This window comes from Juglans regia, chromosome 14, assembly GCF_001411555.2.
Source record: "Juglans regia cultivar Chandler chromosome 14, Walnut 2.0, whole genome shotgun sequence".
Lineage (NCBI taxonomy): Eukaryota > Viridiplantae > Streptophyta > Magnoliopsida > Fagales > Juglandaceae > Juglans > Juglans regia.
The window spans coordinates 19,765,561-19,837,649 of record NC_049914.1 but is presented as its reverse complement, the minus strand read 5'-3'; the positions used below and the strand labels follow the sequence as shown (position 1 = coordinate 19,837,649).

At 36.7% G+C, this 72,089-nt stretch overlaps 3 protein-coding genes across 3 annotated transcripts; all 3 read right to left on the bottom strand.

Annotated features, from left to right (window-relative positions):
• Positions 1-32,346: 32,346 nt before the first annotated feature.
• Positions 32,347-33,765, bottom strand: LOC108995603. Its single transcript, XM_018971191.1, has 2 exons — positions 32,493-33,765; positions 32,347-32,414 (listed from the first exon to the last, which is right to left on the bottom strand). Exons 1-2 carry the CDS (start codon positions 33,763-33,765, stop codon positions 32,347-32,349), a joined length of 1,341 nt encoding a protein of 446 aa, XP_018826736.1.
• A 98-nt stretch (positions 33,766-33,863) lies between these two features.
• On the bottom strand, positions 33,864-34,841 carry LOC108995602. Its single transcript, XM_018971190.1, has one exon. The coding sequence runs from the start codon at positions 34,839-34,841 to the stop codon at positions 33,864-33,866; it is 978 nt and encodes a 325-aa protein (XP_018826735.1).
• A 12,717-nt stretch (positions 34,842-47,558) lies between these two features.
• On the bottom strand, positions 47,559-69,527 carry LOC108995601 (aluminum-activated malate transporter 2-like). Its single transcript, XM_035685595.1, has 7 exons — positions 69,242-69,527; positions 68,965-69,105; positions 68,578-68,850; positions 68,324-68,439; positions 68,036-68,166; positions 67,682-67,694; positions 47,559-48,008 (listed from the first exon to the last, which is right to left on the bottom strand). The coding sequence occupies exons 1-7, from the start codon at positions 69,525-69,527 to the stop codon at positions 47,559-47,561; spliced, it is 1,410 nt and encodes a 469-aa protein (XP_035541488.1).
• Positions 69,528-72,089: the final 2,562 nt, after the last annotated feature.

The following is a 72,089-nucleotide window of genomic DNA, read 5'->3' as shown; positions in this document are numbered from 1 at the left end:
CCCGGACAGAAAATTCTTCCGTGGGTATTACTGGTAATTTGAGCATGTTCGCCAAACGCTCACTGATGAAGTTGTGCGTCGAGCCACTGTCCACCAGAACCACCACTTCGTGAGGACCCATCCTCGCTGTTATGCGCATGGTTTTGGGACCCGACCAACCTGTTAAAGCATGCAACGTGATCTCGGGTTCTTGTTCAGGTTCTTGTACTTCCCCTGTTTCTCCACCTTGGTCTTCCTCCAATGTTTGATGATCGGTAATATCTTCGCATATGACATTATCCGTATGCCCCTCCAAGAGCAGTAACTGTGGTTTTTGACATTTATGCCCAGCGGTGAAGCGTTGATTGCAATTGAAACAGAGACCTTGAGTTCTTCTCTTTTGCATTTCTTCCCATGTTAAACGTCGGATTGGAGTTGCAGGATTAGCAGGGGCTATACGCATGGTTGGTGGAAAGACTGGCGGAGCTCTTGTGAGTGGTGATCGCACAAACCGTTGCTGGCGTGCAAGCTGTTCGTCCCGCATTCGTGCTAAATTAATGGCCTCCTTGAGGGATTGCGGCTTAAACATCCTTATCCCATCAGAAATCTCCGCCTTCAAGCCCCCCATGAATGTCCCTATTAAAGCTTTTTGCGTCCATCCACGTACCTTATTGCCTAGCTTCTCAAACTCCCGTTGATAGTCTCGCAATGTTCCCGTTTGCCTGATCCGTGAGAGAGCTTCATCAAAGTCTTCGCATCCCGACGGCCCGAAGCGAGCCCATAATTCCTCTTCGAATTTTTCCCAAGATATCACATTTCCTTCTTCACGTAACGTCCTACGAAGCCACTGCCACCATTGGTTGGCTTCCCCTTCAAGGTGGTACGCAGCCATGGGAACTTTTTGGTTCTCAGCCGTATTCTGATATTCAAAAAATTGTTCCACCCGATTGAACCACTCCGTTGGATCGTCTCCAGAGAAGCGTGGAAATTCTAACTTGGCAGATTTGGACGAGACGATCATCCGTCCGCCATCTGGGTTTTCGTGGTGGTGATTGCCCGGGTTAGTGAGCAATACATTGGAAAGTCGATTGAGGGTTTCCTCCATTCTCTGTAAACCCTCTTGCACAGCGCCCAATCCATACTCCAAGTGCTCAATACGCTCCTTGTTGGTTCCCATGCTTAACCTGGCTCTGAGGCCAATGATAGGTCCCTTGATAATGCCAAATATGATACTCAAGAATTGTCCTCTTCGGGTGAGGATGAACCACCTTTACTGGAATAATTTTTCTGCCCCTTCATTGATAACTTTTGGCTGCTTAAATAGCAGACCAAGCTTACACACTGAAACAGAACACTAAAACAGATCTTGCGGAAACAGAGGAACAACCTAAGCCACTACCAGTAGCCGACGCCTAATAAAAGGGAAATGACTCACGTATTTAATTGAATAAAATGCAGCAGCAATTAATCATAAAACAGAAGATAACATAGAGCCGAAATATCTCTAACGGCTATGACCCAGTCCATGCATGTATGCACGTCGTTTCTGCGCATTACGTCCCGCGTCGAACGCTACGTCTCGCGCATTAAAGTCCTGCACACTTCGTCCCGCTACGTCCAGCGCATTACGTCCTGCGCTACGCGCACTACTTCCGCTTGCGTCGATTTTGTTCGTCTAACCTCCTCCCAAATATTTGGGATTTGGTTTGAGTCCTCTAGCTGAACGCCGTGGTGTATCAATCTGATATACAAAAAAGTTCTCTCTTGATAAAATATTTAGGCTGTAGATTTGTTAAGTATTACTCTAATTTCATACTACATAGTACACTTCGCCACTAAGAGGAAACGCTTGAGATTTATCAATCTGGAAAAACTTAAAGAGCAATTTTATAAACTGAGCTTGAGGTACTTTTCCGCTGTGCTTTCTAACAATTCCTTTCAAACCAAAACACATGGTCTAAAAAATGGCGTTGTCATTATGATATAGACAAAATAATTTGTACAATTAATTTCAAAGTATTGCATCTGGGATCTACATGCAAAATCGATTTTTTAATATTGGCCGGGTCCACTATTTTCAATTGAGAGTGCACAAAATTTACACACCCTAAGACTGTATCTAATATTACATATATATGCAGCGCACATAGAATATTTGAACAATCCAATGTATTCTTATTTCAATCCTTTTGATGAACTTCGTAAAAATATTCTCTATTTGTCTAAATTCCTAAGTTACCATATCACGTGTTAGGCATATAATTCCATATTGAAAAAGACAAGTAAATGTCAAGTCCAACATGTAATGCTGCATGTGAAGATTCCACTACTTGAGGGCCGTAAGAAATTATTAAAGGTCATGACCACTCGGCGATCAATTAATGAATATGAAAGCTACTTTCAAATTTCAAACTCAAGATTTTGAAGTTCTTCACCTTGAGTTTGAAGGGGATGATATTAATTTGATTTGATATTATCTTGATTTGTTTTTGATAATGTTTAAGATATTTATCTTATATTTTCTTAATGTAATTTTCCTATAAATAAGGATGTATGTCTTATATTCAGTAATAATTAAGAAAGTAAAGATTTAACCCTCAAAGTCTCTTTCCCTCTTTCTCCATTTTCTCTTATATTATATTTTATTTTCTATCAATTGACAAACGAAAGATCAAAATTAACCTTCTTGTATGAGAAATATATAGACTGGATGCAAATATTGCTGCTCACATTTTAGCAAAGAATTCTTTAGACTTTTCGGAGGATACAGTTGATATGGAGGACTATCATCCTTGTATTCATTCCTTCGTTCGATGAAGCCTATCAATAAGATTTTGATTTTTTACTTAAAAAAAATACATAGATGGCTTAATCCAATTTGAAGGAACACTGCAAGCCAAAACCTGAAGGGGCGACTAATTTTTGGACGTAACAGATCATAACTTACTGTAGCCACCTTTTTTTAGTGGCGGCTGAGAAATTCATCATCAAACATATATTTTGCGGCGACAATAAATGTTCAAACGTTTACCACATCATTGAAAAAGAAAGAAAAATGCTTTAGTTTAGAATAAATAAATAACAATATAGAGAAATGATATATTGTCTAATTTTATAATTTTAATTTTTGAAAAAATTTCGATTAATATGGGAAGACGTACAATAATGCCTCAACGATAAATTCTTAATTAATGTGTCAAAAAAACTCTTAATTAAGAACATACAAATAAATTCGTGAAGACACACAAAAATTAAGATTATTCTAATAGCTAGTTAATCAATAAAACTTAAAAGATTGAGATTGAAAAATTAAAAAAATTGTAATGATTAATTTAAAAAAATTATAATGATTAGTTTGAAATGTTTTTTTATTTTAATAATATTTAAAAATAAAATGAGATAGAATAATATAAAATAATATGTGATAGGAGGAGATGATAAGGACCTCCAATTGTTGATTTGAAGGAGAAAACAGCTATTTCGGGATAACAAAATATAGCGCAGCAAGAAAAGTAGGTGAATACAACGTTCACATAAAAAACAACTTTTAAATAGGGTCTTAATCATATGCGAATCCGATATCCATAGTTAAAGTAACTGTCAAAATATCTAGCATATGCACAATATTGCATCAATAGGTTCATAAAACATTTTTTTTAAGATTTGAAAAGGCAAAACTACTAAGGTAGGGAACAAAAAAACTAAGGGCTGGTTTCGTTACCTAAAATTAAATTATCTTATTTCATCTCATTTTATATAATCATTATAATTTTTTTAAACTCTCAAATAAAATATAATAAATAATTTAATTTTTTTAAATTTTAAAATAAAAATAATATTAAAATATTATTATATTAATATCTTATTCGACTTTCAACAAAATATCTTATTTAAACTCCATAATCAAAGAAGTTGGATAAGAAATACCCAAACACACAATGAATTTATCTCATAATCGGACTAAATGCCTATGGTCAGCTCCATCCAGGCGGTGTCAAATCACACTAACCTTTGGATTCGAAGATGACTTAAGATGATTTGAGATGAGCTGAGATGGATTGTGAATAGTAATGAGATGAGTTGTGAATAGTAGTGAGATTTATGAGTTAAAGTTGTTGAATAGTAGTGAGATGAGTTGAGATGAGCTGAGATGAGTTGAGATGAGCTGAAATCACTTACGAATCCAAACGAGTTATCAAACTCACCTCAACTCATCTCAACTCATTATTACAATGTTTTCAAATTTCAACACAAAATATAATAAATAATTCAATTTTTTCAAATCTCAAAATAATAATAATATTAAAAAATAATATTTTAACAATATTTTATCATCTCAACTCAACTCAACTCAACTCAACTCAATTTAACATCCAAACGTAACTAACTAGAAGATTGCGGGTTGTGCGCAACACCAGGGTAGGGTAACATGTCATCCGCAAGCATCCAAACGTCTATGTTTTATGTCCAGAGATCCAGGTAAATTTATACCTATAAATAGAGAGCTTGAGTCTAGTTCATTTTAAGCTGGTACTTCTCTCTCTCTCTCTCCCCTCACAGAATTTTACCCAAGTGGTCTTGAAGTGGACATCCAAACCTTAGAAATGGACCAGCATTTTGTTTTGGGCCATGACCATAATTTACACAAGAGAAATGATAGTTACAATCGTGAGTGCACAAACGTCATGCGATCACTTTGAAAAATATGAATAAATACGGAACTCACATGAAAAAAAATAATTTTTTAATAGTGGACTTCACTCTTTTTCAAAGTGACTGCGCAGTGCTTATGCACTCTACGACTACATATAGCATTAGTTTTTACACAAACCCTCATTCAAATTAATTGGACAGTATTATATTAACCTTTTAAGTCCATTTTTTAGGAAGCCCATTCATTCTATAGGTCCAGTTTTTATGATGTTATCCTTATTTTTTTTATATATAAACGATTTATTAGCGGCATTCTGAATGATTGATCGACCAGGTTAATTTACACCAAAAATGCCAGTCATCTCCATTTTGGGTAAGCACAATATCCTCCTTTTCAAAATAGTAAGAGCCTTCTGATGGTACACCTTGTCTCATCCCTCTCTCTCTCTCTTTTCGTCCTCTTCTATTTAAGTTAAGCTCCAATACCGTGCAAAACTCACTATCTTTTGTAACTAATGTTAATTATGTAAGCATGTTGTTTAATTATATAGGACACTCTAATTAATTATGCAACATTGTTATGACATGCTATGTTATTATGCCCATTATTTTTTATTTATTTTAGTCATGTCATTAACATGTATTATTTGATCTATGAATTTCATATTCCACATAACACGCCACAAAATCATGAATTAAAAAATGTGGTCTACCTAGTATGATATGATACATGTTAGTGGTTGCCCTTGTGGCCATAGGTTGTGGGATTAACCTTGCACTCAAGGGTCAATGTGTGTTGGCCATAAACAATGTGGAAGACTAGTGGCTACGATATGCATGAATATGTTAATAGTTATCATATTGAATGTGTTAGTTGTAAGTTCTCTTGCATATGCTACATGTTAGTTGATTTTATCACATGTTTCTTCGCGCATTTATTTCTAAAAAAACCAAGTTAAACTAAAGCTTATTGTATGATGTATTGCTTATAAAGTATTCAATTCATTGTTTTATATGTTTTTATGTTTTAACATGTAGGTGAGAAGAATCATCAAGATGGGGTAGCAATAGACTTAGGGAAGGTCTGGATAGTGAGTTGAAATGAGATGAAAATTGAAAGTTGAATAAAATATTATTAAAATATTAATTTTATTTTAAGATTTGAAAAAGTTGAATTGTTTATTATATTTTGTGTGTGAATTTAGAAAAGTTATAATGATTAGATGAGATGAGTTGAGAGGCTTCTTGTATCTAAACAAGATGGAAGAACCTAGCATTAATGAAATATGCATCACCGAGATTCGTTATATCGGATTTTATGTTAGCATATTTATCTAATTTATTCATTCCCCTTTCAAGAACACTAATTATGTTTGTAAATTGAATGACTTTACATTAGGTCTCTTTCTTGGTGTGAGTTACATATGTATGTAACAATCCTAACCTATTGGAATAGTTACAATTTGGTATCATAACCCAATTTGAGAGTTTTGATAGACTTCTAGGCAAAAACAAATGAAAAGACCTTAGATAAGATTACTTAGGAAGGTCCTAACCCCCTCAAAAGTCTATGCTAATAAATGAGTTCTTTTTGTTTGTTAGTCATTTGTTAATTAGTATTGCTATTATTATTAGTTATTTATAATGGTTGTCAATCTTAATTATAAAATCCACTTTAGAGTTGTAACACCCGAGCCAACCAAGCCCACTTTACAAAATTCTTGGGTTTATAATTATGAAAATCTCATTTGAGATTGAGAGTAAAATTTTGTGGAAGAGAGTTCGGACCTAAAATATTTTTTGGTGGAATATAAATTTTTTCAATAGGTTTGATAATTAGGTTTAAAATCTGTTAATGGAACAAGTGGATCTCCACTTGTAAAATTTATAGGACAAGTACTTTTTCTTTAAAGATGAGTCGAGGTCCAAAATCCATTTCTTTTATGATTTTCTTATTATCCAAAATGTGGACCCAAATATTTAAAATGGGCTCTACCCGATCACCCCAGGGCCCACACTCGTCTGCTGTAAACGGAGAGACACAGCGTGTAGTTGTTTAAAAAAAAAAAAAAGTGAAAATGGCGTTTAGTTCTTTCCGCTAGTCACATGCACGTCTTTCCTCCCTACGGTTTTTTTTTCCTTCACCTTATATACATAGGTAAACTTTATCAACCAAGCGATATTGTTGCCGCAAACCTCCATTCAAGCCTCCTTTTCCACGCCGCTACTCCGTGGACAGCCAAAACCAGCACTGCTTCACGGACATTGACCACCATCTCTCAAGCATCGCGTGCTTTGTTCCCCTCATCCTAGTGTCAGCCACGGGACCACAGTGGAAAAGCCATCAGGCCCCAGCCATAGCCTGAAACAGAGCCTGAATCAGACCTTCAATGAAGCCCAAACGAAAGCGTCCCAAGCTCCTCTCAGGTTTTCCTTGTTGCCGTAAGCAATCGTAGTTCCTCCGCAAGCTACCAGCTTTCATCGTAGCCATCCACCACCGAGAACCAACACCTCGCAGTCGCAGCAGCAAACGGTTGTGTTGGGAATGTTCATCATTCGGGCAACCTCAGCAACCTCGAGCAGCACACGTGCACGGTCAACAGCGAATCAACACCTCCACATAGTTGCCGCCGGTTCATCCACCCCCAAAAACCTCTGCCCAGATCCCACCACCATACCCAGCCACACAAAGCCGCCGCCCAACGCCTCCCGTAGCCTCCGTTGCAAGCCACGAAACTCCCTTGTTTTAGACAACCGAAACAGAGCAGTCATGGCTCAACCAACTCACTGCTCGTAAGCCACCACCCCACCTGTTGCCGCAGCTACAAGCGACGCCAACGCCCCAGCCACCCATGATTGGATGCTGCCCTGGTCGATGCCCTACCCCAGACCGTCGCACACCTCGCTGCATCATGGTGAGCCTTCGTTCTCTCTTTCTCCTTTCCTCCCTCACTCTTCGTCTCCCTCACCTTGTTACTCTCTCTCTCAAACTCAGTGTTGTGCCTCCGCCCAGCACTGCCGTTGCGTCTCTCGTTCTCTTCTCGATGAGTATCTCACGCCCCGCCTCGCCGACTGTTGCACTGTAAACTTATTCAATGTTTTATCAAGAATTTACGTAAAGTTAGTTTTCATATTTTTGGATATGAAATCACAATATTACCCTTATTATTTGGTGGTTTCAATTTGGTATTATGTTTGTATTAAATCTGCTTTTTTTTTTACATGGCCTTTGTGGGAAGTATAAGAAATTTACAGAAAATATATCACTACAACAAAATGTGTCTTTTGTGATAGAGAAAACTTTGACAAAAAAATGGCAAACCGTCACTAAAGATATTTGGTGATGAAACCGTCACCATGACCGTCACCTAAAGTGCGTCACAGAAAACATTTGGTGACGGTTTACTATTCAACCGTCACAAAAAATATTTTTAGTGACGATTGGAAGTGTCCCGTTCGGTACAATGTTTGAATGTTCCTTTTTTTGTAACGGTTGGAAACTATCACAAAAAGTCACGTTTGGACGTAAAGTTAAACGTTCGGACGTTAACCCGACCGATTGGCGTTTGAATGAGAGAATTTGACGTTTGTTGATTATCGTTCAAACGTATCATATTTACGTTCAAATGTTAATGCGTCTGAACGTTAATTACAATAAACATTCGACTTTTCATTCGAACGTAAACGTAAATGTTCAAACGTAATGCGTTTAAAGTTTGAATGTTATTTCGAATGTAAATGAAGGAGCGTTCGAATGCAAGTGCTTTGTTCAAACGTTAATCGCTTTATCGTTTGAACGGTTTGTTTGTTTTAGTGTGAGGACGTTCGAACGTAGAGTTTTACGTTCGAACGTTACTATCAAATTTATGTATTTACGTTCAAACGTTGGTTCGAATATGAACCAACGTTCGAACGATTTTAATTTCAATTCGAACGTACAGATCAGAAATATTAATTTCATAAAATTTAAAAACATAATATCAATTGTATCATATTACATATCATCAATTAACAAGTAACAATGTCTTATAAAAACACAAAATTAGATATTAAAACTAGCCACAAATACTGATAAAATTTATTTCTTCTTTTTCCCTCGCCCACCGCGATTCTGTTGCAATGACATAACACGCTTCATTTGTACCATCATCTCCCATTGCACTTGCTCTTGCACTTCACTGCGTATTCTTTCCTCCTAATCTCTCTATTGGTCCTGCAAACGCATTTCTAAATAAGACTATCATTCTTAGAGAGACTCTAACTCTTGCTGTTTCGACCTCATATACTCATTCTCACGCCGTACAGCTTCTAAATCTGCCGTAAGATTATTAATTTGTGAAGCCGATGAGGTTGAGGAGGATGAACATCTATGCTTAATAGATCGTCCCAAACCTCTTGCCATACTAGACTGCGGCCCGAGCACTTGCGTGAATATGTCTATATCACTAGGAGAGGATTCCTCAGAAGCCGACTGCATCTCTATCATTTATCCCTGCAATTTAAAAGGTAATGATCGTAAATAATTAGTAACGTATTAAAAAAAATAGAAATAAAAAATAAATTATTCAAATGTTATATAAATAATTTATTTAACAAAATTAACACTGCTTACATAATTATCTGCAGCGACATGATCCATCCACTCACTATGCTCATTAGTGTGAGCAGCAGCATAGACATGAATGAGGGAAAAGTTTTCAGGATCATCACGTTTCTAACAAAGCGATATTAGCAATTTTAAAAAGATAATGTTAGTACTTAAATAAAAGAATATCAGGAAAATAAATGAATTCTCTAATTTTTTAATTACCATTTCTTCAGCAAGACGGTGGAATGACCTTTAACCAACACGATGGTGGACAGTCAGAATGGATCTATTTTGTGAATTTGTAGAACTCAAGTGCTACAAAATATGTTAAGAATGTTAATTGTAATATGTATACATATAATATATAGAACGAATATGAATGTAAATAATTAAAAGATATAAATGTAAAATACCTGATAATCTGGAGATGTGAAAAGATCACAATACTTTCTTCAATCATCTAACTTCATCTGCTGAAAAGGAGACTGTGCAGCCTCTTCCAACGTCTCAAACTTCTTGAAGTGGTCATGACATTGTCCTTTGTGACGTCAGAATAGTGTAGCCATCAACTCATTCACGGTTCTCAAATCCTCGCTACGGCCAAAGTCGAGGTCGAATTCATCCTAACTAGGGAATCAGGTAAAAAATATAATATACTAATCTAGGTGAAAAAAATGTACTGAAAAGTAAACTCACCAGCACACGACTTTGAATGTGCTAATCTCATTCGGAACATCTCGCCATAAGCGCACATAAAATGGAGCATAAGCTCGAACTATTGTGCCAATATAGGAGGAAAGCGCTGCTGCACTATCATCCACTCCTCCAGTGGAATTATCAGGAATTGTAATCTTTAGTTTTCTGTGCTTTCTATTTTTTTCAAGAGAGATTCGATGTGTATAGCCACGACTGCGACGTGCAGATGCATCAACTACATGATAATAGATAGTATAATTATAATTATATAATTATTGAGACAAAAGTATTAACTATATGATTAACTATCAACGACAATATTTCTTTATTGGTAGCTGTCGACTGGCTATTGATCTCTTCTGTGTTAGCTTGATCTTCAGGAACGGATTCCTCGAGTGGGGAGTCCTCAATGGATTCAGGACTTGGACTTGGCGGAGGCACATTTCTTCTTTGTCGTTTTGGCAGCATTCTTGAAAATAATTAATTATATCAAAGAAAATTAATTAGAATAAATTATGAAAATTCAAGATATTTTATAGTCATCTATATGAATAAAATATTTAGTACTTTTATTCTTCATCTTCAGATGAATTTCCCATGCTTGTTTCAAAATCTTCATCAATAACATCTTCATCATCATCATGCACCTCTTCGTCATTGCCCTTATCCACCTCCTGCCCGGATTCTGATTCGTCTTCATCTTCTGACTCTTCTTTATCTTCTTCTTCCTCACTTACTTGAATTGAATGATCATTTAATACAGACGGGTCGAGATGGATGGGTGGGACATCATCTCAACACAAGGGGAGCAACTCGAGTACACCGAGGTCAACAAACAAGTTAATACCCTTTCCATCTTCTTGGTATGCCTCAACAATCGAAGTGTCATCTTCATCTCCACTATTCTCGTAATCTGCACTCGTTCCTGCTTCATATATATTTCGAGGGAAAACTTTTTGTACGACTCGCCAAGTTATCTCTCCACTATCTTCATCAGCACTTTTCATTGGATTAATCAAGTAATAGACTTGGGTAGCTTGACAAGCCAATATGAATGGATCATCTTCGTACCATTTAGATGCAGTATAGACACTCGTAAAGTGGTTATCCCTATGTATCGAAACCCGACCACTGCCTAGATCCCACCAATCACATTTAAAGACATATGTTACAAAACCACCCAGATATTTCAATCCGATAATATCACATATGACACCATAATAGTCAATATCATCTGCTCCATGACTCCTCTCGACCAACACACCACAGTTTTGAGTCTTTCTATTACGTTCACAATCCAAAATATGGAATCTATAACCTCGAACCGTGCATGCAGTGTATCGAAGTGCTCTATTTGAGGGACAACGGGCCAATGCATACAATTCAGAAGAAATTGATCCGGGATCACGAGCACGTTGTTCCAAAATATAACAATTGAAATAGTATATATTTATTATTTCATTATCTAGAGTTAAAAATTTCAAAATATAACATATATATAATTTTAGTTCATACACGTTCTTCAAACCATCCGAGAAATTCTTCCTCATGTCTTGCCTATATATTTTCTATGCCTTCCGTCCTAAGTTTATCTATGTGCTCACTGTTATAACATGTTGCAAAAGAAGTATATTTTGAGCACAACAATTATAGTTAATTTTAAGAAAACTATAATTATTCAAAGCATAGAATGACATACCTGAGATAATCATCAATCTCCAGGCAATTATTTAGCACATACCACCGAACTTTACCCAACTCTCCATCAATTAAATCGTAATCTGTTTGTGTACCCAAGGGTCATACATTCTGGAAAAACACTGATAGCTCACGAGGAGGAGGAGCAGCATGATCAGCATTTCGCTCTTGACGATTAAATTGTGTCTCAACACCACGAAGATATAGAGAGCAAAATGTTAACCATTCATCGTGTATGTAGGCCTCTACGATTGAACCCTCAGCTTTGGCTTTATTCTCAACAGTGGACTTCAGTCGACCCAAATATCTTTCAACTGGATACATCCAATGGAATTGCACCGGTCCACCCAAAAGTACCTCTCGCGGTAAATGTATTGCTAAATGGACCATGACATCAAAAAAGGATGGTGGAAAGATCTGCTCAAATTTACATAGTATAGTAGCAATGTCTTCTTCCAATTTCAACAATATATCTCGATTTACTACCCGAGCGTAAAAATCCTTGAAAAACATACAGAGTTTAGATATGGCAACATGTACATTAGATGTCAGCTTCCCACGAATTTCCATAGGTAATAACTTCTGCAAAAATACGTACAGTCATGACTTTTCAATCCATTGATTTTCTAGTCATCAGAACTCACGCATCTATCAATATTTGAAGGATAACCATCTGGCAACTTTACACCTTGCAACCATTTGCACTCTCCTCCCTCGTCATCGTAAAACATGCATGCGGCATGACCACCCTATTGCCTTCTACCCACAAATGCAGATTATCTTTAATTCTCATTCTCTCAAGATCTTTCCTCGTCTTGATCGTGTCTTTCGTCTTTTTGTTAATACTCATCAATGTACCCAGTATATTATCACAAATATTCTTCTCTATGTGCAATACATCCAAACTATGTCGCAACATGCATGACGACCAATACGGCAAGTCAAAAAAAATACTACGCTTTGTCTAATTCAATTCTGTTGCGCCTTATTTTCTCTTGTTCTTTTCCCCGACCTTTGCCAAAATTGTTCACTCTAACATGTTGCAGTTGTTCCACTATCTCTTCTCCAGACAACTCTTTTGGTGCAATTCTATCCCCTACTCTCCCATCAAACTTGACACATTCTCTTGTCCATGCATGATTTCTTGGTAAATAACGTCGATGACCCATGAAACACAACTTATGAGAATATTTTAGCCACTCACTAGCAGTTTCTTTATTACACGTCGGACACGCTAACTTCAATTTCGTACTCCAGTCGGAAAGATTCTCATATGCCGAGAAATTATTTTTGGTCCACATTACCGCAGAATGCATCTGAAAAGATGTTGACGTAGATGCATCATAAGTTCTAACGCCTGTTTCCCATAACTCTTTCAGCTCTTCCATCAACGGCTGCATGAATACGTCAATATCATTCCTAGGTGATCTGGGGCCAGGGATGAGTAAAGTTAACAAAAAGTTTGGCGCCTTTACGCACCTCCGTGGTGGAAGATTGTACGGAATCAATACTACGGGCCAAGTGCTATAACTTGTACTTTGTGACGCCCCCAGATTCCGTTTGCGATCAGATGGACATCTGAAGTCTCGGGACATGCAACACAAGGTTACTTGCCCCCGTTCATGACATATAAGATGCAATGTTCCTAACATGCCTCTAGCATTATGCAATATTCGCAGCGGATAATTTTTTTTCTTTAGCAATACTTAAAACATACTCCATACTAAACAACTAAGATCACAATAATAGTCCATAAGATTGTGATCAAAAGAGTGCTGGACATTGAACTCCACAAATATAAGTAGTAATCTGAGGTAACTATTGTAATACCATCTACGTTGCACCGTCACTTAGTCGACCGTTTCCAGTTGGTCGATTCCCGGTTCTCCTTCAGATCCTATAACAAAATCTACCATTTGGGGGGAATGGTAGTTGAGACTACCACAGTGAGATTTGATTACAAATCTCAGCAAGTTAACAGAAAACTTCCACACAGGTTAATGATGCATGCATGGCAGTAAAAGCATGAATGCATAATCAAATTATAAGAATCATAGCATAACTTGACATACAACATAACATAACTGGCATAACTTAAACTGAAACTGAAGCTTAGCATGAACGTGACTTGAAACATAACATGGACTTGAAACATAGCATGAACGTGAACTTGAAATATAACATGGACTTGAAACATAACATGAACGTGAACATGCATAATTTGAACATGAACTTAAGCATGACATAACATAAATGTGAACTTGGAAGATAACGTAAACGTGAACATAATATAACATGAACTTAAAACATATTATTGTCTCATGTGATTACCATAATTGCGTGAACGTAAACTTGAACATAATATAACGTGAACTTGAAACATGACTTAAACGTGAAATACATGAATTTAAAATCTTATTGAATAGACTTAATCATTAAACTGACCATATGGGTGCTACACAGGTCCCCTTGAGCCATGTGTCCTTGCCGATTACCGCATCACATCACAGGTTTCTATACCAGCTGTGAGTGCTTTAATACGTACTCCACAGTTGTTGTAGCCCCACGTATTCTACGTGTCACAATTGCTGTGTTTCACGTAATGTATGCTCCACAGTTGTTGTGACCCCATACTTCATGCTCCACAGTTGTTGTGGTCCAATGACTTATTTGTTTGTGCCACACTTGCTGTGGACACACGTAACATAATGTGTGGCACCATCGGCGTTAGTGTCTGGCGCGCTCCGGTGACCAACTAATTAGGCCCCATTCGCAACCTGTTGACTGTACTTTGTCAACCTAGGGAATTTCACACCTATTTAGACAGTCCAGCATGAACAAAGGAGTTCCATTAGGATATTACCCCATCCTAGTGCTTAGGGTCGTGATTGACACGAATAACTTAACTGGCATACATGACATTTCGTAATGTGACGTAACATGAACGTGACATAAAAGACAAAAGTTCTGACGTCGCATAACATGACATGAACGTAAGATGACAGACATGACATACTTCAAGACATAAATGTAACAGAGTATATTTCATAACATGGCATACATGTAACATGCAACATTTCGTAACATGTCATACCATATAACAGACAACATTTCTTAACATGGTGTAACATGTGACAGTGAATATTACGTGACATGAAATACATGTAACAGATGGCATACTTAACTTAACATGACATACTTGCAATGTATAGTAATACGTGAGAATATTTTGTGTAACAGATGAATAATTCATGACAGAATAAATTCTGTGTAACAGATAAATATGTAATGACTTGGCATGGGACATATGATAACATACATACATACACTTTAGTTCCCTTACTTATTACTCATACACATTAAACTGATAGAAAGTTAAAAGCTAACTTACCTCGATCGTCGCGTTCTACTAGAATAAAGCGCAAAACACGAGGAACTGTAAGAGGGTATTCTAAAAGTTAGAAATTAATTACTAATAATTAGAAATGTGAAAAGAGACAACTTAGAGTAAAATGACCATTTTACCCTCTACTTGTGGGCAAATGACCATTTTACCCCTAACTTAAGGATTTGACATCCTAATTCCCAAAAATTACCAAAATTTACATTCCTCATGTAAATTTTGTCTCAAACTCAAATATCAATTCAGAAAAATTTAAAACCAATCACAACTATAAAAAACTCACTATGGCCGAAATCTACATAGGCCATTTGTCTTGATTTTGGTTGCAATTCTTTCAAGTTTCAAAACTCACGAATAAACCAAAATCTTGTAACAAAGATCTTCCTATCCTAAGTTTAAAAACACACTTAAAAAATATCTATTAAGAAAAAGCTAATTATCAACACCAAACTTTTTGTAAAACGACCCAAACTTTTTAACAGAAAGTAAACCTTAAATCACAAGTTTTGACCTTAATAAAAACATCAAGGCATTATTGGTTGCAGCCAATGGCAGTGGATGGTCTGCCATGTGGGGGAGCAAACTTCTCCAAGAAGCTTTGCGAAGGTGGCCAATTTCGTGGGCCTTGGTGGGCCCCACCAAGTGGGCTTCAATTTGGGGTTTAAAGGGAGTTTGGTTAGGGTTTGAGATGCTATTAAGCCCAAAACTAATTTTTCTTGGCCCAATCAAATTTCCAAGGTTTAAAAGGTTGGATAATGATGTCATAACAAGGATTTGATTAATTAATAGCATATGGAAGTGATTTAATCAAGTGATTAAACACAATGCAAGAAATCAGGTTAAAAAGGGTTTGGAGACCAACTTTAGGGTTTGGGGAAACCGTTTAGGATTTCGGTTTCAACCAAGCTTTTGGGGTTTCAATTGGATTCCAACCATTTAGGGTTTTGCTAGGGTTGAAACCCTCTTTGGTTTGGCACAATCTGGTTGATCAAATGAAACAAAGTTTTACTTAGGTGACATGATGTCACACCTTGACTTCCTTCACAAATCCATCTAACGGTTCCTCTTTGTACCAAGTCTCTAATATTATTCACTATGTGTGGCTAAAATCTTGCCAAGTGTCCAAATAAAACTCCTCCAACCTAATTTGGACATTTCACACTGTAATTTTGAAAACACTACACTAGGTGCGCTTATCGAGGTTACTATTCACTCAAAACAATTCATAATAAACTTAGTACTGAAAAATTATAAATATTCATATTAACCTATAGTAAAAATCGTTTAACGAAATTCAACCCTGAAGTACCCCTAAAAATAATTTCACAATTTTCAACAGACGTTTCGTCCAGAATTATAAAAATAAGCTATTGCGCTATAAAATCCTAAATAATCCACTAAGTCTAATGGTGTAGACCATAACGCATCTGATACTTCTAACTACCTCAAATAATTAAACTCATAAATTTAGCACCATAGTGAGTGATAACACTGATTATGAAGACAGATTAAAACCTGAGCGATTGGTCGATTCGTAAAAACATATGGGGTTTTCACGAGATTCCTAAAGTCAATAGAAATTCCACCAATAAATTTCTAGTGGGCTGTTACATACTCATGTTCCCGAAATGGTTGAATCCATTGGTTGTGAGTCCCAGGCGCAGGTTCCGAGCTTCTAACCCAAACTCTGGATATTGATTATCGAAAGACTGCCACGCAAGTGAATCAGCTGGATGCCTCATATATGCGTCATTCTTAACTCTTTTCTCCTCGTGCCACCTCATATCATGAGTTGTTTTCTTACATATATATAGTTTTTGCAACCTAGGTTTCAAGGGAAAATACTGCAACACCTTAACCGGTACGTTTTTCTTACCCTTCCACCTAGACTCTCTGCATATAGGACATGTTTGTTTCTCCTCATTCTCCTTCCAGAACAATACACAATCATTCTTTCATGCATGTATGGACTTGTGCTCAAATCTTAATCTCTTTTTCAACTGTTTCGCTTCATAAAAGTTATTAGGCAATGCAGACCCTTCGGGAAGCACCTCGTTAAATAAGTTCAATACCATGTTTATTGCTTTCGTCGACATCCCTTACAATGACTTAATGTGAAGCAATCGCATAATAAACGAAATTTTGGAATGTTTTGTACAACCTGGATAAAGCTCGCGCTTTGCATCTCCCCACAGTGAAGGAAAATTTTCACAATCAGTCCCTCCACCACTTGAGGCATTGTCGTTAACCTCATCCATAAACATCCCAGCTCCAATATCACCCAACATCTCCTCCATCTCATCTTGCCAATAATCATCATCCATGTGCTGCAAATAATTATGATGATCGACAAATACATTTGCTTACTATTCATACGGCTCACTATGCAGTACCCATCGCGTATACCCCAGATCCATACCGTTCACAAATATATAACTTTATACTTTATCCAATCCTATCGTATACAAATTTTTACACCCTCGACATGGACACTTAATGTAACCACGACTATCAGCAGAGGCCTGTGCAAAATCAATGAAGGTTCTTACTCCATGTGCATAGGGTACGTAATCCTTTCCAAGTCTATCGCCCAGATACATCTAATTTTTGTCAATTTCTAAAAACATCTATAAATTAATAACACGTACATTGAAAATTCAAATACATGTTATGCTCCAATTCTCATTGCTTTTTTGATAAGGTAGTTGGTCCTATCCCATTCGAGATTATATTCTCCATATTGCACAAATCTTGTCACTCTACTACTTTTCACGTTATTAGAAATTTCGACAGTACCTCCCCATAGTTCTCCAAGTATACATGTTCAAATATTGGGATTGTGACCCTACGAACAGTATACCCGAAGAATAGTAGAGGAAGACTCAGAAACTTCATATTAAACGTGGAAAGTAGCTAGTAATAAAAATGTACAATACAAATCATATAATCACAAACTGTCCACACTGGACAATTCAGGAATTAGTGGACACATAAATGTACACTAATTCCCAAACGAGTCTAAGGTTATTTATGCAATGACAGACCATATCTATAAAAAAAATACTACAAACAATGTCCTCATATTCTGTGTCAAGATTGTCAAACAAATAGTATTGCATGTTATATTGTTAAACTATTGAGAGATAGAAGAATCTCTTCACAAGGTTCCTATTACTACTTTCCACGAGGGAGAATGATATTGAAGAAATATCTAAATGTTAGTCTAATTGCTTAACTTTCATAGACTCTCCGGTCCTGATAACTCTCAATTAGTGTATGTCAAGACTGGAGGAGATTAGTTAAGGCCGGAGAGACTATAACAATCAAGCAATTAGACTAAATACCAAAATATTTTATATAATTTTAATTATTATCATTCTACAATTATAATCTTAATTGTTATACTCAATTGAGTGAGTTATTTATTTATATAGACAATAAGTATATAATTTTTATATAATCATTTATTTGATCCTTATTTACTTACTCTTTAGTTTATAATAAGTAAGTATATTTACAAATTCCAACTCTACTTATTTAGTACGTTCAAGACTTTTTTATTGAAGAGCATTTTAAAGGTTATATTATACTTTTAATTATTATCATTCTTAAAGTATACTTTTAATTGTTATACTTAATTTCAAAGGTTATAATATAATTTTAATTATTATAATTCTTAAAGAGTTATTTTAATTGTTATACTTAATTTCAAATGTTATTATAACATTTTAATTATTATCATTCTTGAAGTATCATTTTAATTATCATACTTAATAAGTAATTATTAATTATATTTATTGTATGTATATATTATATTTTATATATAGTTAAGTTATATACTTTTTTTTATCTTTTTTCTAAAATCAAGTTTTATACTATAGTTATAATTAGAATAATAATAACTAAATTAGTTTGAATATATTATTTATACTTATTAAATGTTAGATATTAAGTCTCATATTAAATGTAAATTAAATTTTTTTAATCTTTACTTAAATTAAAATCCTAAATTTATAATTTTCTTGTTAAAGAACAAATTCAAAAAACACAAAATAACATGCCACATGTAAATATATTCAAACGTCCTTTACAAATAATAATCACAATATTTCAAATCCATATCACAACATATTCACAATAACTCACAAACTATTTACAAACTATACAAACAATAATCACAATATTTCAAGAGTAAGCACAAAATCACAACAACATATTGATAAAGTTTAGAAGTATACCTAGCACTCACAATATCATCTTACAAATCAAAATCTTCCAACTTGCCAAAACAACCAATCATTCAAAAAAATACAACACTAATTTATTAGAAATATTATATAACAAAAACACAATACAAATATCATAAAATTAAAAAAAAAGACAAGAAAAATAATTTTTTCTTACCAAAACTCAACTCTCTCTCACTCTAAATCTCGTATTACCTAACTCACATCACTCTCTAACTCAACTCTCTCTCACTCTAACCCTCTCTCTCTGTTGCCCACACGAGAGAAGCAGAAATGAGTGGCTTCCTCCCCTGCGCGTATTCGTTAAGTTCTAAAATTATTAGTTCAAACGTTTGAACGTTTAAGTTGTACGTTCGAACGTTATTTTTAGATGACGTTCGAACGTAATGAAAAACAAAAATTATTCCTGCCTAGAATGTTCAGACGTTTTCAATAAACGTTCAAACGTACCCTTCTTATGATTGAGCATGAAATCTAGTGGAAAATTGTCCGCACTTTTATTTTTATGTTCGAACGTATCACAATTTTCCGTTCGAACGTTCGTAGATTTACAGATTAACGTTCGAACATCTAACTTAAACGTCTGAACGTTCATATCATCAAAGAGTTACCATATTTGAGCGGGAAATTTCCCGCATTAATTTTCCTAACGCTTGGATGTTAAGAAATTGGCATTCGGACATTCATAATTTTCTAGTGATTTTCATCAACTAATGTTCGAATGTACAATATAAACGTCCGAACGTTTAGATCATCACACAGATACCTTAATCGAGTATATAAACTATACCATATATATAAATCAATAATATATAATTCTTTATTACTTATTAAATTCTGCATTATATATTATATTATAGTATAGTATATATACTACATTTTATATATCTATATATATATAGACAATAAGTATATAATTTTGGACACCTATCTTGATGTCTGGAGATATGTACAGCCCATTTCATAGCCACAAACGCAACAAATAAAGGTACGCAACTACAACGTGATCACTAAGCTAGCTAGCTAGTCGGCCCTTTATTTTTTATTTTTCTTAATACATAATTTATACGATACTTATAATTTGAATAATAATCATATTCTAGCTAAATTAGTATGAATATATTATATATACTTACTCCATGTTATATATTAAACTTCATATTATCTGTATATTAAATGTTTTTAATCTTTATTTAAAATTAAGATCATAAACTTATAATTTTCTTGTTAAACATATTCAATAAAAATTCAAAAACAATAATCATAATATTTTAAATCCATATCACAACATATTCACAATATTCTCACAACAATATTTATACACATATTAATTCATCAATGAATACCATAAACTCATTTACAAAATTCACAAACAATAATCACAATTATTTTAAGACTAAGCATAAAATCACAACATGTATAAACATAATGCTAAACTTTAGAAATATAAGTAGCACTCACAAATTCAAAAAAACTAATTAATCTAATTGTCAATAATATAGGAAGAATAATTTGATTCCAATCAATCTATTTAGGAATTTGTACACTAGAGTTTTGGGTACTAGATTGTAATAATAAAGTATATCGTTTTGGACTAATAATAAGAGCATGTGGTTCTAATGTTGATTTCATTAGTTTATAATGGATCATATAATATATAATATATTATATAATATTAGATATATACTGTACTATATATATAAAATATGGTATATATATAATATATTATATAATACATTATATATATAATACACAATATATATATACTATAATATACTATATATACTATAGTATAATATTATGCTATATATAACATTATAATACATAACATAAGCATTTATAATATAATATATTATAGTCAATATTTTGGAAAGTAAATTGACAAACATTTGAAGGTAATAATAATTACGTTCGAACGTTTTGTGTATATAAGGCAAAGACCAAACGTCGAAACGACATTTTCAACGTTATCATCGTCATTCTGTTGCACGCCGGCACTGTCAAACTCCGCCACAACCATCTATATTTTACGTTCGAATGTAGATGTTTTACTTACGAATGTAAAGGATACACGTTCTAAATGTAAATTTATTTACATTATTTTACGTGCGAACGTATGAAATACACGTTCGAACGTTTTATCTTAACGTCCGAACGTTTATTTTGTTATGTTATAACGTTAATGCAGAGCAGCTTAAAATTAACACAAAAAAATATATTAATGTAAATAAATTTTTTTCCTTTTCTATTTTCAGGATATGGCTCATCCTCTGCATACTAGGAAATGAGGGAGGGAAGGAGCCACTCAGGACACTGCTCGTATCGGGGCTCGTACTGTTATGGTAGAGCGAGAGGTTCTGATTAATGAGTTCGACTAACTCAAATGGCCGCAGACGAACTTGAGAGATGTTTTCCTCAAGAGAGGCTGGGGAAATATCTGCACTTTGAGGGGGAAGGTATACCCCTCAATGATTCAGGAGTTTTATATGGGGATGTGTGACATGCCTCAGGACGCATCCTCTCACACCGTGACTGTACGCGGTGTTTCCATTGAGATATCATCAAATGTCATCGGGGAGCACCTCGAGATTCGTCGAGGAGTTGAGACATTTGCACACGCTACACCCCGTGAGGATGTAGGCACTTTTACATCATCTACTGGCTGCCCATTTGAGCCAGCATCAGCCAGAGATGCAGACCAGTCAGAGGCCGAGGATACTGGCGTCGAGGCTCGGGATGATGACTGAGACGATGATTTCTACATCCTCACCGGGAGGGACCGCATGCAGATCGAGCAGAAGAACGCTTTCAACCAGAACCATCTGCTACATTTCTTCTGCATGTTGCAACTTATTGTTGCAACAAATGTGGATCTTGTTGCACATAAAACCACATTTAGTCGGCTTCAGGCACAATTTTTTATACGAGTGATACGTGAAGATTCTATAGATTTGACACCGCACATCTTTGAGAGGATCCGTTACGAGCCGAGCATCGTCTCCATAGATAATCTCTCATACGGTGTCCTAATCAGCCGACTATTACTTGCACGGGGAGTGCCGACCAAGCTACAGGAGCGGGTCAAAGATAAGATGAGCCCCCTCGACATGACCACGCATCGACATAGCATTGGACAGACGAGGGGACGTGCGCCACCCCTGTAGAGGATTTAGTTCCTCTGACGGAGCCTGAGCTAGGTCATAGCTGACTGCGCATATCAATCATAAGATCGATCGATCGCTTGAGGCTATATCGGCATCTGTTGCCGAGCTCACCCATCGTGTAACTATCCTCAACGACAAGGTTGATACCTTGACTGAGGAGGTATGGAGTTCGACTTTCGCGGACAACGTTATCATCTGACTGTTGTTTACTACATTCTATGAAATTTTATATTTTATTTTTAATATTTGTAAAGAAAAATATTATTGAATATTTCTATCATTTTTTAATTTCAATTCTTAATCTTCTTTAATGCTATATTTTTCAACTTTAATACTAAATCACTGCATTTCAAATATATATAAACATAAATGTATATTTCTATATTACAAATTGTGTATATATAAACATATACAAGTCAATTTTTTAGACTTGTTCACAACTTATGTGCAATAAAAACCACATAATTTTTAAATTCGAGTCATATTTAATTTAAATTTATAATTAATGTTCGAACATTATTAATTAACATTCGAACATTGGTGCAAACATTTCACATTCGAACGGTTGCACCAAAACATTTCACGTTCGCACGTAAACAACCACAACGTTCGAACGTAAATTTCCCATACGTTGGAACGTAAAAAAAATCTCATCTGTCTTTAGTGACGGTGTCTAGAAAACTGTAACAGAAAATGCCTTTTAGTGACGGTTTAGGGACCGTCACAATTTCCCAACTATCACTAAAAAACAATTGTGTTGTAGTGTACATAGGATTTTCTTAAAATTGCACTAAGTGTGGCATATTATTTTTACAGTAAGTGTGAAATTTTATTGTGAACATTTTAATTATGATTACAGAAAATCACTTAAGTATTTTCTCATGTTATTAAGTAAAGTTTTATTTTCTTAGAGTAAACAATATTGGAGTAATGTATTATTTTACACTTTAGTTATGATTTAGTCTATTTAAAAATAGTTATGGTTTATTTTAAATTATTTTGGGATAATTATATTATCTAGTATTAAACTTTATAAGTTGTTTTCATTAATAAATAAGTTAGACTTTTAAATGTATTTTTTTAGTCGAAGTTATCAAATGGACATTGGCGATTTTAGAAAGGGATGATATATTTTGGGATTATGAGAATTTTAAATTTTGAGGAATTAAATAGGTTATTTTAGAAGCTTAGGATTAAATATTAAAATATGAGATTAATTGGAAATTTACGAGAATTACGTGATTATTTTATAGGTGCCGATTAATTATTGTTTGGCATTTCGAAGGAAATTCCGAAAAAGCTAAGTCCAGGTAAGCGGGGTTCTTATGGTAGACTTTGCATTAAAATAAAATGAGCTGAGGTTATTTTTGGAAAATATATATATTTGATTTTGAAAACAAATTTGAACTATCTCAGTTATTTGTTCTACATTACTCATGAGATTCTGTTTAAGAATAAATTATTTTCTGTCATGACTGGTGTAGACATGAGCTTATTTTTTATATTCTGTTTCTGAACTTTGAAAAAGAGAGCGAATATGAAATTTTGTGCATAAATTATGTTGTGTTATGATTTTGTTATGTTCTGAAGATTTTCTGTACTCTGATATGATCTGATGTGATTTCTAAAAACTTTTGGCATAACATTCTATTTCTGTTTCTGTTCCATTCTGACCTCACCACGGGTGTAAAATTGTGGCATCTGTTCGGGTTGGTACCAATTTTTCTGTTTCTGGTGCACCCATTTTGGAAACAAAGTGGTTTTCTGCGTGGTCTTTCCTATGTGTACACTTGGGGCTCCGAGAATGAATAAGGGGAAGATTTACATTCTGTTTCTGCTCAGTTAGCTACTGGGTTTTACACATGTTGAAAGCATGTTCTGACGCTGCATTTTGAAAACATTATTCTGATTTTGCATTCTGAAAGAAAATATTTTTGTTTTGCATTCTGAACTCTGTAAATGCTCATGTTTACATGCTAGTATATGTCCTCTGCTTACTGAGTTGTTGATAACTCACCCCTTATCTCCATATATTTTTCAGATAATTTTGATGACTCAACTGGAGAACAAGAGTAGGAAGTTTTAGCAATATGTGATGATCGAAGTGGAATAAGTGCTTGAGGGTACAAGTGCTTATTTGAGAGTCGTAGTTAGTAAACATATTTTATTTTTTGGGTATTTTGATTTGATGAGTGAAGGATAATTTCGAGTTTTGTTTTAATTTTTGTTATTGAGATTTTCTTTATTATCCCCGTGGAGGAACTTAGATATTTGGATTTATTAAATGGATTAATATTTTATGGGATTTTCTGGATTTTATAGTTGTATTATTTAAGTTGATTTTAGTTATTAATAGTTAACTCTCCAGACCTTCGGGATCGGGGCGTTACAGTTGGTATCAAAGCCAGGTTTAAGATTCTAGATTAGAGATTTTGCATACTACAATGAGGTGATTAATGAGTGTTAAGGTTTTAGAATTCTTGTAGGCACTGGATCATGACGTTGAGGAAATAATTTTATGAGTTGTTTTCATGACAATTGAAGATTTAGGTTTTGGAAAGAATGTTAGATTCTAGAGGTATATTGTTACTACGTTTGCGAGTACATTTTTTGGTACTTTTATAATTTCTAGGTAGATCATATATATATTTTTGTTTTATGAGTTCAATTAGTTGCATATGTTTTTATGAACTCTATATTTTGAAACATTTATTAAAAATATCCAAGTTCTCAAGATGTCACCAAATTGTCGATTACGAAACATTTCGGATCTGAATGCGACAAAGAATGAAAGGGTATAAATGAGTGTGCATAAATTTAGGAGACAAGAAAGCAAGTTGCTACTAAAGTGTGGTAAGAGTCATCTTTGTAGATTTTAAAATAGATTAGACTCCTAGTATTAAACATTTTTGGCAAAATCATCAGAGTGCGCAGCAGAAGTGTGGTTTTTGATATTATGATTTTGAGAGTAAACTTCTTGAAGTTTGGAGATTTGTTAACTTGAGATTACTTAGGACTTGAATCTTGTGGCCATAGACTTTTAGTTTTTGAGGATTATTGAGAACTTCCAAGTATGAGACAAAACTGTGGAGAGTATATCTCAATATTAGTATGAGTTTATTACATTATTTAGAGGATTCAGAATTATTACTAGGCTTTTAAGGACATGGTTGAGGTAAATATTTTTATGACAGGTTTGGGGGGTAAGATGAGAATTTTGTGTTTTGTTTTAGTATTTAAAATATTATATTTTGGTATTATTATTGTATTGGGATTTGAAAAAGTTGAATTGAGATTTGAAAAAGTTGAATTGTTTATTATATTTTGTATGAGGATTTGAAAGAGGTGTAATGATGAGATGAGATGAGATGAGAATTTTGAGTCTCATCCTACCCCCCAAACCTGCCCTACTTGATCTAGGTCCCGGAATGTATGAAGAAGGAAACTATGTGTAAGAATGGGTATACAAAGAGGGGTATGAAGTATTTAAAGCATAGATGAAGATATTCAAAGGTTAGAATCTTAGAGCATTATGTTTGGCATAATTATCAATGATTAAAATAGGCGTGGAATGGGTATGAGAGATTGAGTAGTTTAGACTTTGCTTTAGGCGCAAAAAATTTCGAGGACGAAATTTTTTTTAAGAGAGGGAGGATGTAACACCCGGGCTAGCCAAGCCCACTTTACAAAATTCTTGGGTTTATAGTTATGGAAATCCCATTTGGGATTGAGAGTAAACTTTTGTGGAAGAGAGTTCGGACCTAAGATATTTTTTGGTGGAATATAAATTCAATAGGTTTGATAATTAGGTTTAAAATCTGTTAATGGAACAAGTGGATCTTCACTCGTAAAATTTATAGGACAGGTACTTTTTCTTTAAGGATGAGTCAAGGTCTAAAATCCATTTCTTTTATGATTTTCTTATTATCCAAAATGTGGACTCAAATATTTAAAATGGGCTCTACCCGATCACCCCAAGGCCCACGCCTGTTTGCAGTAAACGGAGAGACACAATGTGTAGTTGTTTAAAAAAAAAAAAAAGTGAAAACGGCGTTTAGTTCTTTCCACTAGTCACATGCACGTCTTTCCTCCCTAGGGTTTTTTTTTCCTTCACCTTATATACATAGGAAAACTTTATCAACCAAGCGATAGTGTTGCCGCAAACCTCCATTCAAGCCTCCTTTTCCACGTCGCTGCTCTGTGGACAACCAAAACCAGCACTGCTTCACGGACACCGACCACCATCTCTCAAGCATCGCATGCTTTGTTCTCCTCATCCTAGTGTCAGCCAGGGGACCACCGTGGAAAAGCCATCTGGCCCCAGCCACAGCCTGAAACAGAGCCTGAATCAGACCTTAACGGAAGCCCAAACGAGAGCGTCCCAAGCTCCTCTCGGGTTTTCCTTATTGCCGTAAGCAATGGTAGTTCCTCCACAAGCTACCAGGTTTCGTCGTAGCTATGCACCACCGAGAACCAACACCTCGCAGTCGCACCAACAAACGGTTGCGTTGGGAATGTTCATTACTTGGGGAACCTCAGCAACCTTGAGCAGCACACATGCACAGTCAACAGCGAATCAACACCTCCACATAGTTGCCGCCGGTTCATCCACCCCACGAAAACCTCTGTCCAGACCCCACCACCATGCCCAGTGACACGAAACCGCCGCCCAACGCTTCCCATAGCCTCCGTTGCAAGCCACGAAACTCCCCTGTTTTAGATAACTGAAAGAGAGCAGTCATGGCTCAACCAACTCACCACCCGTAAGCCACCACCCCACCTGTTGCCGTAGCTACAAGCGACGCCGACGCCCCAGCCACCCGTGATTGGATGCTGCCCTGGTCGAAGCCCAGCCCCAGACCGTCGCACGCCTCGCTACATCATTGTGAGCCTTCGTTCTCTCTTTCTCCATCTCTCCCTCACTGTCCATCTCCCTCACCGTGTTACTCTCTCTCTCAATCTCAGTGCTCTGCCGCCGTGTGGACCACCTTCGACCTCTGTCCAGCACTGCCGTTGCGTCTCTCGTTCTCTTCTCGGTGAGTATCTCGCGCCCCGCCTCGCCGATTGTTGCACCGTAAGCTTATTCAATGTTTTATCAAGAATTTACGTAAAGTTAGTTTTCATATTTTTGGATATGAAATCACAATATTACCCTTATTATTTGGTGGTTTCAATTTGGTATTATGTTTGTATTAAATCTGTTTTTTTTTTTTTTTTACATGGTCTTTGTGGGACGTATAAGAAATTTACAGAAAATATATATAGAATTTTTTTTAAATTGCACTAAGTGTGGCATATTATTTTTACAATAAGTGTGAACATTTTAAATATGATTACAGAAAATCACTTAAGTATTTTATCATGTTATTAAGTAAAGTTTTATTTTTTTAGAGTAAACAATATTGGAGTAATGTTATTATTTTACACTTTAGTTATGATTTAGTCTATTTAAAAATAGTTATGGCTTATTTCAAATTATTTTGGGATAATTATATTATCTAGTATTAAACTTTATAAGTTGTTTTCAGTAATAAATAAGTTAGACTTTTAATTTTTTTTTTTTAAGTCGAAGTTATCAAATGGACATTGGCGATTTTAGAAAGGGATGATATATTTTGGGATTATGAGAATTTTAGATTTTGAGGAATTAAATAGGTTATTTTAGAAGCTTAGGATTAAATATCAAAATATGAGATTAATTGGAAATTTACGAGAATTAAGTGATTGTTTTATAGGTGACGATTAATTATTGTTCGACATTTTGAAGGAAATTCCGAAAAAGCTAAGTCCAGGTAAGCAGGGTTCCTATGCTAGACTTTGCATTAAAATAAAATGAACTGAGGTTATTTTTGGAAAATATACATATTTGATTTTGAAAAGAAATTTGGACTACCTCAGTTATTTGTTCTGCATTACTCATGAGATTCTGTTTAAGAATAATTTATTTTCTGTCATGACTGGTGTAGACATGAGCTTATTTTTTATATTCTGTTTCTGAACTTTGAAAAAGAGAGCGAATATGAGATTTTGTGCATAAATTATGTTGTGTTATGATTTTGTTCTGTTCTGAAGATTTTATGTACTCTGATATGATCTGATTTGATTTCTGAAAACCTCTGGCATAACATTCTGTTTCTGTTTCTATCCCATTTTGACCTCACCACGGGTGTAAACTTGTGGCCTCTGTTCGGGTTGATACCAACTTTTCTGTTTCTGGTGCACCCACTTTGGAAACATCACAAAGTGGTTTTCTGCGTGGTCATTCCTATGTGCACACTCGGGGTCCCAGAATGAATAAGGGGAAGATTCACATTCTGTTTCTGCTGGGTTAGCTACCGGGATTTGCACAACCCTACCACGGGGTTAAACATGGTATTTGTTCTTATATGATAAGATAAGATGTGATGTTTCAGTTTATGCTATGCCAAAGGGATTTGATTATGAATATTTTCGAACTTTCGCTCTGATATTTTTGATAACATGTTCTGACGTTGCATTTTGAAAACATTATTCTGATTCTGCATTCTGAAAAAAAATATTTTTGTTCTGCAGTCTGAACTTTGTAAATGCTCATGTTTACATGCTAGTATATTTTTTTTTTGATGAAGAGCCGAGAATCACCTGTCCACGAGTGATCCCGTCCCGATTATATTAATAAACCCTCACTTATGGCAGAGGAAAACTGTGGTTACATACCAATACCTGGCGTTACAATATAAAAAATTTCAAAACCAGATATTTAAAAAACCTAGTATTTCTAGAGAAATAAAACAAAACAAATCCTCACCTACAAAAAAACCATTAGCACAACAAGCATATACAATAAGATCTAACCAAACCAACACAACAACCAAATAGAACAAGATTCTTAATTCTGACAGCACCTCAAAGAAGGTAACCCAAATTTATCCAATCGAAGTAAACCTCGAGGGATCCTAGGCAATTCTCCAACTCTATTCCATTCCATATTAAGACCAGCTACCCCACTCCGAGCCAACCAGTCAGCAACTTTATTACCTTCCCTATAAACATGCCTAACTGTGCAAACCATCGAATCCATAAGAACAAGAGTATCCTCCCAAAGATTACCACTTGAGAGTCTAATTCTATTTCCACAAAGATAATACCTAGATTTTTACAAGCTTTAAGACCCTACAGCAGTGCTAACAATTCAACTCTATTATTGGAACCAAAACCAATATAAGAATTAAAAGCATGAACCAAGTGGCCCTGATCATTTCTAATAATACCACCCACCCCCGAAGATCCTGGATTTCCTAGGCTACTACCATCTGTATTCAATTTAAACCACCCTGGAGCAAGTTTTTGCCAAGCCACAATTTTTATAAACTGCCTCACGGGGGCTTTTGAAGTAATTTGCAAAGCATGTAAAATCTGTAGATCATACAAAGAACATTTTTTTACCTTTTTCATATCTTGGCTGCAAGAGCTCATCCAATTTCTGATCATATGCCAAACCACACTATTAGATTGAATCCGCCCCTCCATACGGGCAGTGCATCTTCTACGACAAAGATGCCAACTAATAATCGACGGAAGTAACCCCACAAGAATCCTCACTTGAGAATTAGTTGACGCACGTCTTAACCAAGCCGTCATTGTCTCCATCCAAGTATGACCAAGAGGTAAACCAAAAATATTAGCACAATAACACCATATATTAAACGCAAACTCTCCTCCAAACAAAACATGATTTTGATCCTCATACTTACCTTCTTCACAGCAATCACAATGAGAGACAATCGGGACCCCAATCCTTCTAAGACTATCATCAACACTCAAAGCTATATTCCATGCTCTCCACATAAAAACTGAAATTTTAAGAGGCAACAACCTATGCCATATCCAAGGATGCCAATCCAAATTAGAACCTCTAATTCTAATACGATCCCATGCTGATTTAGTAGAAAAATTTCCACTCTCGTGTTTAGTCCAGATTAGCACGTCCGACCCCTCCTTACAACTGACCAAAGCTTCAACAATATCATCAACATTATCCTGACCAACTAAAGAAATCAAAAGGTCCATATCCCAACTATTATTCAGCATACACTCCTTAACTGTAATCCGCGGATTCCCCACCATCTGGAATTCCTCCAATAAAGGACCCCTATCTCTCCATTTATCATACCAGAAAAAAATATTCCCCTCCCTCACTTTCCATCTTGAATTATTAAGCACATCAGGAATAGTCTTCATAATCATTTTTCAAAATCTCGAACCTTTTTTTGTATCAATGAGAGACCAAGGAGAAGATCCCACATATTTTCCTTTAAAAAAATTTGCCCATAAGGATTTACCTTGAATTAAATTCCATGCAAGCCGCATATGCAACACTTTTTGCATGTCCTCTAATTTACGCAAGTCTAGGCCCCCTTCCTTTTCTGGCTTACAAATAGTATCCCACGACACCCACTTTTTTTTACTTTTACCATTAACCTCCCCCCAAAAAAATGTACTCATCATACGATTTAAAACTTTAATAATTGATTGAGGAACCTGCAAAACAGCAAATAAATGTAAAGCCATACTAGAAAGCACGTGCCGAAGAAGTATTAGACGGCCACCCGATGCGAGTAGCTTCATTTTCCAACCACTAATTTTGTTTCGAAACTTTGTTAACCATTTCCTCCAAATGCACATGCTTTAGACGCCCCTGTATGGAAGTCAATATTAGCTTGTTTTTCGGTCATTATTGAGCAATCAAGTTGGAAGATTAATAAAGCACAAATCCCTTTCTGGTGGGAAAACTAGTCTATTCTTGGCATTCTAGGCAATTAGATAAGTAATATTAATCAACCTAACTTGATGCTGCTGGATGTGATTAATGGTGTAGAGTGGAAGGAAGATGCAATCTTGGCATTGATAGGAAGAGATAAGGCTCAGTATATTAGCTTGAAGGTGAATCTTGGTGGGTTGGAGAAAGATGACAGGGTGTATTGGAAGCCGTTGAAGGGAACTAAGGTAACTGTGAAATCTATATGGGAGGTGTGCCGATCAAAGAATGAGGAAATCAAGTGGGCAAAGTTTGTTTGGGATCCTGTTATTCCACTTGGAGTGTCTTTTATATGCTGGAAAGGGTTACAAAGGGCGTTGAGTGTGGACACATATGTTCCGCGTATGGGAATATCTTTATGCTCCTTGTGTGTATGCTGTAAGCAGCCCTAGATATTTAAAGGGAAAGGAACCTTCTGAGAACCCTGTCAGTCTTTTTAGGGCTCTCTTACGAGCAACATAAATTTTTGAAGAAAAATATATGGTTGTTTTCTCTTTATTAATCATATGACCCGACCATGCTTCATACTATTCAAATACCAATAAAAGTTCCCTAACAGATTTTTTACCCCCATTCAAAAAAATCACAATATCATCTGCGTACATAAGGTGGGAGATTTGAGGAGTATCTCTAGGTTGGGAGAAATTTCCAATCTTGTGTGATGACACACTCTGCTTCAAAAGACGAGAAAGAACTTCCTGAATAATAATAAAAAGATAAGGCGATAATGGGTCCCCCTGACGTAACCCACGACCACCTTGGAAGAAACCTCTCATCGTTCCATTAAGCAAGACAGAATACCAAATATTCGAAATACAAGCACGAATTAAATCACAAAAAGAAGGAGAAAATCCAAAACAACGAAGAACCTCCAACAAAAAATTCGATCGTATGCTTTAGCCATATCAACTTTAATCATAATATTTCCTCCATGAGTGTCCTTGTTTAGGGAATGAACCATTTCCTGAGTAATACTAATATTCTAAAAAATATTCCTCCCAGGTATAAAAGCTCCTTGCTCAAGGGATATTAATTTGGGAAGAAAATTTGCCAGACGATTTACAATAATTTTTGAACAAATTTTATAAAATACCGAACACAGACTTATAGACCTAAATTTGTCAAAACCAGTAGGCACATCTGTCTTCGGAATTAGCACAATAAAAGAAGCCAAAAAGAACCTCGGAAGCTTTTTGAAAATAAAAAAATTCAGAAACGGCTGCGAAGACATCCATCTTAATCACCTCCCAACAAGTTTTAAAAAAACCTGCTCCAAAACCATCTGGCCCAGGAGAACTGTTTATAGGAATCGAAGAAAGAGCCTCCGTTACTTCATCCAATGAAGGGATATGACAAAGACATGTACAATCCTCAACATCAATAACTGGCAAAATCAAATCTGATAAATCCGGAAGTGCTCGTGACTGGTTAGTATTTTTAAGGAAGTTCGTAAAATACGCAACAGCTCCATTATGAATTTCTTCTGGCGAATTAAACTCAACCCCATCCGGAGTTCTCATCCCTTTGATTCTTTTACGTAGTTTATTAGCTAACCATACATGAAAAAATTTTGAATTACGATCATCGTCCATATTCCATTTTATTTTAGCCATTTGAGCTAATCTGATATCTTCCCTACGTCTCCAAGAATACAATTCATCCGAAGCCACCACAAGCTCCCTCTCGGCATCAATATCCCACTCTCTTTGCAGACACCCTTCCAGACCCTCAACCTTCGCTTCCAAAGATTCAATATGGGCATTGGTCCTCCCAAACACTCGCTTATTCCATTCACGAAGAGCCACTTTCACCTTTTTAAGCTTACAAGCAAGAATGACAAGCCCCGTTCCAACCACCGGCACAGACCACACCTGCTTTACAAAATCAATAAATTCTGGATGCTCAACCCACATTTGCTGACATCGAAATGGAGGAGGACCATATGAATAAGGATCCTTAAGAAATTCAACCAGCATAGGGCAATGATCCGAAATCGTCCTTGGTAAGTACAAACAAGAGGCCGTAGGGAACAAAGACAGTAAATTTGCATCCAATAAAACATGATCCAGCTTAGCCCAAGCTCTAGCTAAACCACTCTGGCCATTACACCAAGAAAAATTACTACCTTGTGCACTTAAATCAATTAAACCACCCTCATGGATCCATTGGTTAAAATCATCCATCGCCGCTATTGGCCTAGGACGACCACCCCGTCTTTCCAAATTCGTATGAATAATATTGAAATCACCAGCAAACAAACAAGGATCCTCATTCATACTATTCCACCTCAAGTCCTCCCATAAAACCCGCCTATCCATCATATTACACTTTGCATAAATAAAATTACCCAAAAATTGAAATTGACCCTCAACTATCCTTAGAGACAAAAACTGTGAGGTCATCCGCATAATCTGTACATTTAAATCATTCATCCACACGACCCATATTTTCCCACCAACTTCTTCATTAGAAATTACATTATCAAAATGAAGAGTGAGCATGTAGGATTGAGCTTTAACAAAATTCTGGAAAGGCTCCATTAAGACAATCATCTTACAATTCAACTTTCTTTGCAGTATTTTTAAACGACCCATAGAGGACCCTAGTCCCCTAATATTCCACACCAAAATAGAACCTATCATAGGGACAATTTTGTGGCTCGAGTAATCACTCGATTAGAACTCCTAATTTTCTGAAATTTTTTTTTCCTATATTTCCTCTTCCCAGTTTCTTCCTCTATGTCCGAGTGATACTCCTTATCCTGCGAAAAAACTTCCGCATGAATATCAGGTTCCGGATCCGATAATGACCCTTCTTCCAAACAAAATGCATCATCAGTCTGCTGGGCCTCTTTTGTAAACACTGTTTCCACCTCCGCCAAAGGCTCTGTTTCCGTGGCCTGCTTTGTCTCTCGCCTCACTGCATCCGAATGCAAACTAGCATCATTTTGCCTCACCTCAGCAAGACTCTCTGTATTAACTGCCTCTCCAATTTCTGTTTCCACTACTAACTCCTCAATCATCAAAGTAGAAGCAGAGGCCCCTAAAACCAAATTAACATCCGCGTACTTTGCATCTACTTGTTCTACATTAATTCTTGGAAAAGCTAAAACCGTAGACCCAAGAACCAACTTGGATTGGTCTTCCACCCTAGGTTCCTCCATAACAGGTTCTTTAGGCTCTTCCAATACTAGTTCTATAGGCTCTTCCATTTCTGGTTCTTGATCACCATCTTTTGGTTGTTGCCGAACCCAAATTTTCTTTTCTGGTTTTTTTTTTCCAACCCGACATGTATGCACATTGTGCCCCTGGATTTTGCATATAGAACAGAAAGCAGGCAGTGTTTCATACACAATCTCCTGCTTTCGACTGGAACCCAACCCCGGCATTCCAATCCAAAAATGGGAAATAGGCTCAATGGCCGCATCCATCTCCACACAGAGACGCGCACCATCAGTGAGAGTCGCACAACTTGTGGGATTATCATGCCTAATAAATCTACCGATTGGAGCTGTCAAGATTTTAAGCAAAGATTCATGATAAAAGTTAGGAGGCAAACCTGGTAAAACTATCCAAACCGGCACAATTGGTTCTTCCTCCTCCTTAAATTCTGGCATCTAGTGGAAAGCACGATAAGGAATACCGTCCATATCGGCATATTGCACACCTCCCTTGATAAAGCTTTCATGCAGTCCTCCTCCGAAACCATACGAACAAAAACATTTCTTGGACACCTCATGGTTGAAACGACTGGAGTACCTTCCAGGCCCCATCAATTTCGAATGAAACTTCGGATAGCGTCCAAAGATGGCCGGTTGCGGAGGAACTTCAGAACTATTGAGAACCTGAATGGTTCTGCCGAACGGAATATCTCCTCCTTGGAGAACTGAAAGAAAAGTTCTCCATCCTTGGTTTTTGGCGCATGGTGAGACACAGCCAACTCAGGAAGAGGCTGAGGGACCACCGAGACTAAATCTACAAAACGTCTACCAACTTCGTCAGTGGTTGCCATGCAGCCTTACGTGAATCTGGGAACAAAACTATGTAGAAAATGAAAACTCAAGAAGAGTTTTCAAGAAAGCCGCATCATTTCTTGGAGCATTTCTGATCAATCCATGTTATTAGTTCGACTTTAGATAATTTGAACATTACATGCTAGTATATGTCATCTGCTTACTGAGTTGTTAATAACTCACCCCTTATCTCCATATATTTTTCAGATAATTTTGATGATTCAGCTGGAGAACAAGAGTAGGAAGTTTTAGCAAGGTATGATGATCGAAGTGGAATAAGTGCTTGAGGGTACAAGTGCTTATTTGAGAGTCGTAGTTACTAAACATATTTTATTTTTCGGGTATTTTGATTTGATGAGTGAAGGATAATTTCGAGTTTTGGAGAGTTTTTAATTTTTGTTATTGAGATTTTCTTTATTGTCCCCATGGAGGAACTTAGATATTTGGATTTATTAAATGGATTAATATTTTATGGGATTTTCTGGATTTTATGGTTGTATTATTTAAGTTGATTTTAGGTATTAAGAGCTAACTCTCCGGACCTTCGGGATCGGGGCGTTACAAGAGTGATGGCACCTAGTATTACGAACAACCATAATTGAAAGGGATCTTCAGGGTCAAGCCACTGTGAAAACCTTGATGTCACCATTGCTACAACGACTCGATTCTTCTAGTCTATGGTCGATGGCCAAGTTATGGGAGCTCTAGAGTCCTACAAGCTAGGCATTGCTTGAAGCAATTTACCAACCACCATCCTCCACATTCGATGGCAGATTTCGTATCATGGATTCTTAGAATTGGATAGAGAGAGTGGAGAAAATATTTGGCCCTTTGTTGTACAAATGACCAGAAGGTAACTTTCGCCGCCTACAATCTGAAGTATATGGTAGACTAGTGGTGGAAATTCAGAATTCCTACAGCAAGAACTGGGATAAAAGATTTCATTCCTAGAAGTGACTGAAGGTTTTCTTAGGTAGGTTTTTTCCTTAGGCTCTCTAGAAGATGAAGGCCAAATAGTTTTCAATTTTGACCCACAGGATAATGACGTTTGACTAGTATGCTACCAGGTTTCTTGAGTTGTCTCCTGTATTCAATGTTATCTTATTTCAAACCTGGAGAATAAGGAAGTTTGAATGAGCATAAGTCAGGAATTTTTGCCACTCAGGATATGTAACTTGGCAAACTTGGTCACTAAGGCTAACATTGTAGTAGAAGATATCCATAAGGGAATAGAACTAAGTAGTGATAGGAAATGTTAGAAGCAGCAACAACAATAGTAATCTCCCAATTGGAATAAAAAGCCCTACCAAAACAACCATCAGGGGCAACCATAAGGGAGTCAGACTTATCCTAGTTTCCAAGCATATGGACAATGCATTTGGTATGTTATTATGGGGTCAAAATGTTTGCTTCAAGTGTGGGATGCTGAACCGACTCGCTTGAGATTCCTCATTGAAGAGAGCAGCAATGCCATTGAAGAATAGTGAGCAAAAGGTTATGGCCACAACATGAGTATGTGCTCTCACCCCTTGAAGACGTAAAGGATTCAAATGATGTGGCTATAAGTACTCTTTTACTTTTCTAGTTAGAGAGAGAACCCAACATTTCTAATGGGCAGTGTCATACAATTGCACTGTTGCTTTATCCATCACTTCCCTTTTGATGGCTCCCTACTATAGCATGCAACTAGTGGCCTGGGTGGGGTGCATCGTGGTTCATGTCAGTGGCAGATGGTAGTGATCATGAGGGTTTGAGAGGGTTGTGTCAATGCAACATGTAGCTTGGTCTTAAACTGCTGTTAGTGCAACGACTGCTACATTTGAGGATGCTCTGTTTTGGGTTGCTTGAAATAGAGGGCGAGGCCAAATTGTGGTGGAGGCAACAGTGGTGAGGGACCATTGTGTGGGTCTTTTATGCGTGGAGTCTGGTTGTATTTATGGCTGCACATTTTGTTGGCTAGACCCGATAAGGATACGTTGAGATTTTGTTGTAGATTTTGAATGAGGCTTGGGCCATGGAGTGGATGCTTGGGTCAATCCAAACCCTCGACTGAAATAAAGTAATTTGTAGCTCCATGGACATAGGCGCATTGGCGAACCACATAAGCCTTGTGATGTCAGTGATTGAATCCATTTTTACTTTACTCTTTTTCTTTTATCATTCCTAACACGTGGATGGTCTCATAGTATGGCTAAGCTTGTTGGAGGCTGTGTCCAAGATACTATGAGTGTGGCTCAGGCTTCAACACACACATATAGGGAGAAAGGGCAAGACCGACAAAGGAGAGTTTGGTGGTGTAAACGTTCGGTGCAGTGAAGAGGGAGGTTCATAGTGGTTTAAGGATGGCTTTGATGAGAGGAGGGTCACGGTGTAGAAGTTTGGGAATGGGTAGTGCTCAGTGTGGACCTACGTTGATGGTGGTGTCTTGCATTGGAGGGGCCTATGGTTCTGTCTTGTTCGTGGGGGGTGGTGCTCAAGGAGGAGGTGGGGTTGTCTTGGGATGGCTCTTCTTCTAGTAATCTAGCTTCCATTGATTTACGTGGAGCCCCATTCCTTGGTAAAGGAATTGGTGAGGATTCATGGTGCCGAGGTTGGCAACACCTCGAATTTAGATTAGGGATAGGAGTGCAATTTTTGTAAGGAAGTACACATGCTCGAAAAATAGGCATGTATATGTATATCGTAGTAGAATAACTAAAGGTTTAGTTGAAGAGTAAATTTATTTGCTCCAAAGATCTAAAACATGAGCCTTTTCACAATGTTCAGAATGCAGAACCAAAACATGTGATCAAAATATCAGAGCGATAGGTCAAAATGTTAATATTCAAAATTCCGTTGGCCTAGCATAACTGAACATCATCATCATCATCATTATCTTATCATATCATATCAGATCATGATATCATAACATAGGCCATATTTAACCCCATGGTTGGGTTGTGCTATCCCCGGTGGCCAAATCGGGCAGAGACAAAAGTGAATCTTCCCCTTATCATTCTTGGAGTCTCGAATGTGCATATAGGAAAGACCACACAGAAAACCACTTTTCTTTTAAAGTGGGTGCACTCAGAGAGAGAGAAATTGGTACCAACCCAAATAGAGGCCACAGTTTTACACCGTGGTAAGGTCAGAGTAGAGCAGAAACAAAATCAGAATGTTATGTCAAAAGTTTTCGGATGCCACATCATATCAAAACAGAGTATTGAACGGATTTATATTAGCTTCATATAATCAAAACAGATTTAGAGCATCTTCACATAATCATGCACAAATTTTTAGATTTCATATTTGCTCATTTTATACAACTGAAAATTGAATGCCAAAAATTTTGCTCATGTCTACACCAATCATGACGGAAAATAAGTTTATCTTTTATACAGATTTCATTGGTAATGTAGAACAAATAACTGAGGTTGTTTCATTTTTCTTTTTATAACAAAACATACATATATTTTTAAAAATCAAGCTTAGTACATTTCTTTTTATACAAAGTCTAGCATATGAACACCGCTTACCTGACTCTTTTAGCCTATTGTCAAAGTCTTATGTCTGATCTCTAAATAGTCTCACCACCTAAATTAGAAAATATTCACTAAGCTTTAATAACCAAACACATGCCACAACTAACTCTACCAGCTAATTCCAAATAAGAACAAGTCTAACTTTTACTAACGAACATCCATATCCCAAACGAAAATCTTAGCATGTACAATTTCATCATAATAGCTCAGTTCTTCAATACATGATAGAACCCTCAATGAACAATACACAATAGTCTAGCCAATTCTCCTCAAATTTACATCACCGTTCACAATACGCATGTCATCTATACAAACTACATGTTCAAAACACTTACCCCTCACTACCCCACCAGAATCCAATTTACATTTGCCTCGATTTGTCAAACCGACATATCCAAAAATCAAATAGCAACAATTCAACCCCTAGACAGCCATACAAGCCAATATATAAACTCGAAACAGCCTACATGTCAACACCGAACATCCACACAACTCACAACACGTCCAACATAGCTAGTCCCAACACACATCCTCCCACAAACAACCATAAATTCAACCCTGGAAAGCTACATATCAATCCACAAATACTCAACATCATTCCAAAATAACCAAACAACCATAATAATCCCAAACAACAACATACATAAAGTGCGATAACCCCCTAGAATTAAAGACTAGAACAACACTATCTATGGCTTTGGAGACGTCCAGTGATATAAGATAGTGAGGTTAAATTTGAATTTAAACACTGGGTAATGTACAACAATGGCTAATATTGGACAAGGGCTTTACTTGAAGCACTTCAAACAAAGATTGTGCAATACCACCTTTCACTAGTCGGGATGGCAGTACCAACTAAGATGACGAATATTGAATTTAGAGCAAGTAAGAAAGAATGAGAGACAAAAATGACGGAGGGACATAGAACTCAAAGCAAGAAATTGAAGCGGATCACCAGTGTTGGAGTTGCAAATCATGGACAGAGGAGTCAACAATGGAACCACTGATTGTGGGGTTGGCACTATGTGTTCAGGGAGGGGGAGGGGGAGAGAGCCTTACCAATGTGAGGAGAGTTGATTGGTGAAAACCCTTGACTGTGGAGGTGCATGACTGGGTGAAGGGAGGGATAATCTATATGAGTAAGAGAGAGGATCTTGTGAAGAAATACTGTGAGGCAATGCGAAAAATATAACAGAGGGGGTGAGAGAAATGACGTTACCACTTACGGATGTTGCTCAAGCGGTGGAAACCGTTGGTGGCAATGACTTGAGAAGCAAGAAATGGTGGCATGTAGCATCGAGATCCCTAACCGACGCATGAAATAGAGAGAGCAAGAGAGAGAGAAATAATTTGTTGAGGGAGACTTAGAGGGGTGAGGAACCGATTGAAATGTGTTGGGAAGGTGGGGGAAATGGGGAGCAAATGTTGGGGAAAGGGGGAAAATCGTCGGGATGGGAGGGAGAGAAAGAGAGAAGAAACCTTATCAAAACGGTGTCGTTTCGCCTATTCCCCTACTGGACTCGCCGTGGTCCTGAGATTGGGTCTAGGCTTGGGCCTTGGGCCTTGGGCCTAGGGGGTATTACACTTTAAATCCTTTAACTCCGTCGTGGCTATCATATGGGGTGCTGTATGGATTGGAATAGTTACTGATTCTAAATCAATTGCGAACTCAATCTCCCTAGGAGGGGGCTTTTCTGGCAATTCCTCAAAAACTTCTGTGAACTCACTTACTACTGTCATGTCCTCCACTTCCTTACACATCCCTTTCCTTGAGGCCAGGTATACTAGTAAGCCTCAGCCCCTCTTATCAGCTCTTTCTTAGCCTGAAGTGAGGTAATAACTTTTGGTATAGGGCATAATTTACATCCTATGAAGATCCTAACCTACACTCCTAGTACCTAAAAGGTTACCGTCCTCGAACGACAATCTATAGTTGCAAAATGCCTAAACAATCAATCCATTCCCATGATGACTTTGAATCCTTGCATTTCGAATATGATTAAATCGGCCTCCAAAGGAACTCCCTCTACCTCTGGCGGACATTCCTCAACTACCTTGTTACAAAATACTGCTTCTCCATTCTGTACGACCACCATGACTACATGGCTCATCAATTACATTCGAAGGCCAACCTTCCTAACCAACGTGTAAGATGAAAATTGGAGTGGTAGCCCCTAGGTTGACGAAGTACAATCAATGAATTTCGAATGGGTTCTTCCTAAAGGATTCTGGAGCGAAGTAACCGCACCTAATGCTAGTGGGTGAAACATATTGTAAATATGGTAAAGGTGAATTGTAAACTGCCATATCATATTGATTCAGATGTACACATACCCGATCAAGGGCCGACAATGTGATGCGGTAACTAACAGGGAGCCCACAGTTCCTAGGGGTAGCTGTGAGTTAGAAAAATGTGTTTTTGGTCAAAGTGCAGATTACTATTCATACTCATGGTTTACCTTATACATGTTTATGTTATCTCTGTATTTGTTTTTCGCTTAACTTGTTGAAATTTCTTGAGACCTCACTATGGTAGCTTCCACTTCAATTCTCCTGTAATGGAAGAAGTTGTGACAAGAGTAGAAGATAGCCAACAAGATGGATGATTGGTTTGACATAATCGAGGATTGGTCTACTGTAGAAGCCCGCTTTGGTATAGTTGACACCCACATGGAAGCCATTTTGCTTTTGTTTAAGGATATTCAAGACCTTCTAGATGGAGAATATGTACCGGATTGGACCACCAAATGGGAGGAAGCCCTCACCTTCGATAATCGATTTGAGTATATAAACCATTATGTGGAAATCATCTCAAAGTGCCTATAAGAGGTTCATGATCTTATGAAAAATCATTGAAGCCTTAATTAGTTTTGATGAATATTTAATGATTATAGTGTTATGAACAATCTTTTGATGGATATTTTGAAGAGGCAAGGTTTTGAGACCCCTACTTTTTGTATGAATGGTTCAAACAAGTACTTTTGAGATTAATAGTATTTTATTTGGTACCATATTGAATTGATCAATTTTTATAGTTTTGCATTATTTCGCTACGATTATTACATACTGCTAGTGACATGTTAGGTGCATTACCTGTTAATTGCTATGAACGAGGGGTATGCAACCTTGTATTACATGTCCTGATGCTTCAATCTCCTTAAAATTCCAAGCGGGATTTGGAGGCATCACACAAGCTTTCTAGGTGCTACCGCTCATGGCTTATCCTTTGTTTGGACTAGATATCCTTTATAGGCCTTGCCTCCAAATATTTTACCAAGTCAATGAGGGAAGATCATCTTTGCCTACCACTTGCCAAGGAAAGGCTCTATTCTGCGCCTTCCCTTTACCCTTACAAGGTGGTTTGTCCTCTTACACTGGCGTGTTCCTCATAGTTTAGGGTAATGGGAGGAAAGGCTGTGCATATGTATACTTATGGCAACCCTAGAGCTTGAAGAAGAAGGCATGTGCATGGCATCTGTAACAGTCCGCCAGAAATTTAGTGGATGAATTTGTTTAGACTTTAGGAACCTCATGAAAATCCCAGAAGTTTCATGAATTGAGCAATCACGCAAGTTTTATTCTATCAGCATAATCAGTTTTACTACTCACTATGGAGCCATAAACTCAATTTTATTTATTTGAGCTACTTAGAAGTGTGAGAATGGGAAACAGTCTATGCTGTTAATTTCAGATGAATATTTTACAAATACTTGGAATCCTATGGAAACCATAAAAGGTTGGTAAAAATCAAAACCCCAAATGTTTTCCCAAACCCTAAACGTTTTTTTCAAAACCTTAATTGTAACTGGTTATAGCTTAGTATTTAATCACTTGATTAAATCACTTCTACATGCTATTAACCACTAAAATTCATGTCATTCAACCCTTATTTGTTATTTTATACCTTCTTGATTTTATTGGACCAACAAGAATTAGATTTGGGCTTATTAGAAACCCAAACTCCAACTAAACCCCATTGAAACCCCAAATGAAGGCGCATTCGGTCAAGGCTCATTAAGGTCCATGACATTGCCCCACCAAGGCAAGGCTTATGGAGGAAGTTTCCCCTGCCATGGGTGTCCTTTCGCTGCCCAAGTCAGCCCCAAATAGTATTTGATGGGAAAGCCAAAAGCCACCTCACCACCACCCTTTACATGGAAGCTTCCTTGTCTTAAAACTATGTACTATAGCACATGATATTACCCATGGTTTTGGCTGACACCATATCACCCAAAGTGTCACTCAGACATCTCCTTTCACCCTCCTAAAGTATAAGTCTCTTCCTTGTCCATTTCACTAGCCTTGGTCACTTTTGAAACCTCTTCTTAGAGAGGAATCTAGAGAAACTCTCGGACAACCTTTATGGTCTTCATTGCTTGAATTTTTCCAAGCTGTTGTATTTAGAATATCACTAGGGTTTCTTCACATAATTGTTATCTTTGAGTCTAGTTTCTTTTGGTATACTTTTTTGTTAATTTTAATGGAAGGTTGAAGGGTGAAAATTTTGTTGAAGCATGAAGAGATCATTATGGGCGATGGTTTGGACAATATGTGATATTTTGATGTTTTTGATTAAGTTATTGGTAAGATCTTAGTCTGATATTTTTATGGTTTATAATTAACATGCTAGCATACATGTTTGATGAAGACATGTTACATTTTAGAAGTTTTTTATGAGAATTTTGCATAGATCTAAAAACTTGAAAATTGTGAGTATGAAGACAAATTATTTTGTTTTGGAAAAGCGTAAGCCTTTTGTTATGAAAGAATTATCCAATAACTTTGATATTCACATATGATACTCTCAGGACTTTGATCTACATGATAGAATTTTTTTTTTTAAGATTTAAGATGTTGATCATTTTTATTCATGCAAATGTTTGAATAGGTATTGTATTTGAGGTTCTTGGATGGATCTATGTTTTTCTGAGGTTTTTGCCTTGTGATCTTAGGTTTGATGCTTAAATATATTTTAGGACTTGAATGTTAAGCCCATGAAGTTGTTTATTGATGATTTACTTTATGAAAAGTTTTGAATTTAATGGTTTGATCAAAACCAAACCACATAGCACTCGATTTTCATGAATGGGTGCAAACCGATTGTGTTAAGTATGATTTTGTTACTCTTTATGCTTTTGGATTATTTATTCAAAGTATTATAGTTCTTAGGAATATTTTATGATCATATCGATAGTATGTTATTGAACTTTTTAAGTTCTTGGAGTTGTTTTGAAAAGATATCGACTTTGAACATCGAGGGTTGTTCTTGAGGTCAAAATACTTGAAGTTTTGAATAAAGAGGAAGTTTGTGCTTTTATGGTGTAAGTTTTGTTGGTTGTTCTAGTATGATATGTAATCATAGGATGTGATCTTATATGTTGCATATTTCAGTCTTAGCATGAAAGATAGGGTTTGAAAGAATTGCAACAAAAATCAAGAATTTAGCACTTTGCATGTTTTGGTCTATGCTTGTTTCATATGGTTGTGTTATGTTTTAAATTTTTTTAATTATATATTTGGATTTTGGACAAAATTTACATGAAGAATATAAATTTTGGTGATTTTGGAGTTAGGACGTAAAACTTTAAGTTAGGGATAAAATGGTCATTTTTTGCATGTAGAGGGATAAAATGGTCATTTTTCTTTAAGTTAGTGTTTATATATTTCTAAGTTTGGTAGTAAGGAGTTTCTTTAGAAATATATCCTTACAGTTTTCAATTAATTCACACATTTAATTTGTCATGCTATGCTCATTGTAAGTTAGTCTCGAGGTTATTTTCAGGATATTGTGTATGTATGGTGGTAAGAAACTATCATTTATGTTGTTATGATTATATATATATATATATGCTATGTCATGCCAAGTCATAAAATGTTTACCTATTACATGTTAAGTCATGTCATTAAATGCTTATCTGTTACACATTATGCTATGTAATGAAATGTTCATTTGTTACAGATTACACCATGTCACGAAATGTTTTTTTGTTACACATTATACTATGTCACGAAATGTTTATCAGTTATATATTATGACATGTCATAAAAGGTTTATCTGTTACACGCTATGTTATGTCCTGCCATTAGTCACATGAACATGTCACATTATGCCATGTCATGAGTCATACGAGTCCATCAATAAATATCTTTGAATTCTAGTCATGGTACATTCATGTATAGTCAAGTTGTTGTTCAAGTCAATATTAAATCATGGTAACCCTATGAGACAAGACTACACTATCATGCTAACTCCATAAGACAAGAGTATCATGGAAATCCCATTAGAAAAGAGCATCTTAGCAACCTCATGAGATAAAGACATTGTGGTAATCCCATGAGACAAGAAATATAGTTCAATTAAGTTCACGTTTAGTTCATGTTCAGTTTCAATTCATGTTAAGTTAAGGTTATGTCAGCACATGTCATGTTATTTGCCAAGTTATGTTACGATCATTTATGTATATGTCGGCATTCATTTCTTTTACTATCATGCATGCATTTATATACTTCTAGTTTAAGTTGATTGTTAACTTATAAAAATTTGTAATCAAATCCCACTTGGTATTCCCAACTACCATGACGTGGAAAGCCAGCAGAGAATCACTTGGAGAAGGTTGATTAGGCCATGACGCGACAACGAGGAGCTTATCGCTTCAATGCTCCAAATTGTAGATAGGATTATGGCTATCATGGTTGAGTTGCGCGAGCTACTCCTTAGGCTAGCCTAATAGTTATAATGTTTGTTTGATTATGTACATGAGGAGCTCTATCTCCAGTACTAGTGATATTGCAGATATTATGGACAAAGTATTATAACCTTTTTGATATCAGTTATCATGTGACTTTTATGAATTATGCTTACGTTAATTTGGGATATATCTTATCTGGTACATAGTATTGCTCAAAGAAAAAAATTATCCACTGTAAATATTGCATATTGTTAGATACATGTTAGGTGCATTGCACCTTTAATTGCCATGAATGGGGGCATGTAACTTTGTGTTGCATGTCTCAACGCTTCAAAGTCCGTCTGATCCCTACCATGAGTCTGGGGGCGTCATAGGATCTAACGTGGAGGTTTGATGTATTTATAGATAATTGGGTCCGAGTCTTGGGTCTCACCAGTCATGGTTCGTGGACACAGGTTGGGTCACTTCAAGGCCTCATTCTCCCTTCGTAAGGCCTCTATATCCAATGTCATCTTTTGCAGCCTCTCCTCCATCTCCATAAATATTCTTTCTCCTCTATTGCTCACTTGTTCCTCCATCGTAGATGCTTCTTAGCCATGAATTGAGTGAGAGTGTGTGGTTGCTAGCATATTGGATCGCACTTCAGAAAGAAATCTTTATTCCCAAATACTGCACCAAATTGTTGATGCGAGTTCCAATGATACATGCAACCTACTCAAGTGACTTGCAACCAAAAGGGAAAACTCAGGAAATCGAGTTGGGGATTCCTCCGATGCTTAAGTCCGAGAGAAGTTAACATTTCTTAATGAGTAATGAATGAATGAATCCCTAGTACGTATCTGGTATGCTATTTATAAGGATTATTACAATGGCAAGACCCATTTGGAGGCATGACTCTTGGCTCCCAATTGGGCATGTTACCATCTAGAGCACGATTTGGCCCTTGACAGCATCCATCCAGTGCATATATCTTTCACGGATTTATCTTTGTAGACTCGTATCTCGTTCAGATAAGAGTAGCTGGGTTTCCATATTTAAGGGTTTATCTTTGAGCCATTCTAATGCGTTTTGTGCAATTTCATCCTTTAATTCCCCTTTGTCATGTGAGTCTCATGTGAAAATAGCTTTGCTCACCTCACCTACCACACGTGTACCCAATACCTAAGCTTGTTGGAGGTTGTTTGTCCATGGTACTACGAGTGTAGCTTGGGCTTCAACAAATATGCACGGGGAGAGAGGGAGAGATTGACAAATGAAAGCTTGGTGGTGTAAAAGTTCGATGCAGCGAAAATAGAGGTTCACGATGGTTTGAGGATAACTTTGGTGAGAGGAGTCTAATGGTGTGGAGGTTTGGACGTAGGCAATGTTCGGTGGGGACCTACATTGATGGTGGTGTCTTGTGTTGGAGGAACTTATGGTTTGGTCTTCTTCATGGGGGTCGTGTGCAAGGAGGAGATGGATTTGTCTTGGTGCAACTCTGCTTTGGTAATTTGCCGTTGGTTTAGATTGAGGGGAGGGGAGGCTATGCATATGTACACTTGTGGCAGCCATAGAGGTTGAAGAAGGGTCTGATATATTTATAGGTAGTTGGGTCCAAGTCTTGGGTCTCACGAGTCATTGGTCATGCACAAGGGTTGTATCATTTTCATAGGTTTAGGATTCTCTTACGCTTGAGCCAAGGCTCATGGGCTTTTTGGTTGGTTTTATCACCTCACTTGGACCATTTTAAGGATCTGATTCAACTGTTGGGCTTGCCTGTATTTTCATGGCCGGGTCTTGAACCCAATAGAAGTCCAACTTATCTAATAAATATTTACGTGTCTTTCGATAACTTCTTCAGCCCATTATCTGAAAAGGGGCCCATCTAGCCAATATAAATTAACGAAACTCTGACTCATTTCTGAATCCACTTAGGGAAGACGAAAAAATCAAAAGAATGAGTATTAAGAAAGTTTGGATGACGAGAAGAAAGTCATCGAAAGCCTTTTACAATGGGCAAATTAATACTGTAAGAGTCCTGTACTGTTTTCTTAAAATCAGCTAATACGTTCACACTGTAATAGGTGTGACGTTTAAAGCGATTGTTTGCAACGCATATTGACATATATGCCTTATGGTAAATATCTAGACGGCTGATCGATTGTAATAACATGATGTTCTCCACTGGTGCTCGAACATGGCGGGATTGGTTGTAGGTGAAGTGACCCAGCTGCCTCCTTTTCTTCCTCAATAATATGCTCGGCACTTTCGTAACGTGCAAGAGTGGCAAGCTCATTAATCGACTCCGCAATTTTCTCCATGGAAGAAACCACATCAACTAGCAGTGATGCCACGGTTGCCGCTGGCAAAACCTCAAAGAAATCGATTTCTTCCCACAAGCCTGCTTGCAGCAAGGATTTGAAGCCTTTGGCTGCACTTTCGGATTTTGCAATGTGGGGTTTGGCAGAGGATGGTGGTGTCATTGTCTTGATTGCAGATGCTAACTCCATCAATGCCTTGCCTGATTCCATGCTCTTCTTCGTGCATGTAGCTTGAATTTTACTGCGGAATTCTGGTGGTGTCTGTAAGAGTAATTCCATGGTGTTTGTCAGCTTTCTTGGGTTCCTTTTCAATTTCTTTGTATATGGTAATTGGATTTCTTGCATAAATCAAAAAATTGGAATTGGGTAGAATGGCTTGTATGTATAATAACTGTATCTCAGTTTAGATAGCCATTAAGAGCATCAATCCGACAAGCACATTGGCGAGTTGGGCTTCCTATCTTCAGGTATTGTTTCCATGGATGGGAGAACCTAAACGGACCATGACCAGGTTCCCATCTAGCAGAATTAGCCTGCAGGCATATATAAACAAACCTCTTTTATAGTTTCATCTAACTCACCAAGCTCTCTCCGCTTTGTTTTGAGTTAAGAACAGTTTTATATCTTTGCATGGCCGCTGTCTTAGACTCTCCAACCTCCCCTGATATTTTGAAGTACTCGATCCCCAAACTTGCAATGTGCTTTAACTTGTAAGTTACAGTTAAATTCACAAGATGGAAAATGGTTACGGTTTTTCATTTCATTTGTTGTCACAAATTTGGCATAGCCGCATGCATAAACCTACCTTGCAACCAAATTGTGAAGATCATATCACCAGCCCAAACAGGGCAAATGCAAATGCAAACAAATACTGATGTGAAGCTGTCAGAGTTGGTAAAAATGCAGCTGAACTAGGTACGTGCTCAGCAGAAATGGAGGAAAAGGAGGGCAAAGGCAGAGACGACAAAGGCGCAAATATGAAAATATTCTGTTGAATTTCACCCCTTTCTATGCTGTACAATGATCAATATATAGAAGGAATCGTCTAATGATCTATAATGTAAAAGACTAAGCTATCCCTAAATATTTGTACAAATTACAATTTATGCTAGCAAGTTTGCTGGGAATTCTGTGGCAGAGGAATAATATTCTGTAATATACCCCCGCAAGATGGAGCATAGATATTTTCTATCTCCATCTTGGACAACAAGGATAAAAATTGGGATGAAGGAAGAGCCTTGGTGAACACATCCGCATGCTGAGAATTTGATCGAATGGAACATGGACGCATAAATCCAGCTTGAATCTTGTCGTGGATGAGGTGATAATCCAATTCGATATGTTTAGTGCGCTCGTGAAAGACGAGATTCTTGGCGATATGCAGCGTGGCTTGGTTGTCATAGTACAAATCAATTGGGAGAGAAAAGGGTAGATGCAAGTCTTGAAGGATGTAAGATAACCATTGCAATTCACAAGAGGTCAAGGCCGAATATACCATAGCCCTATATTCAGCCTTAGCAGAGCTTCGAGATACAACTGACTGCTTCTTCAATCGCCATGAGATGAATGAGCAGCCAAGGAAGACACAAAAGCTTGTAACCGAGCGACGTGAGTCAACACATGATGCCCAATCAGAGTCTGAATATGCACAAAGTGTAAGTGGAGCGCTAGAAGGAAAAAGTAAGCCTTGTGCAAGGGCATTCTTGATGTAACGTAGCACATGATGAGCTGCATGCAAGCGTGTCGTTGTAGGAGCTGACATGAACTGGCTCAAGTGTTGAATTGAGTAGCAGAGATTGGGCCTAGTGAGGGTGAGATAGAGCAGTTGATCAACTAGGCGCCGGTAACAAAGTGGATCCGAGAGAGGTTCTCCACTTGTTTTGTTGAGTTTAAGGTTATGATCCATGGGGATTTTGATGGACCGAGATCCAAGTGTGCTTGCATTTGCTAGAATATCAAGCGCATATTTGCGCTAACAAATGGAAATTCCCTTGGAAGAGCAGGCTACTTCAATGCCGAGAAAGTAACGTAGGTCGCCAAGGGACTTGATTTGAAAATGCTCATTGAGAAATGCTTGGAGAGCATGAACAGATTGCATATTTGAGCTTGTCACAATAATATCATCGACGTAAACAAGGAGTGCAATGAAGGATCCATTTTTCTATTGAGTGAAAAGGCTGTATTCGGCTTTAGATTGCTGAAAACCAAAATCAAGCAAAGTATTAGAAAAATTTGCATACCATTGTTGTGAGGCTTGTTTCAAGTCGTAGAGACTTTTGTTTAATCGGCACACTTGTAAAAGAGAACCCTTAGAAAAACCAGGTGGCGTGTGCATGTATACTTCTTTGTCTAAGTTGCCATGAAGAAAGGAATTTTGAACATCGAATTGCTTGAGGATTTAGCCTTGAATGGAGGCAGCAACTAATAAAGTGCGAACCGTGGCGAGCTTAGCCACGGGTGAGAAAGTTTTGGTGTAGTCAAGCCCTTCTTGTTGGGTAAAATCTTGAGTGACTAAACATGCCTTGTAGCGTTCAATGCTGTCATTGGAGTGATATTTGATCTTGAAAATCCATTTACAGCCTATAGCATTTTTACCAGAAGGTATGTCAACAAGGGACCAAGTTTTATTGAGTTTGAGAGCAACTATTTCAGACTGCATAGCCTCGCTCCAGTTAGGATTTTTAATAGCTTCATCGGTGTTGAATGCACACTCTGTTTTTCGTGAGGGAAATAGAGGAGTGTTGGGCATTGCTGGGGTGGTGTTGGGCGGTGCTAGGTCGGTGGCATGGATCTATGGTGGTCCTAGGTAGAGGCCACAGTACAACTGGGCCAGAGTTTGGACATGAGCATAGGCCGTAGTGCAACTAGCAGAGGCTGCAGTGCACACTATGTTTTATGGCTAGACGGCGGCCGCAGTGCACACTCTGTTCATAGTAGAGGGTGGCTAGCTCAGTGTGGGGTTTGGGCATGGCTTGGAAGCTCACTGCAACTCAAGCGGCGGTAGGTGGTTCTTAGGTTGAAGGTGATTTACGAGAGGGTGTGTGTGTATAACGAACATATTATATATATAGAAGAAAAAAAAAAGGCTTGATAAAAACCTTAGAGAAACAAATGGAAGAGACGTGCATGCATGAACGTGGAGATGTACATGGCTTGGAGTCTGATTCTTGGTTCCCACAGCTTGGGCTTTTTGAGCCATTTCTAAGTGTTTGAGCCTACGTATATGGATATTGTGTAGAATTAACAAATGGGTTGGCTTGGTTATCACAGTGCATAATCTATTTGGCTTGTTCGAGATTTTTTGAATCAAACATTTAATAAATATTAATGGGTCTCAACTCAAATTTTAAACTAACCAAATCTCGTCTTGTAAATTTTTTGGGCCCCGTCATAATAAAATTTTTGGGCCCGTTACCTATTCAAAATTTACCGAATTAATATCAAATAGATTTCCCATATATAATAACCTAAAAAAAAAGTTATAGATCGCGGCTTCTTGCTCTATACTTTATTGAAGTTTATGTAAACGCGGACAAAAATATATTTAATTACCAGCGTGACAAATGAAACATCAATAAATTTCTAGTTTTTTGGCATATCTATAAGCACCTATAATATAAACGCCGCTAAATTCTCTCGACTTTATTGACGTTTATTCAAACTCCAACAAATGTATATTTAATTACCGGCATAAAAATGAAATGTTGATAAATTTCTATTTTTTGGGCATATCTATAAGCGCTGCTAATATAAATGACTCTAAATCCGCTCTACTTTATTGACATTTATGCAAATGTCAACAAATGTATATTTAATTACCGGCATAAAAATGAAATGTTTAAATTTCTATTTTTCCGTCATATCTATAAGCACCGCTAAATCCTCTCTACTGTACCGACATTTAAATAGATACCGGCAAATGTATATTTAATTATTGGCGTGAAAATGAAACATCTATAAAAGGCTATTGTTCCAGAATATCTATAACTGTCTGTAATATAAACGCCGCTAAATCATCTCTAATTTGTCGGCGTTTATGTAAACGGCGACAAATGTATATTAAAGTACCCGCGTATAGGCATATGTGCTGCTAATTATGGGTGCATAAACAATATGTTGGCAAATCACTACTTTTATTGACATTTACATAATCGTCATTAGTGTAAATGCCGGCAAATAGCCCTTTTTTGGTAGTGATATAATTCCTTCTTCTAAAGTTAATCTTACATTGATAAATAAGAACTGTTCTATCGTCAAGCCGGTTTCCAACAAATTAATTAATTAGCCAGCCCCAACTAAGGCCGTAATTTAAATGGAGAAGATGCTAGATTCTATGCTATAAATGAAAAAAAAAAAACATTAATTGTCATGTTCACAAAGCATATTGTACGTGTATATATATGTCATATGTGTCAGAAAGAGAACAAAATTATAAATTCATGTCTGACCTAAGCTAGCTCATGATCGCATACACAACTTTGAAGTCACACCGTGAGTGATATTGAAAACTCAAAAGAAATTAAAATAAATTCATAGCATGAAATGATATAGAAATCAATTCAATAAATGTCAGAACTTATTGGGGGACACCAAAGTAAGCTTCAATTAATTAAATAATGCAATACTAAACATAGATATACGTAGACTTCATGATATATGCTCTTAGAAATCACTGGAAAAGTGGCTGCTAATTTCTCTAGCTCTTGATCTTTGCTAAACAATTTCGAAATTGAAAAATCTGTCTTAACGCGTGCCTCATGATATAATATATATATATATATACATGTATACAGTACTTAGTGGATGACAGCTTAAACCCCACTTTTTTTCTTTAAATTTTTTGCATTCTTTTTCTGCAAACCTCTGTTCACGTTCGTTTCATTTATGTGGTCAGTGTGGAATATTGTGTACGCACTTCCACCCACTTGCCACCAACTTAATGATAATCGGTACAAATAAAACTTTTTTCCTGGCTGTAATTTTTTAATACGGTGATTGACCCTTCGGTTCGTTAAATTACTACAAGAAAAATATATTTTTATGATTATTTAATTACGACGAAAAAATTATTTGTGATTAAAATAGATTTATTTTAATTATAAATAGTCATTTCATTAAAATTAACTGACTACAAATAAATAATTTTATTTGTTGTAATGAAATAAAGAAAAATATAACTTTTTTTTCCGAACTGTTAAACGTCTCTTTCCTTGCTTAACAGCTAAGGATCGCTACATCATCAATCTGAAGTTCAACTTTAATTACTTTTCATCTTCAAACCAAAATTTTTATATCTCCCAAAAACATATTTTAATCTTGTCATATTAGTATTGTAATACTAATCTCGCTAGATAATGGGTGGGATATTCCTTTCCTAAAAATGCTTGTGGGTACTAAAAAAATTTTAGAATTGTATCAGTCTTTGGCTCGGAGGAAGGATGGGCATGATATTTTAATTTGGTTAAAGGATATGGATGGTAATTTCAGTACTAAAAGTGCTTGAGATTGTATCAGGATTAAGGCATCTCCTTTACCTTCAGCTCCTTTGATTTGGCATAATTCTCTTCCTAAAAATATCTTTATCATGATGTGGAAGGCTTTCCACAACTGCTTGAGTGTTGATGAGAAGATTAAAATTGTTAGGATTCCTCTGGTTTCTAAATGTATGTGTTGCTTTAGGGGTAATGTTGAGGACTTGAATCATGTGCTCTGTACTGGGGACTTTGCTTGTCAAATCTAGAGAATGGCTGCTATATAGTTAGGCGTGCAAATGGGTATTTTTTATCAGAAATGCTATGTACAACCGCCCGGGGTAACCTTTGGGGAACCCTTGCCCCCGTGGCAAGTGAAACGACGCGTTTCATTTGATGACTCAAACGCCCCTCCCCAGTCAAGCAGATTCCTTCGTCTTCTCCACCTTTGTTGTCTCCACGAAGTCATCATCGAAGACTACGGCATCATCTCCACTCAGAAAACTCCTTCTCTTCTCCACTCAGATTTGCTCTCCACGAAGCCACCATCGAAGTTCCCTTTGTCTTCTCCACAGACCCACGAAGCTAACCCCTTCGTCTTCTCCACAGACCCACGAAGCTAACCTAACCCCTTCGTCTTCTCCACAGACCCACGAAGCTAACCTAACCCCTTCGTCTTCTCCACAGACCCACGAAGCTAATCCCTTCGTCTTCTCCATAGACCCACGAAGCTCCCTTCTTCATCTCATCTCCAACTATATACCACCGGCTCTTGTAACCATGAGTGAGCCGATATATTATTAAAAAAAAATGAAAACGAAAATAAAACAGAGGGAAAATTGTTAAAGAGGGAAGCTGGAGGTTGTGTCGTCTGGAAGAAGGGGAGAAAAGATCTGCTCTGCTCGATCTTTGAACTAGAAGAAGAGATTTCGCCGTCTGAGTCTGGGAACCGTAGATCGCGTCGTCTGGGTTTGGGAAGAAAAACTCATTTCAATCTTGGGTCTGAGAAGAAAAGTTCGGCTCTGTTCGATCTCGAGTTTGGAAGAAGAGATTTCTTTAATCTGTTTTGCTCAAACTCATACTTATTTTCAGATTTTGATGGTTTTCTTTATGGTTTTGTTTTGCTCTTGATTTGTTGTGTGAAAATTTCATTAAGATGGGTGTAAATAAGTATGAGTTTGCTCTTGATGGGTGTGAAAATTTCGCTGGCAGAGTGAAATTCTTGAAGACGAAGGGGAGAGGCAGAGAAGGCGAAGGGAAGATGAAGGAAGATGAAGAGAAGTCTGGAGTGAGTTTCAAAACAGAGGGAAGGAGTGAGAACAACGTTTGTTTCGTTCAAAACGCGCCGTTTGACTTGCCACGGGGGCAAGGGTTCCCCAAAGGTTACCCCGGGCGGTTGTACATAGCATTTCTGATTTTTTATACTTGGCAAGATCAAGTTAATTTCTGATTTCATCGTGTGGGTAAGAATTCTCAAGTTAGTATTGTCTTTGGTATCCTACCTTCCATTATTTCTTGGAAAATTTGGGATTGGCGTTGCAAAGTTAAGTATGCCAATAATGCAGCTGATAATGTTGTTTCTGTCTGGCATGTTATTAAATTTTGGCTTCGTAGGATTATGCATCTCAACATGAAAGTTTCTAAAATCTCTTCTTAGGATGTTGATATCTTGAATAAATTGGATATTCCGGTATTAGTTCCTAAGCCTAAGATGGTGTGTGTTGTGCATTGGTCAAGACCTCAACTTGGTTGGGTGAAACTTAACAATATTGGTAGTAGTTTGGGTAACCCGGGATAGGCTGGTGTAGAGGGTGTTATTCGTGATAATTGTGGAAAGTTGTGCCTGGCTTACTCTGTGACTTTGAGTCATGGGTCTAACAATTTTGCTGAGTTGTGAAGTGTGTTGAAAGGTGTTCGGCGTTGTCATCATCTTGGGTTTTACTGAGTTGAGATTGAAATGGATTCTCAATTGATTATAAATTGGATTATTAAGGAGAAATGTAGCATTTGGTATTTAGAGGATTTTTGGAAAGATTTAATTGGTTATCTTAATTGCATGGAGTATCATGTTTGTCACATATTTCGTGAATGTAATACAGTGGCTGACTTCCTTGCTAAGTGGGGTTGCTAGGGGTTTAAATATGGATTTGGTTATCGATGTTTCTATGCGTAGTCAGTTAAGAGGTTTTCTTCATTTGGACAAGATGGGTCTTCCTCGCCTCGTAGGTTTGTCCTTAGTAAGTATTGTCTTTTGGTAATTTTATTTCATATCATTATTTCTATGTGCGGTTTTTGTTTCATAACAATAGTGATTTTAATAGGGAGGGTTAGTTGGTTTTTGATTCATGGGTTTTTTTTTCTATTTTTTGCTTCATTGTATATCCCGGGAGTCTTGTTGTAACCACAGTTTTCCTCCGCTACAAGTGAGGGCTATCGATAAAATTGGAGAACCATCCTCTTCTTAAAAAAAAAAACACTAATTTTATACAAATCTTAAAAAACACTCCTACAAAATTTCTTTTATCTTTCGCTATTCCATTAATTAATGGAGCTCACAATTTTCTCAAACTAATAATAATAAAATTTAAAAATATTATCTATCCAAACATATTATCTACGAGCCCCACTTTCAAGAAACCTCACAATCCCTTGAACTTCCTTTAATCCATTTTGTTTGATCCTTTATAAGTAGATCGGCCCCTCAATCATTAATGGCTAATTCGATGATCGTAATTGAAAAGGCGTATACATGTGTATGTATATGTATACAAAAGTTTTATGTACAGTCACTTTTGTGTATTATTTGTGCACTCCACTAATGTGATTGGCTGTATCACTTTTTTTTTTAATATGAAATAACTGCTTTGACCAATCACATCAGTGGAGTACGCAATAATAACTATATGTTGTAGAATTCATATGTAAATGTATGCATTAGTATTTTGACTTTGGCTTCAAAAATCATTTTTTTGCCACTCACATTGTCGACACCAGCTAGCCATATACATATGCTACTACTCTTCACATTCGTCATATTAACCAATAATTTACTTGTTTTTCCTTATTCAAATCATCATCAACTTCTTTTTGCCTTTTAAAAAATAGTTTGTGTCTCATTTAATTGGTTGTAATTTTAATTCCTAAATCTGGCAGAGTTTATGTTTTTTTTATATATTTAAAGTTTATGTCATAATCGGGATTAAATAATTTTTGGCATCAGCCACTGTTTGCTATCAGCCAACACACACCTTACATGGCCTAAGTAATTTCTTTTCCCTCATCCCTGCTGCACGTTCTTCTCTCAACTCTCACCCCATTTGAAATTCGACATCCTCTACCCCACCCCCACCCACCGCGTCACACATCCCCTCCCCCAACCCCCCGCATCACCCATCCTCTCCCCCAAACCCCCGCGTCGCCCATCTTCTGTAATGGTTGCCCCATCTCCCTCGACACTCCCTCTTCCCAGGAACCCCTCCATTCCTTTACATTTCCCCCAAAATGTAAATCAACAACCTCCAATTCTAGGGTATTATTTCTGCTAAAGAGACCTACGGCCACTGTAGAGGCATTTATTCTTATAAATACTCCAGGGTTTGTGACAAATTCAGAATTGTATGGTTTACTCCATCTCTGTTTTTCTATGTGAATCATAGGGTTTGGGCAATACATTTTGAAGCCTGATGTCATTTTTATCCTCATTTCAAGTCTGATGTCTGTTTCAAACTAGGTTTTTTTGTATATGATGAAGAAAGTTTCTAACTTCATGTTAATAGATTGATGAAAATGATGTAATTGTATACTGCTTTCTTTAGTAATTTTTGAAGTAACCAAGTCTATGAAGTTCATGCATGTAAATTGACCAAGTATTTCATGAATTTTCAAGTCATTCAATTTACGGTTTTGATTCTTGTACCAATTATTGAACTCTAAAGAGTCCAAGTTAATTGAGTTGAGGTTCAATAAATGTTTTGATGTGAGACTAGAAGCTTTAACATGAAAAGAGTTCATATCCTAGCATCTGGTTTCCTCTCATCTTTTCTACATTTAGTGACACACAAAAAGAGTTCACCAAGATAAACTTAAGAGCCATACAGAAAAGATTTACCAGATTTATCTACAACATCGAGAATCAAAAAGAAATTGAAGTTCTATCTAATGCAAAGAAAATAAATTGCTAAAACACCAGGGATGCTCATCTACATTTCCTTTCTCTTAGTGTCTATATAATCCGGGAAGAAGAAGCAAATACTTCAGTTCTCACTTTTCTATTCCTCAGTGTCTAAGCAACAAACACATAAGAGCAAACTACCACTCGAAATGTAAGATACCAATTGCAAAAGGATCAAAAGGTGTATCTAGGATCTAAAAGTACCTCAACAACGAGATATTTAAGAACCGCAGCGAGCTAGATCGGAGCACCAGAGCCTATCCTCTGAGCGTAGCGACCCTTTTTCAAATACCAAGCAATATGACCCATGAGGAGTTGAAGCCTAGCCTTGATAGACTTCAAGACTGACTTCTTCCTGTCTCCACCTCTTCTACCTCCCGCTCCCCTCATCGTCTTTGCGGCCTCCATCGGAAAGGGAACCGAAATGCCTTGGAGAGTGAAACTTTTGGAGTGCTAGTTTTAAATTTTAGAGTGGCGTGGAATGGAGAGGGCAGCATTCAAGTTGTTAAAGTACGCAACAGAGGCATGACTTTTGGTGATATGATACTTTGAGAGTTTATTTTACTATTTGTGTGAGGTTATTATAGTATGTGGAGAATTTGAAATTTGTTATTAGCTTTTTAATTGCATTAATGAGGCTTATATTTTAGACTCAATTTGTAACACCAGGACTCAGTCAAGCCCCATTTTTATATATATTTGGGCTTCTGTGCAAGAAAAAATAAAAAAAAGAAGCTCGAGACCCAAGCCCACACCAGTTTTTTTTTCTTTACGGCACCCGTGTCTTTTAAACTGTTAAAACCAACTGATTTTATGATTTTCTTTTCGCCGCACCGCATGATTTCATCCTCATGCATGTATGTCCTATTCTCCTTAGCTTTAGGGTTTTGTTTTTTTTATTATTATTATGTTCAATAACTTATTTTCACACTTTAACTTCGCAGTTCACACACGTTTTTATTTCTTTTCTTTATTTTCCATGTATTTTCTCCCCTAGTTTTTCCTCACGTCCGTGGCTTGCATGTTTTTTTTCTTCATCTCGGTGTTTCCTTAGGGTTTTCATCATATATATATATTCACTTTTTACGCATTCACTCACTATCGCCTAGTGCTTCATCTCTTTCTCCCTGTTGCATGAAGAAACTCTCATATTAGGGCTACCGCAACCTGCCTTATTGCACCTCTGCACCACTTTAACTCCCTCTCGTTCACTGCTGTCGGCACGTTCGCATCCGCTAGCCTTGGTATGCCATCGTGAACCACCCCCACTGCCCAATCTCTTCCCCTTCGTAATCCACTTCTCTTCCTCACTGTGAGCACTCCCCCCTCAACGCAGCCATGCAGCACATTTTTTTTCAGTGACGTCGCTGCCTTGCCACACGACGTCGTAGTCAGCAACTCCACCTTGCAAACATCGCACCACCCTCCAGCCCATCCTCACCACCATGGAAAGCGAACCATCGTAGCCCAGTCGTTGAAGGAAGAGCACCCACGTCATGCTCTGTTTCTTCATGCTGAAATAGGGGAAGTATCTCTGCCGTGAGCCACGTCATTAACCCCCTCCACTTCGACGCCACTGCCATCAGAGGACCTCGGAGGTCGAGCCTTCACCTTCGAACATTGCCCTGGTCGACCCCCAGCCCAAGACCATCGTGCGCCTCGCTGTATCACAATGAGTTTCAGTTCTCTCCTTTCTCTCCGCCCTCTCTCGCTCACCTCCCCCTCTCTTTCTCTCGTGCCCAGCGCTGCTTGATGGAAGCTCTGCCGCGCTCCTGCTCTTCTGCCTCACCACCGTGACCTTCTTCGCCACGTCGCGCGTAGCTCCTCCCTTCGCGGTGAGTACCTTGCGCCCCTGTTCTCGTTGATAGTTGCACCGAGACTGCATGAATGCGTTTCCAGTCTACGTAAACTTATATTTTTGCATAGTATTTGAATAACGAATTATAGTTTTACCCTTATTATTGAATGTGTTCAAGTTGATATTTTTGGTTATATTAAGTCTGTTTTTACGTGGTTTATACGGGTGATTTAAGAAAATTTTACAGAAAATAATAGGATTTTCAAATGTACGATTGGTAGCAAATTATTTTAGTAATTGTGTTTTTTTTTAAACATTTAAATCACGATTAAAGCTATTTGTTTATTATTATTTAATGAAATTTTTACTTGTACTTACCTTAAATCGCTTAAGTATTTTAACATGTTATAGTAGTGGTCTCTATTTTGAGTACACACCTTGGTGACAGAGTGATTTATGTTCTGCTTAGCTATCCGTAGATGCACAACCCTACCACGGGGTTATACATGGCCTCTGTTCTGATATGATATTCTGATGATGATGATGATCATTTATGCTATGCCAAAGAATATTTTCGAATGAAATTATTTTTAAATCTTCGCTCTGATATTTTGATAACATGTTTTGTTTCCGCACTCTGAAAATGAAAATGTTTTAGTTTGCATTTTGATTTCTATAAATGCTCATGTTTATACACTGGTATATGTTCTCTGCTTACTGAGTTGTTGATAACTCACCCCTTATCTCCATATATTTTTCAGATGATTTTGAATAGTCCAGCTAAGGGTTAGGATTATGGAGCATCGGTGAGATGATTATTTAAGCATAGTGGTTTACTCATAGAAGATTTCTGAGAAGTGGTGGATTTTATTGAGAGATTCTGAGTATTCTGATGACTTTATATTTTGGAGTCTATAAATACATTGATGAATTGTGAGTTTTAAGTTATAGGGAATAACTCTTCGATTCCTGCGGGACCGGGGCGTTACTCAATTCAAACCTTTCAAAGTGTATGATAAGCAATGCAATATGTGCGAATGTGTATATCTAAGGAAAATATGAGAGGTGTCGGGCTTATATATGTTGGAGGGTCAAAATTTTGGAATATCAGGTTCGACAACATGATTGAAGATTGGGATATGTATGTAATGGTTGTGGCGGATAAATATTTAGGCATTGCTTGTGATACTAGCAAATTTCGAGGATGAAATTTTTTCAAGGAAAGGAGGATGTAACAACCAGGCCCAATTTTTATTTTTGGCGGATATCGAATATTTATGAACTTGCTTATTAAGTGAAATTTTTTAAATATTTTTGTATTAGGCAGAATCTTTTTATTGGGCTGAGAAATTTGTGGGAAGAGTTAGAGTATTTTAGAGCTTGATTGGAGACTCAAAGCTTAGGAAAAAACTAATTTGTTATTTTAACTCACTACCCAATACATGGGCCCAAATACTTGAAATGGGCCTTACCCGATCACCTCAAAACCCAACCCATGAGAACCAACGTCAGTTTTTTTTAACCCCCACCATGCACGATTTCCACTCCTATAGTCCCATGCACGTACGTCTCTCTTTCCCTCGTCGCTAGGTTTTTCTTCTTTGTGTTCAATCACCTATATATACACACTTTTATCCCTCCTGCATGAAGAAACTCCCAAAAATTAGAATAGGGTTGTTGCAACTTGCCTTATTGCAGCTTGCCTTATTGCACCTCCACACCACTTTGACTCCCTCCTGTACACTGCCGTCAACACCTTCGCATCCAACCGCCAGCCTTGGGCCTCCTGGCCGTGACCACATAATTAGTTCATAATGAAACTGAAAAGAAAAATAATAAAAGTGTTCTTCGTTGGAGTCAGTTGATGAAGCATGTGACTCTCACTTCTGCTCCCCTAAATCTGCCTCATTGGAAGAAACTTAAAGAATAAACGTTGGAATATTTTTTACTCTAAAACTCCGACTCTCTAAAACTCAGACTCCCCTCTATTCATCCCACATGCCAGGATTAAGTAGATGTCAAAATTTAAATCTGGAAACCAGATAAATGCGGCTACAATCTAGCCTAAAGATCTGAAAAATAGCTTCTAAAGATAAAAGTTGACATTAAAGAAATTATCCCAAGAATAATGAGATTATCTAAAATGGAAGATTTAGTGATATGCGGCTTGATTTACGGAGTTCGGGAGGATTTGGTAGTCAAGAGATTGATTACGAAACTCGGAAGAGTCCCACCGGGTAGATGCTATGTGAGATGAATATAATTGTTCTGCTCACTTACCGAGAGGAAAAACTCCTGATCGGGATGATAGAACCCTCTCATCAACCGAGAGAAAAGACTCCTGATCGGGATGATAGAACCCTCTTACCAACCTAGTTGCTGACCACGATGTCGTTTAGGTTGGTCTTTTAAGTATGTCGTTTAGACTGGTCACCCAATCTAATCGCCCAGAGCCTTGTCGCCAAGTCTTCTCGCCCAGAAGGTAAAATATATCGCTTATTGCCTAACTTTGGTCGCGCCTTCTGGTCGCGAGTTCCCTCGCCTAAAGCTCTTTAGCTATCTTTAGATATCACTACCTCTCATCAGTCTTGATCCATAGTCTCTCTTCTTTTGTACCAAAATGCTCTCCTTTTTCACTAAATTTTCTCATTCCTTCAAATCCAAGAAAATAAAGAAAAATATATAAAAACAGAATAAAATCAATAGAATTAAAGGAAAATTGACACTATTTATAATTAAAAAGAGTAATAAAAATCACACTTATCAACCACCAAGCCGTCGTTCAACTCCAGGCCACATCCTCAACACCATGGAAGCCGAACACTAGTCATCCACTACATGAAACCAAACTGTCTAGAAAGAAACTACCTTGAAGCCTGCTTGCAACGCCATTACATGTTCACCACACGCATATGCGTAAGACCACCACCACCACGTCGCATTCTCCTACCTTTCTATCACCGTGCATGGTCAAGAGCCTCCACAACACTACCCTACATCATTGTCACCCAGCCATTGAAAACCATCATTGAAACCACCATTGAAAACCACCAATGAAACACTCTATTTTACTACACTAAATAGAGGAATTTTCTCCCCATCGTAAGCCACGATCCAACCACCTCACAGTGCCAGCCACCTCCACCTTATTTCTCCCCATCGAACACTCCATGCTACCCCAAGCCACTACTCTCTCTCGGTAAGCCCACTCAAATCCTCCCCACGGTCTCCTCTCCATCTCTCCTTATTTCTCTCAGATTCTCTCTCTTAGTGCGCAGCCGCCCAGCTTGCCAGAGTATGCACCTCAGCCACCCAGCCCCGTCACGGCTCCTTCTCTCCCGGTGAGCTTAGTGTTTTCATGGATTATGTTTTGTATTTCAGAAGTTTATTTTTGTAACGTACTCATCACAGATCCCATGCATTATATGAATATTTTCAAAAATACCCCTGGCTTGGTTTTAAGTATAAATATTATTACAAAGGATAGTTAGGGTTTTGAAGTATATTACTTTTTTTGTATTATCTAGTATTAAATTTTATAGTTTGATTTCAATAGTAAATAAGTTAGAATTTAATATCTTAGTCGAAGATATTAATTGGACATTGAGAATTTCGAAAGTGATGATATTTTAAGATTATGAGAATTTTAGGTTTTGAGGAATTAAAATAGGTTAATTTGGGATTTCAGGTTTAAATATCGAAATACGTATTGGCTTGAAAATTTACAGAAATTGCGTGATTATTTTATAAGTGACGAGTAATTTTGTTCAGCATTATTAAGAAAAAATTCTGAAAATTTAAGAAGTCCAGGTAAGCAGAGTTCATATACTAGACTTTGCATAAAAAGAAAAAGAAACGAGGTTGATTTTTAAAATACTCATCTTTTTTTTAAAAGAAATCTAAAAACAACCTCAGATATCTATTCTACATATACATGAAAGCTATATAAGAGAAAATATTTTCTGTCATGACTGGTGTAGATATGAGCTAATTTTGTGCATGTGATGCGAAAATGTTTTGAAACTACTTTTGACTATGTGAAAAGATTTGAATTTTTTAAGTACTCTATTTGGATATGTTGCCTCATCCGAAAACCTTGGCATGTGATTCTGATTTTGTATTCTGAGTAAGTTTGATTATGATGTTCTGTTCAGTTTTTCTTACGGTCCAGCCAAGGGTGATAATAGTGGCATATGACCCAAACACGAGTTATAATAGTAGAGACGGCCCAACCACGGGTGATAATACTGGATGTAGCCAAAAAATTTTCATAGTGGATATGGCCCAACTACGGGTTATAATAGTGGATACAGCCTTTCTATGGGTTGAAATTGTGTTTTATATATATATATATATATATATATATATATATATATATAAGAGTTAGAGCCCCTGTCCACGAGGAGCCCCTCCCCAATTTTATTTATAGCCCTCACGTTTGGTAGAGGAAAACCAGGGTTACATTCAATGACTCCAAGTATAAAAACTCAGAGTCCTAATAAATCCCAAACAACAATCAGATTCTAACCCACAAACTATACCCAAATAAAAACAAAACAAAATAGCCCTGAAAAAAAACTGTTAATACACATAAAAATAAAAAACTTAACTTTAATCCAATTAAAATTTAAAACCGACCACTGGAAACATTTTCGATCACCATATCTTCAAGAAATATTTTGCACCATCCTAAAAAGCCAAATAACCCCAAAGCCCATACGCAACGACAAGAGTAAAAAGCCCGAGCACCTGCACAAAAAGTTAGTACCCATATATATAAAAACACATAAACTTTAAACCAAACCAGACCACCAAAAACATTATCTTCCGCCATATCTTCCTGAACCTCTGCATCTAATCATGGGAAGACCCCATTTATCAATCCTCAATAAACCCCACAGATAAGAAGGAATTTCTGACATCTGAGACCATTTTGAATCACCTCCCCTTGCACCCCTTCTTGCTAACCAATCTGCAGGCACATTCCCTTCCCTATATATATGAGATACTATGTAATCGATATCTAGAAGCAAATTTTGTAGCTCATCCTAGTATTCTTGTAGATACCAAATTCCACAACTTTTACGTTGCAACCAATATAGGATTACCTTTGAATCAATCTCTATGTCTACCGCCCCGAAATTTCTTTGTTTACATTGTTTTACACCTTCCAACAGAGCCCTCAACTTAGCACGCAAACTTGATCCATACCCAATATTCATAGAATATTGGCCCGATCATAAAGAAAGTTTATTGGGTCTAGCTAACACCCGAGACGATCTCCGTACTTTATCAAAAAAATTTCGAGTACCTTTTTTTCTTTTTGTTTCCTCATAATTCTCAGAGGCATAGTCTTTCCGAGAATCAAAAATTTCGACCTCTCACTCTGGATCAGGTTCAAAAACCAAATCCTTCACTGTGAATAAATCCTCTTCAGGCACTCATAGAGCATCATCATCATCCAATGGCAAACTAGCTTGTTCCATGTCCTCTTGCGTATTTACAACCCTTTCCACAAAACTTTCCCCCCCTTTTGATACACCTTTGCCCTTCAATATCTCAGTCTTATTATTATCCTCCACCCCTTTAGCCTCATTCTCATACCGAATCATACCCATGTCCCCTACCTGGAGTTGTGATGAGTTACTCATATTATCGAGTTCCAAATTAACTATCACCCCTTTACCTTTATCAATATCATTCTCTACCTTCTCCTCTTGGGCTTCTTTTTCCAATTCATTCTCTACAATCTTTTTCCTTTCCCAGACTTTTTCTCCCTTCTGTATCTTCTTCGTTTTACATGTGCTCATTATGGCCTTGAATCTTGCACCGAGAATAGAATGTCAAAAATAAGCTCATGTCTACACCAGTCATTACAAAAATATTTTCTCTTTAATCAGAGTCCAATGAGTAATGAAGAAAAAATAACTGAGATTATTTTCACATTTCTTTTCAAAACATATAATGCACATTTTCATAAATCATCCTGAGTTCATTTTTTTTTTTATGCAAAGTTTAGTATAAGAATCTCGCTTACCTGAACTTCTGTTATGTTCTAATCTTACCACAGGTGTAAAACTGTGGCCTCTATTTGGGTTGGTGCCAACTTTTCTATTTCTGGTACACCCACTTTAAAAATAAAGTGATTTTCTGCGTGATCTTTCCTATGTGCACATTGGGGGCTCCAAGAATGATAAGGGAAAGATTCACATTATGTTTCTTCTCGATTGGTCACTGGGGTTTGCACAACCCTACCACATGGTTAAACATGGAATTTTGTTCTGATATGATGTTTTGGTTATGTTGTGCCAAGGGGATTTTGAATAAAAATATTTTGAACTTTCGCTCTGATATTTGTGATAACTTGTTCTGATTCTGCATTATGAAAATAAAAAAGTTTTTTGTTCTGCATTCTAAAATCTGTAAATGCTCATGTTTGCATACTAGTATATGTTCTCTGCTTATTGAATTGTTGATAACTCACCCCTTTTATCTTCACAATATTTTCAGATGATTCTAGATTTTTCAGCTGAGGATCAAGACTATGAAGTAATCGGTGAGATGACGTAAGAATAGTAGATTAAGAATACAAAGTTTTCGATGAGTATTGGTGATTTTTGTTAATTATATTGTTGAAATGCGAGTTGAAGTGACATGTAGAGAAGTTGATATTTTTTTTGGGGTTATTGTATTGAGGATTTGATATATGAGTTTGTGTAGTTAATTAAATTTGAAGTGTTTACATTTGAGTTAGAGCTTTTAGAAGTATATTAGCAGTGTTGGAGTTGATTATCATGTAACATGAGTTAACTCTCCGGACCCTCGGAAATAGGGTATTACACATCTTCTACAACGATTATGCAATCACAATACTTCAACATTTTACCCACGGTCTCTAACCCAAATTTTGTTATTCATTATAAATCAAACTGAGAGCTTTCTTTCCGACTCTTCAATGTCTTCATACAACCTTAAAATCCTACATTTTATCCAGAATTTATAGTGAAAGAAAAACATCATATATATCATATTCTACTGGGTCAAGTTATGCATTTTACTGTGTTTGGTTTTTGAGAAAGTCACGAGCGGAAAGATGTCTTGATAAAGCTTCAGTCTTTCATATAAGAGAGCATTGAAATCCCAAAGCAATATTCAATTTCAATCATATCATATATACATGAAGTCTAATTTAGATGTCTGATCTACTTACTAGTTACCAAGTGACCTTGGCTTGTTATTGAGTATTTTGAATTCCTCGGTTTCTCATGTGTGCCCAATGTAAAAATTATTTACGTACAGTTTAAATATTTGGAAATACGCTTTTAATCTTATAAATTCTGTAAATTCTAGTTTACCCTTAATTCTCTATTTAGTTAGGGCTTTACGATACAAGCTATGGGATTTCGATTTTTCCCTGTAAATTTTGCTCCATATGTTTATTTCATCTTCCAATGTGAGAATGCTACTATCATCGCATCTAGATAAAAATGATATTTTTAAATAATGTTCACTCCAGAGTGCTCATAAAAATGAGCACAATCGTTAGGGTCCTAACGCTTGTGCCAATAAAAAAATGCAGGAATACCTTTACTAATGGTTTACTATGTTGTTGTTAGTTTGATTTCTAGAGTCTAGGTCTAAGCAGGCCAGCTCAATGGAAATACCATTTAGGCTATTGCCTAAAACCCCCACCCTATATATGTAAGGTATCCAAAAATAAAAGTGAGGTTTTTTTTTTAATTTTATTGAAAAAATAAAAACCATTCCATTAAATAAAATTTTAAATAAAATTATATTCTTCAATGTGTTCAAGGACTCATAATACTAAATTTAATATTTAATACAATAAATTATTTATATTTTTAAATAAAAGTTTTAAGATCTTGCCAAATTGAGCATAAAATTTGTATTGAAATTTTATTTTAAGTTGTTGTATTTAAATTAAAAAAAATACTTAAAAATTTTAAATAAGATCTTATTTTATTAAAAATTTTAAAATATTCTATATAAAAATTGATGATTGGGACGAAAGGGCCGGCTGTCAGATCTGTGACTGATGGGATATTGCTGTAAACTGATCTCATCTTTTCATTAAAAAAAAAAAAACGAAAAGTATGAAGGCTGACTTACAACATTTGATGCCCTGCCCACAACCTAGTACGTACGACTACTGTCCCCTTGATACATCTCAGACGTCAAGCCTTCTTATTTATTATCGATCGTACTCGACCGGGGTTTAACAAGCTGATCAAACGGATGCACTCACTCCAACATGGGAAATTTCGCTATATATGAAGCAAATTATACGTCGTTGCTCGGTGAAACTCTGTCGTCCATATTCTCGAAGCGCGCAGGAGAGGCTAATTCCTGAAAAGCCTCTACGATTTTCTCTGTGCATGGCACAATGTCGATTAGAATTAATCCAACTGCAGCAGTTGGTATAATCTCGCGCAGATTGGCATTTTCCCAAAGGGAAATCATGTTGAGCAAGGACCTGAGATTCTCGGCTGCAATTTTTGAGTTTGCAATATGGAAATTAACTGATGTTGACCGTCTCATTTTTTTGATCGCTGATGCTAATTCCTTCAGTGCTTTGCCAGATTCTGAACAAATCTTTATGCATGGCTCATGAATTTCTCTTCGGAACTCGGTGGGTGTCTGTAATGATGGCAAAAGATAGGTCACTGAAGAAATTCAGACTCGAAATAGAAGAGGAAAAAAGGTCTGATGCAAGAGTCTCGATCAATAGCAGAAAAGTCTTTTGTACATAACAACTTTGGCTGTCAAAGAGAGCACTATCTGTTTAGGAAATAAGTATTTCTGACTTACAGCTTGGATGTCGAAGTACTTGAGATAGCTGTTGAGGTCTTCAATTTTGTAGGCACACTGCCGAGTCAAGGTTCCAACTTTAAGGTAACGATTCCAAGGATGACGGAACCCAAAACGATAGTGCCAAAATTCCCATCTCGCTAAATTGGCCTGAAAATCCAAAAATAGCAATAATACAAACTCGGAAAGATTGAATCAATTAGTGGAAATTAATTCAAGTAACACCTCCTTTCTTTTTTGTTTTTCTTTGCTGGAGACAAATTTAAGAACATCATGAGGTTGACAACGTTGTTATACCCGTACGTACCATAGTTTCTTCCTTGTCTTTAGAAGTCAGAACACTTTTATACCCGTGAAGAAATGATTTATCATCATCAGTGGAATGCCCTTCCTCTGACAATCTGAAGTATTCCCTACCAAATCCTGTAACTTTGAATCGGTCAAACATTGATGCTAACATGAATAAAACAAGGCACAAGCTGGCATATTCATTAGAACACGAAGAAAACAAAAAAGAAGTATATATATATGACATGTAAAGTTTGTAGTTTGGAAGAATACCTTCTAAGAAATTCCCAAGCTTTTCCAAATTGTTAGCTATTTGGTTCTGCAGATTCTCCCCAATCCAGACAGGGCATACACAGATGCATATAATGATAGCAATAAAGCAACCAATGATGATTGTGTATAGCCTCTGGCAGGCCATATCTAGAACCTCATCATCTTTATAACTCGACACAGATACCAAGCAAAAAGTCAATATGAATATCATCAGTCCATAATCGTATCTTGCCTTCAGTGCAGGGAAGAATCTCATAAATGTTACCGTTGCAGCTGCATGCATATCACATGTCTCAACCATGAAATTAACCAGTTTGGATGATTGTGAAGTAAATATTAAATAGTAGAGTACCATTACATTAACACAACAATGGACTATGTATTTACCTATTATAAAGACTAAGATTCCAAGTACTATGGGTTGTCCCGTCCCATCGAAGAGAGTTGCCACCTGATCAACTCCGACAGCTAGCGCACCACCGGACAACGTTGCCAGCATCCTGTTTAGGCCTTTTCCCAATGTTCCTCCTATAAATGATGGGAAAGAAAAGTTCAGCATCACAATTTCATGTCTCCAATTCAGGATTTTATGTGCAATAATTAGTTTCTCTTAGCCTTTAAATTCATATAAGAATTCCGGTAGATATATAACTCTCATGCTTACCAACTGAAAACTCGAACACTAGAACGACGGTTAAAACCGCCCATATTCCATTTTCACCAAAACGGTCGAAGAGCGGTCGGACGTAATAGAACAAGGAAACCAACGAGATAGCCACTCCTACTTTGAGCGAATGGACTATTCTTCGGGGATCATCTTGTCCAAGTTTCTTCATCTTATTTGCAAACTCGACTGCCATAGCCCATAACTTTACAGGCAAGGCCTTGAGCCATTCCCATGCACGAGTGAAAGGTCCAACATTTTCAAAATTTGTTGAAGCAATATCCATTGCTCTGGGTTGAAATGAAAGATTACAGAAGTGGAGAGATAATATAATACGAGAAAATCCCTACACGAGTACTAACAAGCTAGCTATATATCTGATGTGTGGCAAAAGTGTTTAATTTATTGAAAGCCAAACCCAGAACTCTCTAATATATATGTAGAAACCTTGGTCGGAACAATACTGCATATGACAATTTTTATGAACTGTCTAAGAGATTGAACGAGAGAGAGAGAGAGAGAGAGAGAGAGGGAGAGGGAGTGGGGTTGGGAGGTGAACCTAGAGCTGGCAGGTGGTTCTGACTTTGCTTGGGGAGGGAGGGAGTGACCTCTCCAATTTATAAGTGAGAAACGCTGTTTGTGACTATACAACATGCATGTCACAAATTTCATGTACATGACAGCCCAAAAACACAAAGGAGGGTGGAGGCCGTCAAGATTAATCTGGTGGCTGTTGATTCTGACCAGCTGTCCTTGAGCCATATTGTTTCAAATAGGTCCAACGTCCAATGACATGATCACACATACCAACTTTTATTCTCTTCAAATGTGAAAGTTATTTGTGTATTCCAGGAATATTCTATCAAATCCAAATCTGTGAACTGTGATTTTAAGAAAGAGTAAGTCTTGCTCAGCATCATCAGCTGGTATATTTGTGAGAGCCATCAATTGGTTTCTGAAGGTCAGACGTTTAAATCGTGTTTGGGTGTGAAACCCTGCAATAAAAACATACAGCCAATTCATGACCTCTACGTTCCTTTTAAAAAAACAAAAAACAAGTTGATTAAACCCGACGCTAGGGTTTAGATGAGCATGAAATGTACACAAAACTTGTACTGTATGGAGCCAATTCTTGTTTCATGTTGTTTAGTAGAAACGTCTATCGACCGATGTAAAACCTTCCAAATAATCCTGAGACTGGAGGTCATTACAGCATATATGTCATTAGAATTATTAATCCCAACAGTCTGTCACATCTGTCTCGTCTCTTTCTCCCGTGGTACTCGAGTACTCTGTTCTGTATATCCTTCAACATTTGCAGATAGTTCTTTGACTTTTGCAACTCCACTCATCACAATTTCTGACTTGTTTTAGTGGTCGAATGTTGAACTTTGCGGCCAGTACCATCCCCTCCATTTAATTATTCTCATTCCTTTTTTTTTTTTTTTTTTTTAGTTAATGTTGAACTTTGCGGCCAGTAGAGATGTAAATTCAAATCGAAAAATCAGATCGGATCGGATCGATTTTATCTATTTTAAATCGGTTCGGTCCGGAACCAGTTCTTAGAATGTAAAAATCGGCCGATTCCGATTTTAAAATTTTTTAGACCGGACCGAACCGAACCGGATCGGTTGATAAAAAGATATATATAAAAAATAATATTGTATTATTATATATATAAGTTTTATACAAAATATTATATATATATATTAATATATATATAAGTTTGATATATTATGTATAATTATAAATTTTTATGTGAAATTTTTAAATATAATATATATATGCATATATATGCACATATGAAATAATTTCTTATTATAATTTATAAATTATTACATAAAATGTCAATACTAAATCACTAAAAGTTTATAACTAATATTAATAGTCTAATATAGACTAATGACTATAGCTATACTTATAATTAATACTACAAGTTTTTACTAAAAGTTTATAACTAATACTAATATTAAATATATAGTTTATAACTAATGCTAATATATAACTTATAACTATACCAATAGTCTAATATTAATACTATTATATAGTCTAATATATTAATAAAAGTATAAAATAGTTTTTTTTAAATCAATTTTTTTTTTATATAAATAAATTTTTAATGACAAATTGTGAAACTTACATTTTAAAAAAACCAAAAAACTGGACCGGACCGGACCGAAAACCAGTAAAACCGGAAGTACCGGTTTAGGAGGATAACCGATGCGTAATCGGTTTTGAAAAATATAAAACCAGTACATACCGGTTCGGTCCTAAATTTTGTCTAAAACCGGACCGGTTACAACCCTAGCGGCCAGTACCATCCCCTCCATTAGAATCTAATTATTCTCATTCCTTTTTTTTCCTTTTTTTAGTTTTCTTTATTTATTTTTTCGATGATTTTCTCTTCAGTACTTATGTTTTAATTAATTAACCTTCTAGTACTGTAAGACTATCAACCATATATGCATGCAAATTCCTTAACTTGCCCAACCCTAGCTAATATTGTTACATTTTCTTCCTGATCAGGTGGCATTAATGCACCATGGATAAATATTAAACCTATGTACAACATGTTACAACAATTATCATCAGCAAGCTTCCCAGCTAGCCATGTCACTTCCTCCACCATATAAATATTAATATCAATGGACATAGTTCTCATCACATTTGCCATCAACTCTCAACATGAATGGCAGACTTGGGAATAGGTGAATGAAATGAAGGGGGATTCAAAACCTGGACGTCAACTTTTATTTGGCCAGTAGGTTTATATAATTGTTAACTATTTGCATCAGTTTGCCCTTTGGTTTTGGAATAGTAATGTCCTAGCTAGTTCTTTTGCCTTAAA

Coding starts and splice junctions, on each gene's coding strand:
- LOC108995602 (XM_018971190.1), bottom strand. CDS start 34,841: ATGCCAGAATTTAAGGAGGAGGAAGAACCAATTGTGCCGGTTTGGATA.
- LOC108995601 (XM_035685595.1), bottom strand. CDS start 69,527: ATGGATATTGCTTCAACAAATTTTGAAAATGTTGGACCTTTCACTCGT. Junction 68,851..68,964: donor AATCTTAGTCTTTATAATAG/GTAAATACATAG, acceptor ATATGCATGCAG/CTGCAACGGTAACATTTATG. Junction 68,167..68,323: donor AAGACAAGGAAGAAACTATG/GTACGTACGGGT, acceptor TTGGATTTTCAG/GCCAATTTAGCGAGATGGGA.
- LOC108995603 (XM_018971191.1), bottom strand. CDS start 33,765: ATGGAGCCTTTCCAGAATTTTGTTAAAGCTCAATCCTACATGCTCACT. Junction 32,415..32,492: donor GCCAGATGGTTTTGGAGCAG/GTTTTTTTAAAA, acceptor ATTTTCAAAAAG/CTTCCGAGGTTCTTTTTGGC.